Source organism: Rana temporaria, chromosome 3, assembly GCF_905171775.1.
Source record: "Rana temporaria chromosome 3, aRanTem1.1, whole genome shotgun sequence".
Classification (NCBI taxonomy): domain Eukaryota; kingdom Metazoa; phylum Chordata; class Amphibia; order Anura; family Ranidae; genus Rana; species Rana temporaria.
In genome coordinates this window covers 103,189,388-103,261,476 of record NC_053491.1, presented here as the reverse complement: position 1 = coordinate 103,261,476, position 72,089 = coordinate 103,189,388, and the positions used below count along the sequence as shown (strand labels likewise).

General features: G+C 44.1%; 1 protein-coding gene across 5 annotated transcripts; it reads left to right on the top strand.

Annotated features, from left to right (window-relative positions):
* Positions 1-13,223: 13,223 nt before the first annotated feature.
* ARSA (arylsulfatase A) lies at positions 13,224-68,777 on the top strand. 5 transcript variants are annotated; one of them, XM_040343138.1, is made up of 9 exons: positions 13,224-13,385; positions 37,034-37,296; positions 47,355-47,595; positions 49,069-49,287; positions 53,232-53,401; positions 55,253-55,377; positions 58,158-58,285; positions 63,546-63,648; positions 68,324-68,777. In XM_040343138.1, exons 2-9 carry the CDS (start codon positions 37,073-37,075, stop codon positions 68,620-68,622), a joined length of 1,509 nt encoding a protein of 502 aa, XP_040199072.1. In that variant the 5' UTR covers positions 13,224-13,385; positions 37,034-37,072; the 3' UTR covers positions 68,623-68,777. The 5 variants fall into 5 exon arrangements, with proteins under 5 accessions (XP_040199072.1, XP_040199074.1, XP_040199075.1 ...); XM_040343140.1 differs by having other exon boundaries at positions 13,224-13,387; positions 37,046-37,296; XM_040343137.1 differs by lacking the exon at positions 13,224-13,385 and adding an exon at positions 36,673-36,749.
* The last annotated feature ends 3,312 nt before the right edge of the window (positions 68,778-72,089 follow it).

Below are 72,089 nucleotides of genomic sequence, written 5' to 3'. Positions count from 1 at the left end.
GGAAGGGGTTAAGTATGCCTGGGTGTGTTCTTACTGTGGGGGGGGGTGGCCTCACTAGGGGAAACACTGATCCTCGGTTCATACATTGTATGAACCGAAGATCAGCATTTCCCCTGCTGACAGGACCGGGAGCTGTGTGTTTACACACACAGCTCCCGGTCCCCGCTCTGTAACGAGCGATCGCGTGTGCCCAGCGGCGATCGCGCCCGCCGGGCACACGCACGGGAGTCGGGGGCGAGCGGGCGGCGGGCGCGCGCCCCTAGTGGCGGCTGGGAGAGAGGACGTCATATTACGTGCTCTCGCCCAGCAGAGCCACCTTGTGGACGTATATCGACGGTGCGCGGTCGGCAAGTGGTTAATCACAAGGTGAAGGATTCTGTTGGTGATTCAACAGTCAAGATACCTGTTCACCTATCATTTGTCACGCTGGTGACTCACGGACTCACTGTTTATGTTTGACATTATATGATTATATTTTTTTAGAGCAACACAATTGTTATGTATGTGAGAGAAATAATCGATTAATATAAAAATTTTGTTCAAAAAAAAAATGTTAAAGGGGGTTGTAAACCTTTTGTGTTTTTTCACCTTAATGCATCCTATGTATTAAGGTGAAAAAACACCTTGCAGTGTCCCCCCCGATCCCCCATTTTACTTACTTAAACTCCGAATTTTCGTGGGTGCATTGCTTTCTCTGCAGCTTCTCGGCTCTTCATTAGATAGATTGATAGACGCAGCCATTGGCTCCCGCTGCTGTCAATCAAATCCAATGACGCAGCCACCGGGGGCAGGGCTGAGTCATACACTCAGCGTATATGGACACTGTGTGTATGACACGGGAGAGCGCCCGCAAGGTAACCCCCTCGGGAGAGAGCTTCCCAGAGGGGGTTATCTAATGCAGGGAGGAGCTGCAAGAGCCGCCGTGGGACCCCAGAAGAGGACGATTGGGGCCACTCTGTGCAAAACGAACTGCACAGTGGAGGTAAGTATAACATGTTTGTTATTTAATTTTTTTCTAAATCCAAGCTTTAATATCACTTTAAGCCTCGTACACACGGTACGAAAATCAGAAGGGGATTGTCGTTTGACAGGCTTTTGTCCAAGATTCTTACCATTAGTGCGCTCCTTTAGACAATTGTTTTCCAATTTTCGGGCATAAAATGTTGGATGACAGGCTAGTAAATTTTTGGCGACCGACAGCTCCGACGTCTGATTTTTGGACGGTCAGTACAGAAATCCATCAGACAAAAGTTGAAAGTACAAACATGCATGCTCGGAATCAAGGAACGACTGGGAAGAGTTTGGTCTTGTAAACTACTGTTCCTAATCTAGAATTAACATTTAACTGCTTTGCATGTAGTTATGCCAAACGTATTTTAAAAGGCATTTGTTTTGTACGATCTGAAAATCGAGAATCAACTTTCACCAAACTACTACTAACTCGAAATGATCAGAAGGGGCCCAAAGGGTGGTGATTGAGAAATTAACTTCCTCTTTATATTCTCATAGTACGTCATGATGACATTCGTGTTTGTCAAACGATGATTGGCGTACCGTTAGTATGCAAGACAAGATCCTGGCACACGCCCTTTTGACAAAAATCAGAAGCTCAAGTAGTCCAACAATCGCGTGCTTTAGACCCCTTTCACATTGAGGAGTTTTTCAGGCGGTACAGCGCTAAAAATAGCGCTGCTATCGCGCCTGAAAAACTCCTTCACTGCAGACTCAATGTGAAAGCCAGAGGGGGACAAAAAAAATCTCCTGTCAGCAGCATCTTTGGAGCGGTAAGAGGAGCGGCATGTATACCGCTCCTTCACCGCTCCTTCCCATTAAAAACAATGGGAAACCGTGGCAATACCGCCCGCAATGCGCCTCTATAGAGGCGCATTGCGGGCGGTATTAACCCTTTATCGGCCGCTAGCGGGGGTTAATACCGCACCGCTAGCGGCTGATTTCCGCGGCAATCCCGGCGGTATAGCGCTGCTATTTCTAGTGGTGCTATACCGCCATCGCGGCTCCCGCCCCAGTCTGAAAGGGGCCTTAGTGTCTCAAGAAATGAGATAGGCCATCAGTACATCAGATGTAATCAATTATCAATGATTGGCACCATAGCTTGTAGACTCTATAACTTTCATAAAGACCAAATAATATACACTGATTTGGGATATTTTTACCAAAGATATATAGCAGTATACATTTTGGCCAAAATGTATTAATAAAATGTACTAATTTGCAAATGTTTATACTAGAAACAAAGAAAAATGCATTAAAAAAAATAAAAAATCTGTCTTTTTTATTTATAGGATAAAGTGGTGATTAATTATCACCAAAAGAAAGCTCTATTTGTATGGAAGAAAAAAGGACAAAATAAATCATATAGGTACAGTGTTACATGATTGAGTAATTGCCATTCAAAGTTTGAGAGCACTGAAATCTGAAAACTGGCATTGTTAGGAAGGGGGGTATAAGTGCCCAGTGGGCAAGTGGTTTATATCAGGCTTTAGTGCACAGGTTTTTATTTAGCCCCCATTCACACCTAGGCGTTTTTACGCCTGTAGCGCTACGCCGCTGCCGCCAGAGGGCTGAAAACAGATGTCCCTCTATGGAGATGGTTCACATCTCCACGCCGAACGCCGGACGCCTGTCGCCTGCCGCGTGAAAAAAGGTCCCGGACCTTTTTTTCAGGCGTCTTTGAGCGTTCGGCTAGGAGATGGGAATCATCTCCATAGAGGGGGTCATCTTGGGGCACATCTAGGCGGACAATACCGGCGTTTTGTCGCCGCAAATCGCGGTACAAAACGCCGCTATTTTTACAGCGATTTCCGGCGACAAAACGCCGCGATTTCGCCCGCCTAGATGTGAATGCAGCCTTAGGGTATATTTGGAGACCTAGGTTAGCTTCTGTAGCTTTACCTGGAACGGATTCCTTCTAAATCCAGATAATATTCAGAGCCTTTACGAAGCTTTCTCCTACACAAATCAAACCCTAATTATGTGATTGTTTTGTTGTCTTGATATTCACTCAAATCAAGGCGACAATCTAAAGTGCTGTGACTCATGTTATTACAATGCATTTATGGAAAAAAAAACAAAAAAAAAAACAAACAAACAATGCATTTATGTGTTTAGACATGATCAAATGCAGCAATACAATTGTGGTGTGTGGATTGCTGCACAAAAACAACACTCGTCACAGAACCTACAGAAAGTGCTAATATTATTATTATTATTATACAGTATTTATCTAGCGAAAACAATTTGCAAAATAAAATATTTGTGCAGCACTTTACAATATAAAGTACAGTTACAACACAATACAAGAGGGCCCTGCTCACAAGAGCTTACAATCTAAAGCATGGTACACACAATCAGATTTTTTGTGAAGAAAGTGTAGGGGGCAGATCCACAAAAGCATTACGCCAGCGTATCTCTTGATACACCAGCGTAATTTTAAATTTCCCGCGTCGTATCTTTGTTTTGTATCCACAAAACAAGATACTACGGCATCTGGGATCGATCCGACAGGCGTCTTAGTACGCCGTCGGATCTTAGATGCAATTTTTCGGTGGCCGCTAGGTGGCGTTTCCGTCGAAATCTGTGTTGAGTATGCAAATTAGCTATTTACGGCGATCCACGAACGTACGTCCGGCCGGAACATTTTTTTACGTAGTTTTCGTTCGGCTTTTTCCGGCGTATAGTTAAAGCTGCTGTTATGAGGCATACTCAATGTTAAGTATGGCCGTCGTTCCCGTGTAGAATTTTGAAATTTTTACGTTGTTTGCGTAAGTCGTTCGCGAATAGGGATTTGCGTAGAATGACGTCACCGTCGGAAGCATTGGCTTGTTCCGGGTTAATTTCGAGCATGCGCACTGGGATACCCCCACGGACGGCGCATGCGCAGTTAAAAAAAACGTTGTTTACGTCGGGTCACAACGTATTTACATAAAACACGCCCCCATTACATTCATTTGAATTCCGCGCCCTTACCCTGCCAAAGATACACTACGCCGCCGTAACTTACGGCGCGGATTCTTTCAGGATTTGAAAAAAAAAAGTAAGTTACGGCGGCGTAGTGTATCTTAGATACGCTACGCCCGGAGCATAAATGCGCCGCTGTACGAGGATCTGCCCCTAGGACTTTTGCTCGAAGGCCGTTTGCCAGGAATTAGTCTTGCATACAAACAGCACACAATTGTTGGCTAACAAACACCTAACTACATGGTTTTTCAGCTCTTTAGCGCCACCCTTTGGGCAACTTCTGCTAATGTTGTGTTATGGTTAGCATTCCTTCTGAGCATGCATGTTTTGTCCGATGGACTTCTGTACACACGATCAGATAATCCGACAACACACATAGCATGCTATACAACATTTGTTGTCGGAAAATCCGACAATTGTCCGATGGAGCATACAAACGGTCGGATTTTCTAACAACAGCTTGTCATCACACAATTCTCGTCTGAAAATTTGATTGTGTGTACGGGCCTTAATTGGGTGGCGCAAGTGGTACAGAAGGTAATAACTGAGTGATTAGCTGATGGAAGAATTAATAGAAATAATTGAAAATTAATAAGGACTAAGAACTATTAAGCAACTATTTCAAGCCTTATAATTATATCTTGTTGAGAAATATGCATACTGTATACATATTTAAAAAAAAATTAAAAATTATGGACTATGGGCCAGATCCACAAAAGGGATACGACGGCGTATCTGATACGCTGTCGTATCCCTGTTTCTATCTATGGAACTGATCCACAGAATCAGTTTCCAAAAGATAGGGAGAAGATCCGACATGTGTAAGGGACTTACACTGTCGGATCTTAGGATGCAGTACCCCATCCGCCGCTGGGGGCATTTCTCGTCAAAATGCAGCTTCAGGTATGCAAATTAGCACTTACGGAGATCCACGAAGCTTTTACGCTTCGTTTTTTCTCCGTAAGTATTAGTTTGCAAACGCAATATTAGGGCTGCTTTTACAAGGCCTAAACTCTTTAGGACTTGTAAAAGTAGACCCTTCTATCCCGCGTCGCCGTCTTTTTTTTTTTCAAATTTTTTTTTTTTCGCCGCAACTCGTATTTTTTTTTTACGCCCGTCGCTATTCTCAAAACCTGCCGCAACGTAAAACCGCGCTAAGCACGTCGGGAAAATTACGTCGTGAGCATGCGCAGTACGGCCGGCGCGGGAGCGCGCCTAATTTAAATGGGACTCGCCCCATTTGAATAGGAACGCCTTGCGCCGGCCGGATTTAAGTTACACAGCCGAAAATTTCTAGGTAAGTGCTTTGTGGATCGGGCACTTAGGTAGAAATTTTGCGGCAGTGTAACTTGAATGGGAATATTTAAGTTACGGCGGCTGGCTGTGGATCTGGCCCTATGCTACTTACACCAAGTCTGTAGATGTATAATGAGGAAACAGCCTACAACTAATTACTGGGGTAATGGAAGCTTCACTTTACAAGAACATTATGAGATGAAGGTGGCTTTCACTGCTTCAATAGTAATTTAACCGCTTAAGCCCCGGACCATTTTGGTGGTCAAAGACCAGGCCACTTTTTGCAATTCGGCACTGAGTCGCTTTAACTGACAATTGCGCGGATGTGCGACGTGGCTCCCAAACAAAATTGACGTCCCTTTTTCCCCACGATAGAGCTTTCTTTTGGTGGTATTTGTTCACCTCTGTGATTTTAATTTTTTTTGCGCTATAAACAAAAAAAAGAGTGACCATTTTGAAAAAAAATTCAATATTTTTAACTTTTTGCTATAATAAATATCCCCAAAAAATATATAAAAAAAAAATGTTTTCCACAGTTTAGATCGTTACGTATTCTTCTACATATTTTTGGTAAAAAAAAAAAATGCAATAAGCGTTTATTGATTGGTTTGCACAAAAGTTATAGCTTCTACAAAATAGGGGACTGTTTTGTGGCATTTTTATTAATATTTTTTTTTACTAGTAATCGCGGCGATCAGCGATTTTTATCGTGACTGCGACATTATTTGCGGACACATCAGACACATTTTTGGGACCATTGTAATTTTTACAGCGATCAGTGCTAAAAAATGTACGGATTACTGTGAAAATTACACTGGCAGTGAAGGGGTTAACCACCAGGTGGCACTGTAGGGGTTACGTGTGCCCTAGTGCGTGATTCTTACTGTAGGGGGGATGGGCTACATGTGACAAGACAGTGATCACCTGTGATCATAAACTTTTGATTACAGGAAGCAGTGATCACTGTCATTGTCACTAGGCAGAGCGGGGAGATGATGCTTGTTTACATCAGCATCTCCCGTTCTTCCTTACCGTGAGATGATTGCGGGTATCCCCGTGGCGATCGAGTCTGCGGGACCCACGGTCGGGCTCACGGCGGCGCGCGCGCATCCACAATTTCCGTGATCTTAAAGCGGGGGTTCACCCTAAAATTTTTTTTTTTTTTTTTTACTAATTATGGCGTTGAGCAGCGATTTTTATTGTGACTGCGACATTATGGTGGACACATCAGACACTTTTGACACCATTTTGGGACCATTGTAATTTTTTGCTATAAAAATGCACTGATTACAGTAAAAATTACAAAGACAGTGAAGGGGTTAACCACTGGGCGGCGCTGCAGGAGTTAAGTGTTCCCTAGGGAGTGATTCTTACCGTTAGGGGGTGTGGCTACACGTGACACATCACTGATGACCGTTCCCGATCACAGGGAACGTTCATCAGTGTCACTAGGCAGAATAGGGGAATTCCTTGTTTACAAAGGCATTCCCCTGTTCTGACCTTGCCGACCGCAATCGCGGAACTCCCGGGAACATCGAGTTCCCGAGACCCGCGGCTGCAGTCACGAGGCGCCCGCTAGGCGCCAGATTTAAAGGGATGTACCTGTACGCCAATCTGCCTGCCCGGCAAGTGGTTAAATAAGCTTGCAAAGAAGTTGCAGCAACTTATGCTTGAGGCCATAGCTGAAGCAATGGTTTCTAGCTTCTAGCAGACAACATTTCCTAAAAAATGTGGGAATTGTATATGGATATGTTGCACATATGCTGAAAGTATGGTCAATAATTCCAATGTGCGAAGGGAGCGGGCCGGGTGAAACCAGAATTGTTTTTCATAAAAAGTTTCTGCAATGACACAAACAGACTGATAGACTGGATAGCAACTGCTATTGTGTTCATACATAATACTACACATCTATATCTATAATAATAAGATTCACATATACAGGAATAATGTCCTCATAGAAAATAATAAACAATTGTACATGTGTTGATATGTTAAATAATCACACAGCAGCCTTTACTGATCACAGGGATGTAAATTAAATCACTTTCACCCTGTTTATAACCTTAAATATGCTCCCTCTTACCTGCAATGACACAAACACATGACCTTCTGACTGATAGACTGGATAGCAACTGCTATTGTGTTCCCACCAGTAGCAAAGGTCAGTCTTTTGGTTCCCCTGCTATTAGCAAAGGTTCCATTAGAATGTTCTCCATGACATTCATGCTTTTCACTATATGCTGCCATCTACTGGTGATGTAATAGAAATGCCATGAGTTTTACTTTCTCCATTAGCAAAACTATAATTCTTTTTTATGGGGTACCTGATTTTGACATCCCTTACAGATACAATAATTTCCTTATTGCCCTGCATACAGACAGTGAAGTCTATACCACATCACTCTATGTGTCCCTCTTTGTGCTATTAAAGTGGTTGTAAACTCAACCACACAACTACATTAAGGCTTACCTGTAGGTGCAATAAATATCTCCTAAACCCGCATGGTTTAGGAGATATTTACATTAATTACAGGCGCCGATGTCTACGGCGCTAGACAGTGGTGCAGGCGCACTGAAAGTGCAGTTTTTCACAATGGCATAACCTGGGTTAACCGCTTGCCGACCGCCCACCGTAGTTTTATGGCGACAGGTCGGCTCGGCTGCGCAAAATCACATAGTATTACTTGATTATGCATTGCGGCCACTAGGGGCACGCACGCGCCCCCTGCTCGCCCCTGGTGCCGATGCGAGTGCCCGGCGGGCGCGATCACCGCCGGGCACCCGCGATTGCTCGTTACAGAGGGAGAACCGGGAGCTGTGTAAACACTAAGGATTAACTCCGGCGTGTTCGCATAGAACACGTGCAGAGCCCGCCAGGAAGTGAGCACGGCGCTGTGCTAATCACAGCCAGGGAGACATTGTCCCGATGCTCGGCTGCAGGGATCGTGAAATGTCTCACTGGCTGTTATTAGCGCAGCGCCGTGCACTCTTCCTGGCGGGCTCTGCACGTGTTCTATGCGAACACGCCGGACCTTATCCTTAGTAAACACACAGCTCCAGATTCTTTCAGGGGGAGTATTGACTGATCGTATGTTCATACAATGTAATTAACCCCTTGATCACCCCCTAGTGTTAACCCCTTCCCTGCCAGTGACATTTTTACAGTAATCAATGCATTTTTGTAGCACTGATCGCTATAAAATGGCAATGGTCCCAAAATGTGTCAAAAGTGTCCGAAGTGTCCACCATAAGGTCGCAGTACCGATAAAAATTGCTGATCCCAGCCATCTATTGCACCAAAGCTGTTTAAGCTGTACAAGCTTTTCTAGAAGTTGCATATAAATTACTGATGGTACACCTGCGATTTTAAACGTCTTCGATGCAATGGATGGCTGACGATCATTCTGGTATTTGCGGAGACCCTGTTTATATGCTTACTATTATTGTTTTAACAATTAAAGCTATTGTCTGTCAAATGTTATAATCCATTATGTTTCATTCCAGATAAATGAAATGCTTAATGTCTCACTGTCAAAATTCTCCTACCTCGTCCTGAGGAAGCCAAAAGGCGAAACGCGTAGACGAAAGGATATTTTGCAATTGAATGTATACTCTATATGGTTTTCATGTATCTTACTATTTTTTGTAATTAAAATTATATTTTTTCTAAATCTTTTGTTCCCGTCTTGCCTTAAAAGTTCGCCTTGTCACTGCCCCTCAGCAGTAACCTTTTCCCCTAGTATTAGCTAGCTCATGATGCCTTTCTCTTGCAGGATTAGGTTTTTCCTTGTTTTTTACTTCCTCTTTAAAGTGTATTAAACTCAAAAGCAAACATTTATTTTATTAGAGCTTACCACCTCTTAGATCAGATGGCTGCATTCATTTTCTTTTTTTTCATCTGGTGATCCAGCCAGTTGTTTTTTTTTTCTTAAAGTGTATGTTGTGTGTGTACTCGAGAGAGGAGCCGGATTGAAGGAGTTGGGAGTAGGCAGGCCTCCCCCAGAGGCAATCTGCCACCTTTCTCCATGCCCCAACGGGGCAGAGGGACTCCCTATAAGGGAGTGAGAGGATCTAGCCTGCTCAACCAGCCCGTTAGTCCTTCGCCTCTCTTTTTAGAGACCGCGTGGTCAAAGTGCGTGCATGTTAACCCAATTTCCAGTGCGTGTAAGTGTGGTGGTTTTTGTGGGAGGGGGGTGGGCGTACTAAGCGCAGGCTTACCTCGCATAGCGCACCCACCGGGAGCCGGGCTGAGACCACCAAACTCAATTCACATGTAGCCGAGACCGGGATCCGAACCTCTAGCTGCAGAGGTGAATGGCTTGTCAGCGCAGTGCCAATCGCGTTGACCCACCGCAGCTCCCGGTTTGTTGTTTTTCAATAGAACAAACTGTCCTGAAAATGTGTTGAGAGAATCCATATACCACTGACAGGGGTCCTTACTGTACAGTGATCAGCTTTTATTTATTTATGTAACACCTTAATCTCAAATGATTAAAAAAAAAACTGTTGCTGTAACTGTAGTGTGAGCTGGAATCTGGCTTCAGTTTGTTAGTGTATTTAAATTTGCTAGCCCATCTAACACTCCCCTCCCAGCAGACTGACAATGCTGCTGTCCAAATGTGCCCCCTGTTCTCCTCCATCCAGAGTGCGAACACTCTAATACAAGAGGTGTGATACTAGCCAGATCACCAGGTGAAAACAGAGGGAGAAAAGTCTAAAAATAGAAAACAAATGCAGCCACCACATCTAATAATCGGTAAGCTGCAATATATTACATTTTTTGTTTTGGGTTTTGGTTTGGCCTTGAGAAATCCAGATTTCTTTTCTTTTAGTAAACTACAAAATAAAGATGGTATTTGCTAATGAAAGAAAAGTAAACAATTAGTTCAGTTTGGCCGGGAATTTTATCTGGCATTGTCAACACAGGACAGAAGTTGTTCTGAACACTAGTAGCCTTCAGCCAAATGTATTCTCAAGTTCCTTGTTGGAGATGTAGAACTGATTTGGGTTCTCTAATTCATATCTTCTGGGAGGTGGCTATTAATTAACTGTATTGAAAAGAAATGCACTTTTTACTCATTCAAATAACTGGCCTTGCATTTGAATACAATGATACCAACCTTTTACTTGAACATACAGGGTCTCTAAAACTGTTAAGCCTCGTACACATGATCGGATATCTGATGGAACAGTGGCGGCTAGTGAGGTTTTAGGACGGGGGGGGGGGGGGGCGCCAGACCCTGCCCTACCTTTTTGACCCCTCCCACTTGGTGGAAATGGGCGTGGTTTCATCAAAATAGTGGGCATAGCTCTAAGGTGGTGTGGTTAGCATCTGAGATGAACGAGGGATGGAGGGAGAGAGAGGGACAGCAGGCCCAGGTCCTAAACTACAATAGAAATATGTGCATTCTAGAAAGTTTAACAATCAGCAGATAAAGATACTTCAATCATCCCGGCACCATGGTTGTTATGGTGTCAGGATGATTGAAGTACATTATTTCTATTATTACATTGTAATATAAAATGAAACCATTCAACTCATCATAATGCAGAATCAGTGGGAGCCCCGAGCGTGTCGCCTGCCACCAGATGCTATCAAGTGTCCCCAGCGGAGTCCCTCCTTACATCACGTGTCCCCAGCGGAGTCCCTCCTTACATCAGGTGCCCACAGCAGAGTCCCTCCTTACATGCAGCCCTGAGTCACATCAAATGCAGCCTCTCTCCCTATCAAATGCAGCCTCTCTCCCTATCACTTGCAGCCAGCGCCTGTCCCCATCAATAGCAACCTTTGCCCCTATCAATAGCAGCCTCTGCCCCTATCAATAGCAGCCTCTGCCCCTATCAATAGCAGCGCCTGCCCCTATCAATATCAGCGCCTGCCCCTATCAATAGCAGCGCCTGCCCCTATCAATAGCAGCGCCTGCCCCTATCAATAGCAGCGCCTGCCCCTATCAATTGCAGCCTCTGCCCCTATCAATTGCAGCCTCTGCCCCTATCAATAGCAGCCTCTGCCCCTATCAATAGCAGCGCCTGCCCCTATCAATAGCAGCGCCTGCCCCTATCAATAGCAGCGCCTGCCCCTATCAATAGCAGCCTCTGCCCCTATCAATTGCAGCCTCTGCCCCATCAATTGCAGCCTCTGCCCCTATCAATAGCAGCCTCTGCCGCTATCAATAGCAGCGCCTGCCCCTATCAATAGCAGCGCCTGCCCCTATCAATAGCAGCGCCTGCCCCTATCAATAGCAGCGCCTGCCCCTATCAATAGCAGCCTCTGCCCCTATCAATTGCAGCCTCTGCCCCTATCAATTGCAGCGACTGTCCCATCAATTGCAGCCTCTGTCCCTATCAATAGCAGCCTCTGCCCCTATCAATAGCAGCGCCTGCCCCTATCAATAGCAGCGTCTGCCCCTATCAATAGCAGCGTCTGCCCCTATCAATAGCAGCCTCTGCCCCTATCAATTGCAGCCTCTGCCCCTATCAATTGCAGCCTCTGCCCCTATCAATTGCAGCCTCTGCCCCTATCAATTGCAGTGACTATCCCATCAATTGCAGCGACTGTCCCATCAATTGCAGCGACTGTCCCATCAATTGCAGCGACTGTCCCATCAATTGCAGCGACTGTCCCATCAATTGCAGCCTCCTCCCCATAAATTGCTGCGACTGCCTCACCTGAAGTACCAAGCCTGTCTACCCATACCTGAGCTGGTACTTCAGCTAAGGAAGAGAGGCCTAAATGACAAACAGTGGTAGTTACAGTATGGATAGGGACTTTCATTAGGTTGGCTGTTATTGTAAAATGCTTTTTTATTGGGCCATTTCATTCACAGGGACAGTTGGGGAAGATGACTAGCTTTTCCATTTGAAAACAGCTATCACACCTAAGAATTAGTAAGCTGCAACATAATATACAGTCGCCACATCAAAGAGTTGGTAAGCTGCAACAAAATACATTTCTGTTTTTGGGTTAATACCCAATCTCTCTTTTCCTTCAGACACAAATTATATCTCCTTGTCTTTTTCGAAGATCTTTAAAGAATGATTTGGATATGGATATTTTATACATAGTAACAGTGGTCCAGCTTGGACAAATGTAACCTGCGCATATCATACCTGACCAATGCCCTTGGAAGCTGGAAATTACTGTAGTAGACACCATTACTCCAGTGGTCTCCACTTGCTTCCAGGTCCTGTGACAGCCGCTGGACACGGGCACCATTCAGAGAATGCTTAGCATCGAATTCCATACCTGGTAGACATCGAATTCCATACCTGGTAGACATCGGATTCCATACCTGGTAGACATCGGATTCCATACCTGGAGTCTAGTACCTACAGTACTAGGTGGATGCTAGTACCTACAGTACTGGTAAGCCATAGGAAGGAAGACATACAGGGGTGTGCCCTTTGTTTGGGGATGTCTGGATTTTAGCTAAGTAAACCAGGACACAGGTCTCTCAAAATGTCCCCTGTCTAAAAAATTTGTTGAAACCCTGTTTGTGTGCTTGTGCTACATTATCAAGCTATTGTCATGACACCAGGAGAGTGGCTGAATGTATGGAGCCTTTAACTGCTTAGTAAAACAATATAAAAATAATGTTTGGCTCTCCCCCCCACAAAATCATATTGTTCAATATTTTTATTTATAAGCATCATCAGGTTACATTTTCAGTCATGCAATATTACCAATACATAAAGCCAGTTGTGTTGGTTGCATTCTGTTTTTTGTTTTTTTGCATACATATTTTTGTACAATTTTTTATTAAGATACACAAATTGGTGATGTAAATGTTTATGGCTGTATGTAAGCAGGTTGAAATGTTGGGTAGTGAGACAGCTTCTGCCACAGCCAGGAGGGAAAACATTAACCTGGTTAACCACATTTTCTGCTGAGATCTATCCTTAGGCTGATAATAAAGGGGGGAGGGCTCTGACCAGTCTCGCAGTCTGCATGACAAGGAAAGACACAGACAAGCCACAGTATGTAATCTCCAGCTGCTTACATAGAAGAGAGAAGAGGGATTGCTGCAACCGACAGTCCTCTGTGAAGATACCAGTTCTGAAGATCTGCCACTGTGGACTCTGACTTGTATGGACTCTTGCCTGTGCAGGTACGCTGGGGCAGCAACAAGCCTGAGTTAGGGATTAGTTTAGGAAAAAAACTGTGCACTTTGTTTTGGAACTGTTATGCTGAGAGTTTCTGGCAAAGTACCGTATTTATCGCGGTATAACGCGCTCCCGCGTATACCGCGCACCCCCAAAGTGGCCCGAATTACTGTGGAAAAAACGTTTTTTTGTTTTTTTGTACTTACAGTTTTGGTGTCTTGCGCGGCGTCCATCGGCGGCCTCGTCGGGTCCGGCGTCCTTCTGCGGCTTCGGGTGTCCTCTTCGGCGGGTCCGGTGTCCTTCTGCGGCGGGTCAGGTGTCCTCTTTGGCGGGTCCGGTGTCCTCTTCGGCGGGTCCGGTGTCCTCTTCAGGGGGTCCGGCGTCCTTCTGCGGCGTCCTCGCGGCCTCCTCGCGTCCTTCCCGCCACGAGTTTGAATACCGCGCCGGCATATACCGAGCGCAGTACACTCGTGAAGCTTCGGGCAGGCTCGGCAACTGTCGCGCTGACGTCCTGTACGTACAGGACGTCAGTGCGAGAGGTGCCGAGACTGCCCGAAGATTCACGAGTGTACTGCGCTCGGTATATGCGAGCGCAGTATTCAAACTCGTGGCGGGAAAGCGGGTATCGGCGTATATCGCGCACCCACGATTTTGCCCTGATTTTCAGGGCAAAATAGTGCGCGGTATACGCCGATAAATGCGGTATTTGAAACGTTGTCCTTGTCTGATCTGAAGTTATTCAAGGGGCATAATGCAAGTAAGGCCTTGTACACACGGTCGGACCGAACCGATGGGAATGGTCGGACGGACCATTTTCATCGGTTCACCGCAGAAGTGGCCTGATGGTCTGAGGTGTGTACACACCATCAGTTCAAAATCCGAGCGGGTCAGAATGCAGTGACGTAAAACACACGACGTGCTGAAAAAAACGAAGTTCAATGCTTCCAAGCATGCGTCGACTTGATTCTGAGCATGCGCGGATTTTGAACCGATGCTTTTCTGTACTAACCATCGGTTTGGTCCGATCGGGCAGCGGTCCACCGGTTCGGTTTTGAAGCATGTTTAGAAATTTTGGACCGAAGGAAACCAGACCGATGGCCTATACACACGGTTGGTTTGGTCCGATGAAAATGAACTTCGATTCATTCTCATCGGACCAAACCGACCGTGTGTACGGGGCCTAACTGGCACACAGAGTCTACAGCATGGGTCAGTTAAAGCACATTGGGTTATGAAGACAACAGTACTGGTACAGAAAACAATAAGTGGCTACCATGGGTAACAAAGATTTTAGATGCAGCCGGTTGTAAGTACACTATGTTACCAAAAGTATTGGAACACCTGCCTTTACATGCATCTGAACTTTACTAGCATCCCAGTCTTAGTCCGTAGGGCAGCTATAACAACTTCAACTTTTCTGGTAAGGCTGTCCACATGGTTTAGGAGTGTGTCTATGGGAATGTTTGACCATTCTTCCAGAAGCGTATTTGGTAGGTCCGGCTCTGATTTTGGACGAGAAGGCCTGGCTTGCAGTCTGCGCTTTAATTTGTTTGCGTTATTATTTTTGACCATTGCTATATACCACACATGAGGCATGTTTCTAACATATACTGTATATGATTGTACTTGGTTTGATATGATGCTCTGACCTATACCAATATATGACCAAGATATGATAATATACTATAGTTGCATATAAATATCCATCGAGAAAAGACAGCTGGCAACTCCATAGTCCTCAATTATTTTATTTTGCCATACCAGTGAGTACACAGACAGTGGCAGCCACGTTTCGACGGTAAGCCTTGTTCACAGCACACATGTGAATAATAAAATGAACATATACGGTATATGTAATAGAGAAGAGAAATACATCCATAGAAAAATGTTTTAAAAATATATGCATAGTAATATGCAAATACACATACATCAAAAAATAAAGGGGAAAACTATTTGAGAAACAGATCTGCATCATAACGGTGATTCATTCCTTTCGGTATTCTCGTTTGGAGATTGAAAATCCACCAAACCTCACGTAACAAAAGTTGGCGGTGTGTATCCTCACCGCGAGAAAATGTTTTAACTCTTTCCAAACCTATAAAATAAAAAGATGACATATTCCCACCATGTTCTTACTTAAAATGTTTGCATTTGATTTTTGGCACTGTTATAAGATGCCCCAAGGAAATGTTCACTAACTCTTGCTCTTAATGGTCTAGAACAGGGATCTCCAAACTACGGCCCTCCAGCTGTTGCGGAACTACACGTCCCATGAGGCATTGTAAAACTCTGACATTCACAGACATGACTAGGCATGATGGTAATTGTAGTTCTTGAACAGGATGGCCATAGTTTGGAGCCCCCTGGTCTAGAAGTACAGCCTACATATTGTTTATTGCTTTGCTGCACCCCACAGCATAGACCTCGTTGTCCGTGCCCCAATTTATATAATCACGGATGGAAAATTCTTGTCCAGTGGTACACAAATCAACTGTCCTATGCTGTCTTGAGTGTCTACTGCAAAAGCGACATGTGTTGTTACCACAAATGTACGATCCCACAGTGCTAAGTCAGGTTTTATTGTGTCTGCCAGACTCAAAGAGACTGGGAGACAGAATATTACCTAATGTTTTGGCACAACGGCTTGAAAATCTACAGCCTGTCGTAATAATTGTTGCCAAATCATTATCTGTGAAGAGTATGGGTAAATGTATTTGTATAATATTTTTAATTTTGTTGAAGTCCAAGGAGAAGGCAGTAACAAATGTGACCGGACTCCTCTCCCTGGTATTCACCTCAACTTTACTAGTTTTAACTCTCCCACGGCCATTCTCCAGAAGGGTATGTCTATTTTTCTCTGAGCCCAGACGGGCTGCTCTAGCAACATTCCATGTGTCATATTGCTGTGACTGAAGCCTTGATGTAATAGTATTACATTCTTTTTCAAAAGCTTCTTCAGTAGAGCAGTTGCATCTGGCCCTAGTAAACTCCCCTATCGGTATCGATCGTTTGGTGTGTGCGAGATGACAACTTGAAGCCAAAAGTAGCGAATTACCCGCTGTAATGGAATGGCCCGTGATACCCAGAGACTTTTGAAGGATGCGGGGTACTCCTGTGCCAGCTTCACTAATGACTCTTGGGTCTAGGGTCATCCTATGTCCAATAGGGGCATAGGATGACTGAGAAATTATATCATGAATTACATGAGATGGGACAGTAATGATGATTCATGTATTGCAGGATATCTTGAAATATTACAAGTTGTTCATTCTGACCACAACAGGTCAATAGGAGAGTGTTTCCTTCAATGTGGAACATAGACTGTAGAGGTGCTAATTAAGTCTGCTACTGTTAAGATGTTAATTGATGTTAATCGCCTCCAGCTACCTGGCTGTAATGATGAAAGCTTGCTGTGATTGCATTCTATTGTCTACTGTGCTAATTAAGTCTGCCTCTCAAGAACTTTTCATTGTGTGAAGTTCTATTGATGATAATATGTGTTGTGACCTAGCACCCTCTAAAGGTCAGATGTCTGACTTACGTCTACAAAGGAATGTGTATTGTGTAGCAGGTGAGAATAACTTATCGTGGAGTCAGAACGTCTGGGTAATGATTAGTAATTAGGTCATGTAGATTATCTGAATGTCATTATCTAAAGGAATGTGTATTGAGCACCCATTGTGTCATGTTGTGGGTGGAGTTAAGCCATTGTTTCCTGGGGCTTCTAACTGTATAAAAATAACCTAAGTTTACCATTAAAGTGTCATTCGTTTGGAACCAGAGAACAGAGCTTTTGTCTCGTTATTCTGGGGAATCCAATGGGTCCTGTCTGCTGGATTGTGGAGTGTCGGATAAGCTGTCTTGGGTTGGTGGAATGGAATATCGTAAACGGTGTTAACTCCTGACCGTTACAATTGTTGGCTAGCAGTGGGATGATTCCATCGCCAGAAGAACAGCTACAAGGACACAGGACAATGGAGACACAGTATGAACGGCTGAAGCTCTCTTCCCTCAAGGACTTGCTGGAGAACCGGGGCAGACCGGCCAGCAACCGTAAGAAAAGGGACATTATCGCAGAACTTGTCAAAATGGATAGAGCTGAAAGGTCCAGCGTAACAGACAGGACACCCGAGGAAGAAAGTTTTGATCGGGCTGTTAAATGAGGACTGGCACAGTATGGTCCTAATCCTCCATCGGAGATCATAGACCTGGTTATAGCGGCTGTGGATGCAACTTGGCTACATAAAAGAGGTGCTGCAGCAGCAGAAGTCACAGCAACCCAGCAGAAGAGCTGGCAACAGAGCAGAGTGCCACGGGCCTCTGCTCTCAACTAACAGGAGAGGGAGTTCCTGTGGAAGTGGATGGGACTTCAGTCTCCACTTGTATACCCCAGGGATGGGGGGCAGTTGGCCCAGATCCCCAACAGCATGATGAACTGAGCCCAGTCACCCTGTCTTCTCTCCAGCGGCTGAAAGGACTCCAGGGAGAAGGGCCGGTCCAGGCCTCTCCCCAGCGGCAGGCATGTTCTCTGAGAGAGGCAGAGGTTAGCTGGGTGAGTAATGCTCTGTTTGGAGCAATTTATTTGGGGTACTGTATGGATACCAGCATTGGAGGAATGGAACTATGGACTAACTTTGGAGTCAACCCGTCTGGGGTCGCCTCCTGTGTTAGTCTCCTACCGAAAGGGGAGAGATGTAATGGAATGGCCCGTGATACCCAGAGACTTTTGAAGGATGCGGGGTACTCCTGTGCCAGCTTCACTAATGACTCTTGGGTCTAGGGTCATCCTATGTCCAATAGAGGCATAGGATGACTAAAAATTATATCATGAATTACATGAGATGGGACAGTAATGATGATTCATGTATTGCAGGATATCTTGAAATATTACAAGTTGTTAATTCTGACCACAACAGGTCAATAGGAGAGTGTCTCCTTCAATGTGGAACATAAACTGTTGAGGTGCTAATTAAGTCTGCTACTGTTAAGATGTTAATTGATGTTAATCGCCTCCAGCTACCTGGCTGTAATGATGAAAGCTTGCTGTGATTGCATTCTATTGTCTACTGTGCTAATTAAGTCTACCTCTCAAGAACCTTTCATTGTGTGAAGTTCTATTGATGATATGTGTTGTGACTTAGCACCTTCTAAAGGTCAGACGTCTGACTTACGTCTACAAAGGAATGTGTATTGTGTAGCAGGTGAGAATAACTTATCGAGGAGTCAGAACGTCTGGGTAATGATTAGTAATTAGTTCATGTAGATTATCTGAATGTCATTATCTAAAGGAATGTGTATTGAGCATCCATTGTGCCATGTTGTGGGTGGAGTTAAGACATTGTTTCTTGGGGCTTCTAACTGTATAAAAATAATCTAAGTTTACCATTAAAGTGTCATTAGTTTGGAACCAGAGAACAGAGCTTGTGTCTCGTTATTCTGGGGAATCCAATGGGTCCTGTCTGCTGGATTGTGGAGTATCGGATAAGCTGTCTTGGGTTGGTGGAATGGAATATCGTAAACGGTGTTAACCCCTGACCGTTACACCCGCACACTCCTTGAGATATGTGTGGGTAGTTACGATACCCTGGACAGCATCTTCCATTAATGTTATTTCTAAGAAATTAATAGTATCATTATGGCTGTCAGAACTAAATTCCAATTGAAGGGAATTATCGTTAACCCAAGATACAAAGGAGGCACAATCAAGAGAGGAACGTCCCAAATTAGGAGCAGATTGTCTATGTATCGACCCTACCATAGGATAGAACCTGCACATGGGTTGGTAACAGACTATGCATATATTTTTAAAACATTTTTCAATAGATATATTTTTCTTCTCTATTACATATACAGTACACTGAGCAAAATTATAAACGCAACACTTTTGTGTTTGTCCCTATTTATCATGAGCTGAACTCAAAGATCTATGACTTTTTCTATGTACACAAAAGACCTATTTTTCTCAAATATTGTTCGCAAATCTGTAATCTATGTTAGTGAGCACTTCTCCTTTGCCGAGATAATCCATCCACCTCACAGATGTGGCATATCAATATGCTGATTAGACAGCACTTACCTCCACTGTGCAGCTCGTTTTCTGGGGTCCCTCGGCGACTGTCTCTGGTCCTCCCCACAAGAACTCCACACATTCATGCGAGCGAGCTTGCATGGTGTGGAGTCCTTGCGGGCGCGCTCCCCTGATACAGCGAGCGGCTATAGCCACTCACTGTATCACTTGGCCCTGCCCCCGGCGCGCCACATCATTGGTTGTGATAGACAGCAGCACCAGCCAATGGCTGCGCTGCTTTCAATCCATCTGCTCTAGCCAATCAATGGCCAGGCTGAGCGGCGAAGAGGATGTCAGGGCCGAGCGCGGGACCTTCGAGGGGCCAGGTACAGTAAGTATAACGGGGGGCAGGTATTGTCTGAAGTTTTTTCACCTTAATGCATGGATGCATTAAGGTGAAAAAAACTTTTACCTTTACAACCCCTTGAATTTCTCTACCATAAGCCATCTCCAAAGGGGTTTCAGAGAATTTGCTAGTAAATCCAACCGGCCTCACAACTGCAGACCACGTGTAACCACACCAGCCCAGCACCTACACATCCAGCATCTTCACCTCCAAGATCGTCTGAGGCCAGCCACCCGGACAGCTGCTGCAAGAATCGGTTTGCATAACTAAAAAAATTCTGAACAAACTGTCAGAAACCATCTCAGGGAAGCTCATCTGCATGCTTGTTGTCCTCATCAGGGTCTCGACCTGACTGCAGTTCATCGTTGTAACCGACTTGAGTGGGCAAATGCTCACATTTAATGGCATCTGGCACTTTGGAGAGGTGTTCTCTTCACGGATGAAATTTTCACTGTACAGGGCAGACAGTGTGTATGGCGTTGTGTTGGTGAGCGGTTTGCTGATGTCAACATTGTGGATCGAGTGGTCCATGGTGGTGGTGGGTTATGGTATGGGCAAGCATATGGTATGGACAACGAACACAGGTGCATTTTATTGATGCCATTGTGAATGCACAGAGATACCGCAACGAGATCCTAAGGGCCCATTGTTGTGTCATTCATCCACAACCATCACCTCATGTTGCAGCATGATAATGCACGGCCCCATGTTGTAAGGATCTGTACATAATTTCTGGAAGCTAAAAATATCCCAGTTCTTGCATGGCCAGCATACTCACTGGACATGTCACCCATTGAGCATGTTTGGTATGCTCTGGATCGGCGTATATGCCAATATCCAGCAACTTCGCACAGCCATTGAAGAGGAATGGACCAATATTCCACAGGCCACAATCAACCTGATCAACTCTATACAAAGGAGATGTGCTGCACTGCGTGAGGTTAATGGTGATCACACTAGATACTGACTGGTTTTCGGTAATTCATAATGAGCTAGTATGTTAGCTCATTATGCCTTTGTCTTGCAGGTTTTTATTTACATTTTTGGGGTTTACAACCGCTTTAAGGCATCAGCATACCAAGACATTTTGAACAATTTCCTGCTCCCAACATTGTGTGAACAGTTTTGGAAAAGCCCATTCCTGTTCCAACATGACTGTGCACCAGTGCACAAAGGAAGGTCCATAAAGACATGGATGAGCGAGTTTTGGGTGGAGGAACTTGACTGGCCTGCAAAGAGTCCTAACCGCAACCTGATAAAACACCTTTGGAATGAATTAAAGCGGAGACTGCGAGCTAGGTCTTCTCGTCCACATGTGTGCTGACCTCACAAATGCGCTTCTGGAAGAATGGTCAAACATTCCCATAGACACAGTCCTAAACCTTGTGGACAGCCTTCCCAGAAGAGTTGAAGCTGTTTTGGCTGCAAAGGGAGGGCCAACTCAATATTGTACCCTATGGACTAAGACTGGGATGACATTAACCACTTCCATACCGTAGGATGTCATATGACGTCTTGGACTTCAGTGGGGGATATCTGAATGATGCCTGCAACTACAGGTATCATTCAGATATCCTTTTTTTTCAGCCAGCGATTCTGCGCACCATAAGAATGATCATAGTGGCAGTTCCGCCGCTTGATCGTTCTTACAGGCGGCGGGACAGGACATCCCCCCTCCCGCCGCCATCTGGTGCTTCTCCAGGCTCTCCCGGGCCATCGGAGGCCCGGAAAACGAATTGGCCGCCGCTGAATGAAGAGCATACAGATGTCTGGTGACCAGATGGTCACCGGTCATCTCTATGACCGTCGGAGGCCCGGGCACGACGTTATGACGTCACGCCCGGGTACCCGGAAGTAAACAAAGCCGCAATCGCGGCTGAAAGCATGGGATCAGTAAAAAAATTATTATTATTATTGACCCCACATCTTTCCATAAAGAGGACCTGTCACACACTATTCCTATTACAAGGGATGTTTACATACCTTGTAATAGGAATAAAAGTGATCACATATTTTTTTTTTTTAAGTGTTAAAATGTAAGTCCCACCCACATATGTAAACGCCATTCAAACCGGACATGTGAGGTATTGCCGCGTGCGTTAAAGCGAGAGCAATAATTCTAGCACTAGACCTCCTCTGTAACTCTAAACTGGTAACCTGTAAAAAAAAAAAACGTCGCCTGTGGAGATTTTTAGGTACCGAAGTTAGGTGCCATTCCATGAGTGTGCACAATCTTAACCACTTAAGACCCGGACCATTATGCAGGTTAAGGACCTTGCAGTGAAATAAATGAGCAGGGTAGTGGCGCTACTTGGTTGTGTTATAACTGGGTCCTTGTATTTACTCCAACCGTTCTGATGATAGGTGCGTGATAAAAGTGTGGGGTGCCTGTGTGCGGTAGGCTTATATAGAAAAACCTCCACTTGGGTTAGGTCCCCTTATAATGCGTGTTGGTGATACACAAGAATGTGAATATAAAGTAAGTTTAAGCCCTCCAGTGGATTTAAAGAAAAACAGCAAATGATGGTGCGCAGTGTATGTGAACCTGGGGCTAATTTACCCTCTAGGTGTGCCAGTGAGGCTTCTGTTAGCGTGAGTAGGTGTCAGCATATATTTGTAATAGGTTCTATATTGCATCTGCACAAAAAAAAAAACATATAACTGAAAAAAAAAACTGAAAGAAAAAACTAAATATGAAATATAAAATAAGTGCAGGTATACTATGTATCCTCCTAAGTGTGCTCTGGGTTAAGGCAATCTCAATATAGGTGATGCCCTCAGAACAGCCTTTAGTTAGAGGATTTAGATATACCCTGTGGGATCATTCCAAAGTACAATTCATGTGAGCAGCAGTTCCAGTATCTATACACTTAGTAAAGTGAAGCCTCCAAAATGCTTAAAAATATATATATATAAAGCTATTATAAGTAGATAGATAATTATATAAGTCCCCCGTGCAGTATGCGATGAGTGTACAAATTCTTGTATTCCAATAGGTGATGGCCTCATTTCCCAGCTGTAGAGATCAAATGGAATCTACGCTCCCCCCCACTTGTGTCCCCACTCACCAGATAGTAGTCCCCTTAGGGGGGTGTAGAGCCTTAGGGGTCAGTGGGCAGGTGTTGTTCGCTTACCAGCTGTTCTGTCTAGGGGTCCTCAGCGGATGGTGGCGGTCTCATTTCATGTTCAGGGTGATGGTCATGAGAGGAAAAAAGAAATGAGTCCTCATAGGGTAGTAATCCCAGAAAAATGGAAATTTATTTTAAAAAATATATATAATCGTTCCAGCAGAAAAGTTAAAACGGGATACAAATCCAGTGATGAGCGTGGAGCGTGATGTCCGTTTGCGCTCCACCGCTCGGCGTTTCCTTACCCGGAAGCTGTCTCTAGCGTGATGCGTGTGACGTTATGGCGGCTGGTCACCTGACGCGTTTCGTCGAATGGACGTTATCAAAGGTGATACCCGCCCACCACGTCACACTGTATTATATTTCCTAAGCGGCATCCGATTCCCACCCATATGGGAGTTGCATTTCCTCCCATAAAAATGCATTGTTTACTGTGAAAATGACAATTGCAGTTTAGGAGTTAACCACTAGGGGGTGATGTAGGGGTTAAGTGTAACCTCACATGTGTTTCTAACTGTAGGGGGCCGGGGCTGGACGTGTGACGTCATTGATCGTCTTTTCCTATATCAGGGAACAGACGATCAATGACACTGCCACAACGAAGAACAGGGAAAGTGTGTTTACAAACACCTCTCCCCGTTCTTCAGCTCCGGTGACCGATCGCGGGACACCGGCCGCGATCGGGTCCCGCGGGCGCGGTCACGGAGTTTCAGACCAGGTCGTGACTAAAAGAACGAGTTTTGCAGCAATCTTTTTTGAGTTCAAATAACTCTTTATTCAAAGATTTTCAAACGTATATGGGCAACTATCTTTTTTTAATAAATACAAATCTGTAATTTTTTTACCAAAACACTTGACAGGCTAAAATTCCAGCATACATTGAGATGAAGCAACAAACACTGTATAAATAAATCTGAATATTTAATGACTATCAAAACACAATCTCAAGTCATAAGACAAAGAACAAGGGGGTGAGAAAATAATAAAATCATTGTGTAATCAGCCCACTGCTAGATTCCCATTGCTGCCTTCATTCACAAAAGAGAGGAAACTGGCACATTTTTGCCAGAGACATGTCATAGTTAATCCTCCCAAACTCACAGACCGAGAAGTCCACAAAGTAAAACTAAACTAAAATTCAGGAGACTTTTTTATTTGACATAAAATAAATCGTGCTTCATAATGAGGATTGCATGAGGTTCCAAAGCTGGTGCCTGCTTAGTTATGTATAAATAAACGAAATATACAGATATAGATAAAGTGGTATATATAATGTAGTAATGAGAAACTACAGGTTCTACAATGCTGTGCCTTTATCTTACAACCTTTAAAATACAAATTTGTACGTACAATACAAAATGGAAAATAGATATAAGATTTTAGCTTATCCAACAGAATATCAGAGGCACATGCCCCTCACGTAATAAAGCTGAGGAGAGCAAAAAGCATAGCACCCTCCCCCACTGCCAATGCTCCACATACTTCTGCTGCTGAGGTTTAATTGCACACATTGATCACGCGTGTAAAACTTCCGCTACAAGCACTTCAATAACTACTCCCCAAGGGGCGAGCTCTACAACTGTTTTACACAGACCACAAATAAAAGTACATTAAATGAGTGGAGGGGGTTAAACAAGGCAAAGTAGTTATTCACTGTAATTAGGTAAGAACATCAACAGGAGACAAATGCGAATGAGCTATGGCAACCAATGCAAGAGGCACATCCTCTAAGACTGGTGGTCAGGGCCATTTCCTTGTCTTAAAAAACTACAATACCCTGTATATTTCACACTCAGCTGACAGGATATGGTCGTGAGAAGATAAAAGGAAAGAAAGCTATTTAAATTACACCCATCACCCATTATACAATGGATCTTATATTGGATTTCCTTAAAAAAAACTATTGTCCAAAACATCTTATATGATTTTAGTACAAAGTCAAAGGTGATTGTATTATTTTTGCTGCAATTGCAACAACACAGATGATTAGTGCCCATGATTCTTTCATTTATTTGCATTAAAGCCTTATGCACATGGCGCAAAAAACAATTCACGTATACAGGTGTTCTGTGTTTTTTTATGACTGTAAAAGCACCTCTTTGTCAGCCCATGTGGCCCTGCACACGTAGGTATATATGTATTTGAAGAGAAGTCTTTAAAGTTAGAAAAAAAATACACAAAAGACGGGTTCTGAGCAGAAAGAAAAATGTGTGTACGTACATAAACACGTCTAAACGCGCATAAACATGCATATATGCACGTAAACATATTCCAAGGGTCAGAATAAATTGAATGGGGTTGTAAAGGTACATGTTTTTTCACCTTAATGTATCCTATGCATTAGGGTGAAAAAACATCTGATAGTTACAGCCCCCCCAGCCCCCCTGTTTTACTTACCTAAGCCCATTAACCTGCTGCGCTCGCCCCCGACGTCCTCTTCTCTGCTCAGTCTGGCCGTTGATTGGCTAGAGTGGATGGATTGATAGCAGCGCAGCCACTGGCTCACACTGCTGTCAATCTGATCCAATGATGCGGCGCACCGTGGGGCGGGGACAAGTGAGCCGCTATGGCCGCCGGCTGTATCACGGGAGCGCGCTCGCACAAACTAACCCCCGTGGGAGAAAACTCCCATGAAAGGGGTTAGTTCTTGCAGGGAGGAGCTAAAACAGCCGCAGAGGGACCCCAGAAGACCAGGTTCGGGGCCACTCTGTGCAAAACGAGCTGCACATTGGAGGAAAGTAGAACATGTTTATTATTTTTTTTTAAAAACTGTCCTTTACAACCCCTTTAATATTTGAATGCATTTACGCTCAAAAGCCATGCACACGTAAACATGCAAAAATACACAGAGGCGTAACTAGAACCTTTAGGGCCTGGTTCAAAAAAACATGAAGGGGCCCCCTGGCCGGGTTAGATCCCACTGATCCCGGGCACCTTTACTCTCATCGTTATACCCTTTATTATGGTCCTGCAGCAGGCCCCCTTCCTTCCATCTAGGGACACCTCATTCTCCATCTCTGCCACCTCAGCAGCACAGAATGAGTGAACAGGAATAGCTGTGTACAGAGCTTCCCCTTCATTCACAACCCGAAGTATAGTAAATACAGTTAACTATGACTCAACTGTGAAACAAAAAAAACAATCAGTGATCGTTATCGATTAGTGACTCTATTTATTAAGTCAAGAAAGGGGGTGATAAATTACACATTTACGTCTCCTTTCCCGCTCTCCTACCTGCCAGTATCCCTGCGGCAGCCAGTGGGAGGGGGAGATCTGGCAGCACTGTAGGGGGGCAGGGGAGCACACAAGGTCTTGGGGCAGCAGGACAGAAATAGGGAGGTGGTGGGGGCGGCATGTGGAGCAATCGTACCCTCCATTTCCTTCCTGCAGCCGCTGAATATCTGCAGGAGGGAAAGGAGGAGAAGCAGGCATTCAGGGACTGCATGGAGGGATCTATTCCTCTCCAGGTGTACAGGGGGGCCGCACTTGGAGCATGGGGCCGGATCTCAATAACGAACCTGTAGGTATACCCCTGCACATACATATTGTAACATCAGTGGTGTTTGTTCTGACAAATTCTGTCAGGAAAGAAATGCTGCTTATTTTCACACTGATAGCCAGGGGGTGGTAAAACTAGTTGTCTTTCCCTGACAACTCCCCTGAACACAGGACAAGATTTTGAGGCCTAACCCCTCCTACCAAGGTCACCCCCTCCTATACAGTGACTCAAGGTGACTTAGGGGTGTAACTATAGGGGTGGTAGGGGATTGCAATTGTGACCCAGCCCCATGCTTCAGGGGACCCCAACGGCTCCCCTGTCAAATTTATCTACTCCTGGATAGGAGGGGCAGCGTGGCCGAGTGGCTTATAGAAGAACCAATCCCCTCCATTATCTTCCTGGCTCAGCTGCTGAATGCCTGTGGGAGTGAGAGGAGGAAAAGCAGGCTTTCAGCGGCAACAGGAGCCAGGAAGATAATGCAGGGGATTGGTTCTTCTATAAGCTTCTCCGCCGTGCCACCCCTCCTATCCAGCCTGGTGCCCTGATCCACTGACATTGACAAGGGGTCATCGGTCTGCCTCTCAGCTCCACCCCCTAAACGCCAGCTCCCTCTCCTTCAGGCTGCTCCTGCTGGATAAGTCTTGCTTCCTGGCTAAGTCTACAAATTCTCTGCCCCCCTCCTGTCACACTTCCCCCCACCTGTCATACTGCTTCTCCTCTTTTCACACTGCCCCCTCCTGTCACACGGCTCCCCTCCTGTCACATGGCCTCAATCCTATCACACTGCCCCCTGTCCTGTCCTACTGCCACCTCCTATCATACTTCTCCCCCTCCTGTCACACTTCCCCCCATGTCATACTGCCCCCTCCTATCATACTGTTACCCTTCCTGTCACACTGTCCCCCCTTCCTGTCACACTGCCCCCCCTCCTGTCACACTGCCCCTCTTCGGTCACACGCCCCCCCTCCTGTCATAAGACCCCTCTCCTGTCATACTGCCCCCCCCCGCCTGTCACACTGCTCCCCTTCTGTCACACTGCCTGTCACACTTCCCCCCTCCTGTCAGACTGCCCCTCTTCTGTCTCACGGCCCCCCTCCTGTCATTCGGCCCCCTCCTGTCACGCGCCCTCCATGGTTTCTTGCACTGGTGCACTGAAGGTTCTAGTTACGCCTCTGAGACCGTATGTACTGCTTGGACCTTAGAATAAGGTGACCAGTTTTTTAAAATGAAATCCGGGACATATTTTTTCTTTACTAGTAATAGCAACAATCAGCGACTCTCTGCCCGTCGCCGCCTGCCTCACAGCCTCTCAAGTGTTACTCTTCGGGCCCCGGCTACTACTGGATGGGGAGCAGAGGAAAATCACTCTGCCAGGGAAGGCAGGTGGCTGGCCAGGATTTGAGCCAAGGCAGAAGAACATGCGGGCAAACCTGAATAGGCATGCGCTCAAAACTGAAGAAATATTCTCTCCGCTCCGACCAGCACATGATCATCAGAAAGGGGCACAGATAATGGGAAAAATACAGCCCCCCTATGCTTGAAGCCACGGCGGAGCGGGGGTGTGTAATTCTATTTTTTTAATTTTAATATTGCACTGACTGTCTTTGAAATTGCCCCTGCCCCCTATTAAATCCAATCTGGGGACAAAACCAGGAACAGACTTGGTCCGGGGACAGTGTCCTCAATCAGGGGACTGTCCCCTGAAACTGGGGTTGTCTGGTCGCCCTACCTTAGAAGAAGGTTGTAGGCCCTGAAAGTTTGTCCTGAAAGTGTGTCTGTTAGTACAAACGTAACATGGACAGTACTCAAATGTGTTGTTCTATAATTACCTTTAGCTTGTAATAAAATCATGTAAAAAAGCTAAAAAAAACTACAAAAAAAAAAAAAAGCTAAAAAAATGAAAATCTGCGTTATTGTTATGGGCAACTGAAATAATACTTCAATACATTTTAAGGTGTAAAAGTGCATGTTATCCTATCACTGCCTTGTGTGACGTGAGGGGGACAAGAAGGCTTATAATGATGGGGTGCAAACTTATTTTCATACTATATGTATCTTGGGTTCAGGAAATATCAGACCATGCAATGAAGACATTTATTTCAAGAGCAATGACATTTACCACCACATAAAACTAGACTTAAAAACGTGGGCATTATATACAGTAAATGGAATGCTGTGTCCATGCAAGCATTCCACACATTGCTGACTATACATAGACCCCCCTATGGCAACAAGAAAATGTGAACATTTCCCAGTAGATCATTTAAAAGCCTATAAATGCATAATGCATAATGAAAAAAGAATATAATGAATAATATTTACATTTCTAAGGCATAGAATATGACCGAATAGATAGAACAGGTCACATCTAGTGCAATTGGTAACAGAAGTGAAAGCATTTATTCCAAAAGATGTAAAATTAGTAAAAAATAACTTACATACATTTTATAATCTCTCACCTGTTTTCTGTAAGTTTAGCAAAGTGTAGATGCTTTTTGCTAAATGCTAAACTGAGGACTAAGATCAATTCTATACAAATAAATTGTGGTCCTCAATAGCAGCTTTTAAAGCGGAGTTCCGGCCACAATTTCACTTTTTAAATATAAATACCCCTGTAACACACAAGCTTAATGTATTCTAGTAAAGTTAGTCTGTAAACTAAGGTCCATTTTGTTAGGTTGTTACAGCATTTAGACACTTTATAAAATAGAAATTGACTGGGGCCATCTTAAGTGTGGGCATCATGAAGCCAGACTGTATGACTTCCTGGATTTCAGCCTTGCAGATCTCGCACATGCTCAGTGCTGCACAAGCAGTGTCAGATCAGGTTTCAGCACCTGTACTGTCCAAGTCACATGATTCTTTGAGACTGGGGAGTGCACAGACTCCTGGAAAGTTACACCCACTACATTCCCAGGAGTCTGTGCGGTGTAGTTTAGGAAGCATTAAGCACCTAGGTGCAGGAAGAGGGAAGATTAACTATTCTGCCTAGCAACAACACTTTGAAGGCATCTAAAAAAAAATATTGTTTTCGTAAAGGACTAATGACATTTTTTTAAAACTACTGATGTAATGTTATATTTATGGGTGGAACTCCACTTTAAGTAAGCAGTGACATTTTTGGTTTCAGCAACCAAAGTTCATGAACAGTCCCTATGTCCGCTGGTCATCAGGTTCTAGGCTTGCTTCTCACATACGCATTTTAAACCTACATTATCGCAATGCACGGCAATGCACACACTGAGAATGCAATCCATTACATGCCATTTATCTGGAATGGCACCCCAACACATGAAAGCAATGGATCCCCAACATAGAGAGCACCACAACACTCGATAACTTGTTATTCTGCATTGTGGCACGCTGCATCTGCAAAAACAAAGCAGGTCCAATTTCCTGCCTATTGTGGTGTACTGGTAGCCAATTAAAAAAAATGGGCTATTGGGCACTTTTACCCACTTCCTGCTCAGGCCAAATTTCAGCTTTCAGCGCTGTCAGACTTTGAATGACAATTGTGCGGTCATCCAATACTGTATCCATATAACATTTTTATAATTTCTTAACCACTTAAGGACCGCCTAACGCCGATATACGTCGGCAGAATGGCACGGCTGGGCACAATCACGTACCTGTACGTGATTGTTAAATGTCCAGCCGCGGGTCACGGGCGCGCGCCTGCGGCGCGGACCCGATCGCCGCCGAAGTCCCGCGTTTGGTCCCCGGAGCTGAAGAACGGTAAGAGGTGTGTGTAAACACACCTTCCCCATTCTTCACAGTGGCGCTGTCATTGATCGTCTGTTCCCTGATATAGGGAAAGGCGATCATTGATGACACACGTCCAGCCCCGCCCCCCTACAATTAGAAACACATATGAGGTCACACTTAACCCATTCAGCGCCCCCTACTGGTTAACTCCCAAACTGCAATTGTAATTTTCACAATAAACAATGCATTTTTATAGTACGTTTTGCTGTGAAAATGACAATGGTCCCAAAAATGTGTCAAAATTGTCCGAAGTGTCCGCCATAATGTCGCAGTCATGAAAAAAATCGCTGATCACCGCCATTAGTAGTAAAAAAAAAAAATACACTGACCTGACCTGACCTACATACACAATCACTGACCTGACCTGCATACACTGACCTGCATACACTGACCTGGACCTGACTACACTGACCTGAACCTGACTAGACTGACCTGGACCTGACTACACTGACCTGACCTGCCTACACTGACCTGCCTACACTGAACTGACCACACTGACCTGAACTGCATACACAATCACTGACCTGACCTGCATACACAATCACTGACCTACATACACAATCACTGACATGATCTGACTACACTAACCTACATACACTGACCTGACCTACATACACAATCACTGACCTGACATGCATACACTGACCTGACCTGCATACACTGACCTGACCTGACTACTCTGACCTGGACATGACCTAACTACACTGACCTGACCTGACCTACATACACAATCACTGACCTGACATGCATACACTGACCTGACATGACTACACTGACCTGACCTGCCCTACATACACAATCACTGACCTGACATGCATATACTGACCTGACCTGCATACACTGACCTGACCTGACTACACTGACCTGACCCGACTACACTGACCTGGACCTGACCAGACTACACTGACCAGACTACACTGACCTGACTACACTGACCTGACTACACTGACCTGACCTACATACATACATACACAATCACTGATGTCACCTACCTCAGCTGTGGTGTGCAGAGCCGGCATGCCCAATGTGCCCATTATAGCGATGCAGCCAGGGAGGCTTAGGAGCCAAGGAGGAGATTAGGGAGAGGAGAGCCGCAGAGCAGGGAGCGGGGATATGGCGTGGTGTGCCCGTCACACATATGCAGCCACTGCAGTCAGTCAGCCAGAGGAGGCTCAGGAGCCGTAGAGAGCCATAGACAGCACTAATAGGTGGCACTGATTGGTATTGATAGGTAGCACTGATGCAAACTTATTAAAAGCACAGATGGGCACTGATAGGCAGCACTTATGGGCACTGATTGTCACTGATAGATGGCACGGATAGGCAACACTGATTGGCAGCACTGGTGGGCACTGATAGGCACTGATAGATGGCACTTATAGGCAACACTGATTGGCAGCACTGATGGGCACTGATTGGCAGCACTGATGGGCACTGAGTAGCACTGATAGGTGGCACTAATTGGCACTGATAGATGGCACTGATTGGAAGCACTGATTGGCACTGATAGGCAGCATTGATTGGCACTGATAAGTGGCACTGGTTGGCACTGATATGCGGCACTGATTGGCAGCACAGATGGGCACTGATAGGCAGCACAGATGGGCACTGATAGGCGGCACTTATAGGCAGTACTGATGGGCACTGATTGTGGCATTGGTTTGGCACTGATAGGTGTCACTGATATGCAGTACTGATTGACAGCACTGATGTGCACTGATTGGCAGCACGGATGTGCACTGATTGGCACTGATAGGCAACACTGGCAGCACTGATGGGCACTGATAGTCAGCACTGATAGGAAGCGCTGATGGGCACTGATTGGAAGCACAGATTGGCACTGATAGGCGGCACTGGAGAGCACTGATAGATGGCATTGGTTGGCACTGATTGGCACTAACAGGTGGCATTGGTTGGCACTGATAGGTGGCATTGGTTGGCACTGATTGACAGCACTGATAGGTAGCCTTCCACTGGCTTCTTCTATCTATCTTCCATTTTCTGAAATTCGAAATTCATATAGAATGAACTCAAATTCTAATAGAAAAATATTAGAAGAGTAGAATAATAGAAAAAAAAAAATATATATATATATATATATGTATATATATATATATATATATATATATATATATATATATATATATATTTTATTCTACTCTATTCTAATATTTTTATATTCGAATTTGAGTTCATTCTATATGAATTTCGAATTTCAGAAAATGGAAGATAGATAGAAGAAGCCAGGTCATATTCTATTGTATTTGATTACATTCTATTAAATTCCATTCTGTTCTTTACTATTCTTTTCATTCGAATTTGTTTGCGAATCGAATTGTTTTCGAATTCGATTCGAATAGAATTTGTTTTGGATGTTCGATCGAATTTCGTCCGCGGGTTTTCGATTCGAAAACGTTCGTTCGGATTCGGTTAAATTCATTAATATTACAATTCGGGAATTCGTATGCATCCGAATGTCCGAATAATGAAAAATTAGTCCGAATTTCGATTCGGAACGAAACGAAATGCACATGCCTACTGCAGGGGGAGACAGGAAGCAGGGGGAATTGGCACCACACTGGGTGATTAGGGTTTGCCCAGGCACATCCGGCACACCCTGTGCACATGCCCATGCTCCCATTACATAGGTGACCCTATCAGAGTCCCGCTTTACTGATGAAGGGAGGGAGATGAAGACCTAGCTTATTAGCTGGAGGTTGGAACACACCTTGTAGTGGGCCACATGTAGCCGTTGGCCATAGTTTGGCGACCCCAGTTTATGAATAGCCTCCTAAAGTGTACCCATGGTCAAAATGAAAAACATATATTCATTTTCAGGCTGTTTTTGAATCATTTCTAGCAGAAGAAAGGAAAACCTGGACAGGAGGGGGGGCGGGTGATACTTTCAGGAACCAACCCCCCTGTAGTTTCCTCCTGTGGCAGCTGAATGGGAAAGAGGAAAATCTGGGCCAGACTCTCGTATCCTGGCGTAAAACTATGCGGGCGTAACGTATCTCGTTTACGCTACGCGGCCGCAAGTTTTACGGGCAAGTGCTTGATTCACAAAGCACTTGCCTGTAAAGTTGCGGCGGCGTAGCGCAAATCCTCCGGCGCAAGACCGCCTAATTCAAATGATCCAGGTAGGGGGCGTGGATCATTTAAATTAGGCACGTTCCCGCGCCGATCGTACTGCGCATGCGCCGTCCCTAAAATTTCCCGACGTGCATTGCGCTAAATGACGTCGCAAGGACGTCATTGGTTTCGACGTTAACGTAAATGGCGTCCAGCGCCATTCACGGACGACTTACGCAAACGACGTACATTTTTTAATTTCGACGACGACGGCCATACTTAACATTGGTTGCCCCTCATACAGCAGGGGCAACTTTACGCGACGCAAGTGCTACGGAAACGTCGTAAATTCACTGCGTCGACCGCGCGTTTGTTCGGGAATCTCGCGTAAATAGCTAATTTGCATAGACGACGGGGAAAACGACGTCGGCGACACCTAGCGGCGGGAAAAAAAATTGCATCTAAGGCCCCATACACACGAGAGGATTTATCCGCAGATACGGTCCAGCGGACCGTTTCCACGGATAAATCCTCTCAAAGATATCCGCTGATTTCGATGGGATGGAGTGTACACACCATCCCATTGAAATCCGCGCGGAAATCCTCTGCCGAAGACGTGTCGCGCCGTCGCCGCGATTATGACGCGGCGACGGGCGCGGCGCTGTCATATAAGGAATTCCACGCATGCGTCAAATCATTACGACGCGTGCGGGGAATCCCTTTGGACGAATGGATCCGGTAAGTCTGTACAGACGAGCGGATCCATCCGTTGGAATGGATTCCAGCAGATGGATATGTTGTGCAGCACAACAAATATTCGATCTGCTGGAATCCATCCCAGAGGAGATTTCTCCGCGGAAACAGATCCGCTGGCGTGTACACACCATAGGATCTATCCGCAGAAACCCATTTGCTGGGATTTATCTGCGGATAGATTCTATCGTGTGTACGGGGCCTACGATCTGACAGCGTAAGAGCCTTACGCCTGTCAGATCTAATGGATCTATGCGTAACTGATTCTAAGAATCAGTCGCATAGATACGCCGGGCCAGATTAGGACTTACGACGGCGCAAATGGCGTTGCGCCGTCGTAAGCCCTTTGAGAATCTGGCCCTCTGTCTTTAAGCTGCTGCCGGAGGAAAATACAGGGGATTGATTTCAGTAAATGTCACCCCTGCTCCTGTCAAGGTTCAGGGGGTCAGCAAGGAAGAGATGCGAGCTACCCGTCACCTGCCTGCGATCGAAGGGTAGATGGTGATCGACTGGTTGCCAATCCCCGGTGCATCTTTAAGGATGAGTTGATCCTGATGAGGGATCCTGCGCTGTCCTCACCAGGCTGGTTCTTTGCTGGTCTTTGGGTCCCTGACATCAGCATGTTAACTGTGGGAAGCTGGCTGTGACTGTGCCCTGTGATTGATACCGCAGCCTCCTGGGACCTATGAAGTGTTCCAGAAGGTTGTGGGCATGAGGGGCCAGGGCGGGCCATGTGGAAGCGGATACCTGCCAAAACCACCAAAAAAGAAGGAAGAAGTGGAAGGTCCCCTTTTCGGTGAAGTTCTGCTTTAAAGTGTAACCAAAGGTAAAACATTTTTTATTTTTTTGGGATAGTGGAGAGGAATTAGAACCCCTGTCAGTTTTTTTTCTGCTTGTTAGGAAGATTTACTCTCTCTATTTGTCCTGTTTACCATTATCATTTTTTGGTTTGCCCCCGAACAGCTATAGAGGGGAAATTTTCCAATGGGGACACTAATACTAGGTGACCCTCCCAAATAACAAGGATAACTTGCCACACATTTGTGTTGAGTTGTAAGTCTATTAACTTGCTGCACATTATTGCTGGCAATTTGTACACTTGCAAAACACTTGAAGCACAAGTTCTATGAGATGAAAGAAAAATCCTGGATCGCCGCACTCCTCAAAAAACGATGTCTTTATTCAAAACATGAAAAAACAACAAAAATTCAAATGGAAAAAACAGCCAAAATTCATGCAGTCAACCAAGAAGTGGATTAGGAAAAAAGAGCTGACATGTTTCGTATCCTGTGATGCTTACTCGTAGCTGACATTTTTCCAATTTGTAGCAAATTTGCGTGGCAAGTCTCTAGCAAGAGCAAAGTTGCAGAGGTGAGTCTACAGCAAGAGCTCTGCAAGTCTACAGCATGAAACTCCAGCCACAGTGCCCCCTGTGGTGGGATGACTTCTGCACAACATAACTGAACCACAACTTGCAGCAGACTTGCAGAATGTTTGCAAAGAAAGATGATCTGGAGCCATGCAATGCAGACTTTCTGTAATTGTGCATCAAACTTGTTAAGCCTGACAAGTCTAGCAATAGCTTAGCAAGTCATTTTCAAACTTGCAGCTCAATTGCTTGCTATCTGGGCTGGTGACACCCTGGGCCAGATCCACAAAGAACTTACGCCGGCGTATCTATTGATACGCCGTGTAAGTTCTACAATGCGCCGTCGTATCTTTGTTTTGTATCCACAAAACAAGATACGACTGAATGTGGGCTCGATCCGACTGACGTACGTCTTAGTACGCCGTAGGATCTTAGCTGGCCGCTAGGTGGCGCTTCCGTTGATTTCCGCGTAGAGTATGCAAATTAGCTAGATACGCAGATTCTCAAACGTACGTTCGCCCGGCGCATTTTTTTACGTTGTTTACATAAGGCTTTTTTCGGCGTAACGTTACCCCTGCCTCTATGAGATGTACGCAATGTTAGGTATGGACGTCGGGACAGCATCAAATTTTCCGTCTTTTACGAAAATCGTTCGCGAATAGGGCTTTGAGCGGGGCGTAATTTAATTTGAAAATTCAACGTGATACTGAGCATGCGCGCGCATGCGCCGTTCGAAAAAAGCGTCATTTACGTGGGGTCATGCTTAGTTTACATAAAACACGCCCCCCTGTTCCTCATTTGTTTTAGGCTTATGCCGGCACATTTACGCTACGCCGCCGTAACTTACGGCGCAAATTGTTTCTGGATAAGGAAACTACGCTCTAAGTTACGGCGGCGTAGTGTATCTGAGATACGCTACGCCTGCCTAAAGATAGGCAGTTCTTTGTGGATCTGGCCCCCTGACTTTGTAGGAATTTTGCTCACTTCCTGTTATGGCGATAGGACAGGAAGTGAAGGGCAACCTCCTCTATGGGATGCAGATGGATAGGTGCCATAACCCTCCCTTACACCCTCCAGAATGAAAGGTTTTGCCTTTTATTTTGTACCTACTTGTGTATCTGATTAGTTTTCCATTGCTTGTACTTTATTCATTGCATACCACATGTGAGATGTGATCTGTACACTGGAGACGGGGATCAGTCCCTGGCTGGTAGTTATTATTCATGATGAAGATATGTGTCAGCAGGGATGTGTGTTCAGCAGACAGAGCCCCGCCCTCCTGTCATATATAACACGCCTTTTTGTGACGCCCCGCCCCCACCGTCACATGAGCCGAGCGCTCTGTACTCCCGCTGCGGGTGATCAGAGAGGTGCGGGGATTGCACTGTGTGTGATCGGTGTGTGTATGTAGAGGGGACGGGATCTATAGAACGGCATCTCACTATCCATGCACTGATCTCATACTGCCATCTCTCTGCAGTACTGATTGTCGGCACCCTGTATTTCCTCTATGTCTGCACTTCTCTATAACTGTACTAATTGTCATCTCGCAGCAGCACTCCACCCTCCTCTCTCTTATCGCTGACCTCTGATCAGTCCTGCACTCTGTATTCTATGTCTATGACACTGATCTGTAATGTTGTTTATTGTACAGGTATAGTGAGAGGAGAGGAGTCTCCATAAAGATCTCATCATGTCCCCCTGGATCTTTTTCCTGGCCCCTTTCCTGCTCTGCTCTGCTGATCCCTCCTCAGATCCTCCCAACATCATCCTGATCTTTGCTGATGACATGGGATATGGAGATCTGGGTGTCTATGGGCACCCCACCTCCCACACCCCCAATCTGGATGCAATGGCTGCCAAAGGACTGCGCTTTACAAACTTCTACACCACGGGAGCCGTGTGCTCGCCTTCCAGGTAATCGTCCTATGGGGGAATGAACGGCTTTCTTTGGATGCTCACTGACTTAGAGATTATTATTATTATTTATTATTATTATTATGCTAACAGTTAGCGCAGCGCTGGACAGGAGAGGACAGTTCAATATGGAAGGGACCCTCTTGTGGGTCTTAGAGATAGAATAGTGTGTGTGTGTAAATATATACATTTATTTATTTTTCCCCACAAAGGTGAGTACACCCCTCCACTTTTTTTTTTTTTTTTTTTTTTGGTAAATATTTTATTATATCTTTTCATGTGAAGAAATTAAACTTTGCTACAATGTAAAGTAGTGAGTGTACAGCTTGTATAACAGTGTAAATTTGCTGTCCACTCAAAGTAACTCAACACACAGCCAATAATGTCTAAACCACTGGCAGTAAAAGTGAGTACACCCCTAAAAGAAAATGTCCAAATTGGGCCCAATTAGCCATTTTCCCCATTCCCCGGTGTCCTGTGACTTGATAGTGTTTAGGGTTGTACCGATACTAAGCATTTCCCCGAGTACTTGTACTCGGGGTAAATGCTCCGATACTTCACCCAATACCTGACTGTCCCTGTATCCTCCTCCAGTTCCCCCCATCCGTTCTGCATTCCGTGCCGCTGCTCTCCCCCCTCCGTGCCTCTGTTGTCCCATTCTGTGCTGCTGCTCTCCCCCTCCGTGCCTCTGCTGTCCTATTCCGTCCCGCTGCTGTCCCCCTGCTGTCCCCCTCAGTGCCGCTGCTGTCCCCCTCCGCTGTCCCGCTGCTGTCCCCCTCCGCTGTCCCGCTGCTGTCCCCCTCCGTGCCTCTGCTGTCCCCCTCCGTGCCTCTGCTGTCCCCCTCCGTGCCTCTGCTGTCCCCCTCCGTGCCTCTGCTGTCCCCCTCCGTGCCTCTGCTGTCCCCCTCCGTGCCTCTGCTGTCCCCCTCCGTGCCTCTGCTGTCCCCCTCCGTGCCTCTGCTGTCCCCCTCCGTGCCTCTGCTGTCCCCCTCCGTGCCTCTGCTGTCCCCCTCCGTGCCTCTGCTGTCCCCCTCCGTGCCTCTGCTGTCCCCCTCCGTGCCTCTGCTGTCCCCCTCCGTGCCTCTGCTGTCCCCCTCCGTGCCTCTGCTGTCCCCCTCCGTGCCTCTGCTGTCCCCCTCCGTGCCTCTGCTGTCCCCCTCCGTGCCTCTGCTGTCCCCCTCCGTGCCTCTGCTGTCCCCCTCCGTGCCTCTGCTGTCCCCCTCCGTGCCTCTGCTGTCCCCCTCCGTGCCTCTGCTGTCCCCCTCCGTGCCTCTGCTGTCCCCCTCCGTGCCTCTGCTGTCCCCCTCCGTGCCTCTGCTGTCCCCCTCCGTGCCTCCGCTGTCCCGCTGCTGTCCTCCTCCATGCTCCGTGTCACTCTCCATGTCCTCCTCCACCCCCTCTGTCAGGATGGAGAGCGGCGGTAGGAGCTGCTGAACCCGGCTCCTACCTTTTCTGAATGAACAGTCAGTGACCACTGACTGTTCATTCATATAACTGAAACATCGTAACCTGTGTTTACAATGTTTCAGTTTATGAATGGATAGGAGCCTCTGTCTTCTCTCCATTCATTTTCAGTGCAGCTGAGAAAGGGACTGCCCTTAGTCCCTTTCTCTGTCTCAAAGGGGAGATATCAGAGGTCTGTTAAGACCCCTGATATCTCACCAAATACACCCCCCCCCCACCCAACAGGGCTGAATGAAAAACAAAAAATTGCAATAAATAATAAATTAAAAAAATAATAATATTATTATTATTATTATTATTATTATTATTATTATTATTAATACACTGACACCACCCCCCCCTAAAAAAAAAAAAAAACACTGTAAAAAAAAACATAGTTAAATTGTGTAAAAAGAAGTACTTGAAAAATCGTATCGGCACTTGTACTCGGTCTCAAAAGTGGTATCAGGACAACCCTAATGTGTTGCAAGGTCTCAGTTGTGTTAAATTTGGTGTTATCTCTCTCACTCTCTCATACTGGTCACTGGAAGTTTAACATGGCACCTCATGGCAAAGAACTCGCTGAGGATCTTAAAAACAAAATTATTGCTTTTAAATAACGATGGCATAGGCCAGTGGTCTCCAAACTGCGGCCCGAGGGCAAGATGTGGCCCTTTGCTTGCTTTTATCATGCCCTTGGTATCCACTGGTACCTACAGTGGAGCGTAATTCTTCCCAATGACACCAACAATGGGGTGCAATGATGTCAATGATGGACTTAATCCCTCCCAATGACAGCAACGACGGGGCACAATTTCTCTTACGGACACCAACAATGGGGCCCAATTACATCAATGCTGGGGTGCAATTCCTCACTCTGACACCAATTGATAGGGCGCAATTACTCCCACTGAAACAAACTATGGGACGTTATTTATTCCCACTGACGTCAGGACCTTTTCTACTCCCAATTGCCACAGTCTGGCCCTTCTAAAGTCTACAGGACAGTAAACTGGCCCTTTGTTTAGAAAGTTTGGAGACCCCTGGCCTAGGCTATAAGAAGATTGGGGCTTCATGAGTGCTGCCGGTACTGAGGAGCTACAGTTCATTGAGGGAACCAGGAATGCCAACATGTACTGTGACATACTGAAGCAGAGCATTATCCCCTCCTCATCCCCCTCCCTTCAGAGACTGGGCCGTGGGCAGTATTCCACCATAACGACCCCAAACACACCTATGAGACGATCACTGCCTTGCTAAAGAAGCTGAGGGTATAGGTGAAGGACTGGCTAAGCATGTCTCCAGACCTAAACACTATTTAGCATCTGTGGGGCATCCTCAAATGGAAGGTGGCAGAGCGCAAGGTCTCCAACATCCACCAGCTCTGTGATGTCATCATGGAGGAGTTCAGTGGCAACCTGTGAAGCGCTGAACTCCATGCCCAAGGGGTAGCGCTGCACCAGCCTGAACCGTTGATACAAGGCAGGAAGGATCCATGCTTTCATGTTTTCACCAAATTCTGACCCTAAAGCTGGCCATATACCTATAGATTATCTGAAGATTTTCTATGGTTAAAAGTAGGGTTGTCCCGATATCGATACTAGTATCGGTATCGGGACCGATTCCGAGTTTTTTCGGCGGTACTCAGACGCCGATACCCCGCCCCGATACACAAATGGAATACTTGCCGACCGCCGCAACCGAAGCCGCAATCCGCCGCCGCCGTTACGCCGCATCCCCGCTACCGCCGACTGTGTAATACGGGCGGGAACATTACAGCTTTGAATCGCTGTAATGATTTGCGCATAGACACTCCCCCTTGCTCGGGTGAATTGTCCAATCCCGAGCAAGGGGGAGTGTCTATACGCAGCGCGGGGCCAATCATTACAGCGATTCAAAGCTGTAACGTTCCCGCCCGTATTACACAGTCGGCGGCAGCGGGGATGCAGGTAAGTGGAACATGGCTGGATGGGGGGAGACGCTGGCTGGATGGGGGGAGACGCTGGCTGGATGGGGGGAGACGCTGGCTGGATGGGGGGAGACGCTGGCTGCATCTGTGGGGGGACATGGCTGCAATATGTGGGGGGACATGGCTGCATTTGGGGACACATTTAAAAAAAGTATCGGTATTCGGTATCGGCGACTACTTGAAAAAAAGCATCGGTACTTGTACTCAGTCCTAAAAAAGTGGTATCGGGACAACCCTAGTTAAAAGGAAAAAGTGGAACAGATTCCTCCATCTACGCTGACCTGTGTGGATGGAGGAATCTCCCAGTGGGCCAAGCTTCAGTATCTTGCTAGTCGGCCCCGCACTCTCTCAACCTAAACAAAGGCTGCACCCAATCAATGTTCAGGTATTGTGAGAGCCAGCGGGACCGACTAGCAAGATATGGAAGCTTGGGCCAGTGGGAGATTCCTCCATCCACACAGGTCAGCGTAGATGGAGGAATCTGTTCCACTTTTTCCATCTGACTATAGAAAATCTGCAAATAATCTATAGGTGTATGGCCAGTCTTGCATTTGAATGTCACATCTGAAATTGAGACTCGCCAGACTAGACAACATTTTGCAAACTTCTATTTTGTTGAGCCTGTGTGACTTGATGCCTCAGTTTTCTGTTCTTGGCTGACAGGAGTGACACCTGGTGTGGTTTTCTGCTGCTGTTGCCCATCTGCTTCAAGTTTCGATGTGTTGTACATTCATAGATGGTATTCTGCATTCTCCTGATGTCAACAAGGCATTTTCATCCACACACCTGCCGCTCACTGGATATTTTCTCCTTTTTATTTTTACCATGCTCTGTAAACCTTAGTGATGGTTGTGCATGAAATCCCAGTAGATCAGCAGTTTATGAAATTCTCAGACCAGCCGTTTGGCACCAACAACCATGTCTTCTAGACTGTAAACTATAACAAGTAGGGCCCTATGATCCCTCCTGCATTGTAACGTCTTCCATGATGTTGTAAAGCGCTGCGCAAACTGTTGTCTTACATCCTCTCTTCTCCATTCTAAAGCTTAGTTTGAACGCCAGCAAATCGTCTTCACCGTGTCTAGATGCCTAAATACATTGAATTGCTGCCATGTGATTGGCTAATTAGCAATTTGTGTTACCAAGCAATTGAACAGGTTTACCTAATAAAGTGGCCAGGAGTGTATAATATACTATTAGGCTCCATGCACACTGAAGCTGATAAAAGCTATAAAAAAAACGCCAGTAGCTTTGCAGGGGACCCTTTTAAAGTTTTTCAGCGTTTTTGCAATAGCTTTAATCAGCGTTTTTCAGTGTAGCTTTTTTTTTTTTTCAATGGATTAAACGCTGCACCGGCGTTTTTCAGCGTTTTGCGTTTTTCAGCGTTTGAACGCAAATTTCGGGCGTTCAGAAATTTCGGGCGTTCAGAAAAAAGCCAATAAACTCCAAAGCTCATTAACACTAAAACGCCCAGGTGTGCATGGGCACATAGGCTAACATAGAGTTCAGTTTATGGGCTTTAAAAAAAAAAGCCAAAACGCCAATAAACTGCAGTTTATCAGCTTCAGTGTGTATGGAGCCTTAGACTAATCTATAGCAGAGGAACCTCTTTTAAAATGATCTATATAGGTAACATGGTGGTTAAAAGAAACCTCTCATGAGAAATAAGTTGAAGCTGCCATTGCCGTTCTGAAAATACTAGCTGCCTGGCTGTCATGCCGATGCCTTGGTTTCAGCAATTTCAGAGATCCTGACCTACAACATGTATTACAATTATTTATTATTACAGGTACTTGTATAGCACAGTCAATTTATGCAGTGCTTTACATATTGTACATTCACATCCGTCCCTGCCCTCAAGGTGCTTACAATGTAAGGTCCCTGACTCTCATGCATACACATACTAGAGCCAGTTTAGACAGGAGCCAATTAACCTACCAGCATGTTTTAGGGAATTCCTACTTTCCGCTAACTTTGCATTTTTGTCACACATTGGCCCCAGGTTGTAACTAGTAGAAATAGTAGCCATAAATAGTCTTTTTAGACTGCTAGTAATGGTAGCCCATATACTTCTCTTGTGACCTGTAGGTGGACGGGGAACAAAAACCGATTCCATGGAGTTTCAATGCTCTCCCTGGTTTTGTTTTTTATAGCTGCTCCTTGGATATTGGCATGTAAGGAAAGGAGTGGACTGGCCTACTGGAGGACCCTTTAGAGGTTCCCAAGACCTAATCAGTAAGACCCCTTTCACACTGAGAATGCGTTCGCGGTAAAGCACTGCTTGTTTAACCACTTCCATACAGGGCACGTATACACCTTCCCGCCCAGACCAATTTTCAGCTTTCAGTGCTGTTGCATTTTGAATGACAATTGCGCTGTTGTGCTACACTGTACCCAAACTAAATTTTTATCATTTTGTACCCACAAATAGAGCTTTCTTTTGGTGGTATTTGATCACCTCTGGGATATTTATTTTCTGCAAAAAAATAAAACCATTACCGAAAATTTAGAAAGTTTTTGTTTCTGTTATAAAATATTGTAAATAAGTACGTTTTCTCCTTCACTGATGGGCACTGATGGTACTACACTGACGGGCACTCATAAGGCAGCACTGATGGGCACCGATGAGGTGGCATTGATGGGCACGGATAGGCGGTATGGATAGGCACTGATAGGTGGCACAGATGGGCACTATCGTATGCGTTGTACTAATGGATGCCAATCGGTGCCAAACAATGCCTGCCAGTCAGTGATGACCATGACGCGAGTGAGGAAAAGCCGATTACCAGCTTTTCCTGTTTACATCGTGATCAGCCGTGATTGAACACGGCTGATCACGTGGTAAAGAGTCTCCATGAGAGACTCTTTACCTTGATCGGTGTTGCGGGGTGTCAAACTGACACCCTGCAACAACGATCGCGGCGATGCGCGCCCCCGGGGGACGTCATATGACATCCACTCAGGAGTTTTACAACCGCTTTGCCGACGTCAATTTGTCATTGGCGGGCGGCAAGTGGTTAAGCAGCGCTTTACCGCTGTTTAAATGCCGCTTTCATCTGCTAGTTTAGCGCTTTTAACCCCAAAAAAGAGGTTAAACTTTTGTGTTGCGGCGCTGCCCAAAATTGCAATCCGCCCCAAAGATGCTGCTTTCAGGATTTTTCTGAATGTCCTGCAAGCGCACCGCCTGAGTGTGAAAGCACCCATTGCACAGAATGGGAGACAGTTTTCAGATGCTTTTCTAGGCCCTATTTCTAGTGCTAAAATGCCTGAAAACTGCCTCAGTGTGAAAGGGGTCTAATGACTGCTTTGCCCTAAATTTCCTTGATTAAATAACATTATCCCTAGCATTTGTAGAACTATAACAGAAGTATATTTCTTGAGTATTTACTGTTATTTGAATGGTATTTGTACAATTGTGTATTGTAAAATGATCATAGGTGTGTGCAGTCTATTGCATTAGGGTGTGCCCCCCCCCAAAGTTTAAACACACATGCATGCTACCTGCAGTGACAGGGAGGAGCCTCTGGAGGTGGGAGACAGTTGATTGGGGCCATATTATATTACACCCTAAATACGGGTGTAATGTGTTCCTAGGGTTGAACCTAGCCTTCAATATAATGGGGGCATTTACACTGGCCACTGGCACCCCCAACCACCCACCTGGTGCCGCCCCTGGATAATGTTAATGTACATGGGGTGATTAGGGTGTGCCCAGGCACACCCTGTGCGCACACCTATGAAAATGATGCTGCTGGGTTTCTTTGGCAAATGTAATGCAAAAACTCTCCTTCTTACCGGAGATGTCCAAAGACTGAGAACATATTACAATTGGCAGGAAGGTGTACTTGATCTCAGGTATATTGGCTTATATGAACACGCGGGTGTAAATGGACCTGTGTACGTTTGCACCCGCCTACCTCCTACTCAATCCGCAAAAAAACACAGGAGATCCGTCCTCCCCTGTCTCGGCAGATCTGATCAGAGGGCAGTTGGGTGTTAATGGACAGTGGAGCCTGTGTACACCCTGCCGCCCATAGAGCAGCGCTGGCTCTGTCCGTGTCGGCTCTACAGAAATTGAGTGGACGAGGACCTGTCATCCACCCTCTCTGCTTTGATCCGCAGACAGATCCTCTGCTTTGATCCGCAGACAGATCCTCTGCTTTGATCCGCAGACAGATCCTCTGCTTTGATCCGCAGACAGATCCTCTGCTTTGATCCGCAGACAGATCCTCTGCTTTGATCCGCAGACAGATCCTCTGCTTTGATCCGCAGACAGATCCTCTGCTTTGATCCGCAGACAGATCCTCTGCTTTGATCCGCAGACAGATCCTCTGCTTTGATCCGCAGACAGATCCTCTGCTTTGATCCGCAGACAGATCCTCTGCTTTGATCCGCAGACAGATCCTCTGCTTTGATCCGCAGACAGATCCTCTGCTTTGATCCGCAGACAGATCCTCTGCTTTGATCCGCAGACAGATCCTCTGCTTTGATCCGCAGACAGATCCTCTGCTTTGATCCGCAGACAGATCCTCTGCTTTGATCCGCAGACAGATCCTCTGCTTTGATCCGCAGACAGATCCTCTGCTTTGATCCGCAGACAGATCCTCTGCTTTGATCCGCAGACAGATCCTCTGCTTTGATCCGCAGACAGATCCTCTGCTTTGATCCGCAGACAGATCCTCTGCTTTGATCCGCAGACAGATCCTCTGCTTTGATCCGCAGACAGATCCTCTGCTTTGATCCGCAGACAGATCCTCTGCTTTGATCCGCAGACAGATCCTCTGCTTTGATCCGCAGACAGATCCTCTGCTTTGATCCGCAGACAGATCCTCTGCTTTGATCCGCAGACAGATCCTCTGCTTTGATCCGCAGACAGATCCTCTGCTTTGATCCGCAGACAGATCCTCTGCTTTGATCCGCAGACAGATCCTCTGCTTTGATCCGCAGACAGATCCTCTGCTTTGATCCGCAGACAGATCCGTTGCTTATCAAACAGTCCACCCCATGTGAAAGAGTCCTTAATGGTGATCTTATTGGTGAAGTGATTGTAAAGTCTTGGGGGGGGGGGGGGGGATTATTATTATTATTATTATTATACAAACATGTTATACTTGCCTCCTCTGTGCGGTGGATTTGCACAGGGCAGCCTGGATTCTTTTCTTGGGTTCCTCTTCCCTGCTCCTGGCCCCGCCCTGTCGAGTGCCCCACAGCAAGCAGCTTGCTATGGTGGCACCTGAGCCACAGCTCCGTGTGTTCATTCACCCCGTCTCCTGACTGCCTAACTGACTTGAACAGCAGCGGGAGAAAATGGCACTGCTGTTGTGTCTCAGCCAATGAGAGAGACCCCCCCCCCCCCCCAGACGAGGGACTCGTGGATAGAGAGGGGGCTTCAGATAAGAAACCTTCTGCCTTTACAACCCCTTAACTTTTGCCTAACTTAATTTTAACAATGGGAAAGAATAGAGATGGCATTTATAGGGCTAAAATGTAACAAATTATGTATATTATGTTTTTAAGAAGCTAATGTTGCAGCGTATTCTTGCACGTTACTCAATTTAGTATGAGTTCTCAGTTTGCTACTTTTTTGATTTGCTTCATTCTTCTAACGGTAATCTTAAAGTGGCTGTAAACCACTTACAACCACTTTAACCTACAGGTAAGCCTAGACTGAGGCTTACCTGTAGGTGCTTGACATATCTCCTAAACCTCCATGGTTTAGGAGATCTTTACTAAAATCATGGGTGCCCATGTCTATGGTGCATGCGCCGTAGAAATAGGCGCACTTTAGCAACCGCGTGCCATGACTAGTGGCTTCCGCACGAATGTGCCTTTACTTCCTCTTTTTAAAGTTTTTAATTTTGGATAGAGTGGAGATGGATTAGAACGCATGCCAGTTTTTATGCTGTGTAAAGCCCTGTACACGCGATCGGTTTGTCCGATGAAAACAGACCGATGGACTGTTCATCAGACAAACTGATCGTGTGTGGGCCTCATCGGTTTGTTTTCCATTGGTGAAACATGTTTTAAACTTTTCCTATAGAGAAAAAAACGATCGTCTGTGTGGAAGTCCATCGGTCAAAAATCCACACATGCTCAGAATCAAGTCGACGCATGCTCGGAAGCATTGAACTTCATTTTTTTTTTTTTTCAGCACATCGTAGTGTTTTACGTCACTGGATTTTTGACTGATGGTGTGTAGGCAAGACTGATGAAAGTCGGCTTCATCGGATATCCTACGAAAAAATCTTTTTGGATTAGATTCCATCAGATATCCGATTGTGTACGAGGCTTTACTGTTAAGGAGATTTGCCCTCTTTTTGTATTGTTTACTATTATCATTGAAAATTAGAGTACAGGAAAACCCTGAATGTTGGGTTATCCCCAGAAAAGTAAGAGGTGAAATCTTCCAATGAGGACACTGGTTCTGTTGACCTGGATTTCCCCAAGGAAGTCCCATAAATTTGCAGGGATTTCCTCACTTCCATTTTGGCTATGGGACACAGATGGCAAAAAAAAATCTGACAAGGCTTAAAACCTTCTCTTACTTTATCCAAAATTAGATTTTTTCTTTTCCTTTTTTTTTTATTTATTTTTTTATTTTTACCTATAGTTCTACTTTAATGTCTGTCTTTTCTCTATCCTCTAGAGCCAGCCTCCTGACAGGTCGCTTCCAAACTCGTTCTGGAGTGTACCCTGGTGTGTTCTACCCCAGCTCAGTTGGAGGTTTACCTCTCAGTGAGGTCACCATCGCTGAAGTATTACAGTCCCGTGGTTATGTCACAGCCATGGCAGGTAAATGGCACTTGGGCCTTGGGCTGAATGGGACTTTCCTACCGACTCGACAAGGGTTTCAGCACTTCTTGGGAGTTCCCTATTCCCATGATCAGGTATAAAGCTTCTGGAAAGGTGATGTGACTATTTGTAACCATCCTAGTCAACAAATTGTGTTCACACAGCGAGAGGGGTGTAGTAAAGACTTTACTAAGATTAGATGTATTAATTACTGACAGCTTACTCCAGGGGTGTCCCACCTTCGGCCCATGACGGCTATGAATGTGGCCCAACACAATCATAAAATTAAAAATAGACTTTTTGGGGAATTTTTGGTAAAAACTGGATTACACTTGGTGATATTAACGTCTTGGTGTTTGTTATTTTAAAAGAAAAGTCATACTTGCCTGCTCTTTGCAGTGGTTTTGCACAGAGCAGCCCGGGGTCCTCTTCTGGGGTCCCTCACTGGCGCTCCTGCTGAGTGTCCCCACAGCTTGCTATGGGGGCACCAGAGCTGAGCCGTGTGTGTCCATGTCCATTCAGACATGGAGCTGTAGTCTCCCTCTCCCATCGAACCAGATATTGATGCTTTAGATCAGTGGTCTTCAAGCTTTTATATGGCCCTAGGAGCACCATTTTTTTCACTGACACAATGAAGGACACAATTCCTACCAAGTCCTCCCAACGACGGGGCACAAGTCCTCCCAGCCGAGGAGAAGCAGGGTGAAGCTGCTGCCCGGAGGAAGCGCTGCACACACAACCTAGATGGGGGTAAATGTGGGGCTGGTGACTGACCCGGGGGGAGGGGGTGCCTGCGACCCGACCAAGCAACCCCCCCCCCCCCCCCCCCAAAAGAAATATCATCAGCTGCCAGTGCCTAAGATACAAGTCAAAGATTTCTGGCATCCCCCGCGAAAAAAAGTAAAATGCATAGGAAAATGCGTCTAAGACCCCTTTCACATTGAGGAGTTTTTCAGCGGTACAGCGCTAAAAATAGCGCTGCTATCCCGCCTGAAAAACTCCTTCACTGCAGACTCAATGTGAAAGCCTGAGGGCTTTCACACTGAGGCGATGTGCTGGCGGGAGACAAAAAAATCTCCTGTCAGCAGCATCTTTGGAGCGGTGAGAGGAGCGGCATGTATACTGCTCCTTCCCATTGAAAACAATGGGAAACCGCGGCAATATGCGGCAGCTTTGCTCATTAGAGCTTTGCAGGTGCACAGCTGATTGATGATTATGAAACCATTCCCATTAGACTCGCATTCCCACATAGGCACAAACATGCCCACATGGAATTCTTAAGAATGACAAAAGGTAGGAAACTGCAACAAAGTTTGTCAAACTCCCTGCAATGTACACAGATTACCCAGAGGGGAATTTTTTATTTTATTTTTTTCTCAACAAAAGTGGCGTTGCTCTTCAACTTTGGGGGAGGGGCCATAGTCTTCAGTCGGTTTCCACTGGTGTTTATGGAGGCCTAGGAAACCAGGACTCAAGCACCAAAGAGATAAAATAAAACTTTAAAATATATTGGTTATATACTGCAGAGGTTTTCTATCTGTTCAACACTTTGTTTTTCTTGCATGCAGGGCCCCTGTCAGAATCTAATATGCTTCCCTCCAAACACGCGCTGTTTTGGGACATGTGATTTGGGTGAAGCTCTTCTGCCGGTGTTTATCAATGAGGATATCTTGCAGCAACCTGTGGACTTTACTCAACTCGTCCCTCTGTATGAGCAGTTCAGCAAATCGTTTATTCAGAAAGCAGCTGAACAGAATAAACCATTCTTCCTCTACTATGCGTCACATGTGAGTCACCACTTTACTTATTTCCTAAATACCATGAGCAACAAGCAATGCTGTCAGTGTTGTCACACTGGGAAGAGTTCTGAAATGACACAAGGTCAAAAGGCATTGTCCTTTCCTGGTACAGAAAAGGGGATCAGAATTGTTTGCATTTATAGCATGAAAATGGGGGCAATGGCTTTATCATTTTTAGGCTGTGGGTGGATATGCACATTTTGCCTTAGAAAAATGATATATACAGTATGTTGTCCCTCATAGGCATGTGCAATTTTTTAAGTTACGAATACGTTTTCCGTCAATTTTCGTTATTTAAGTTGATTCGTTAACATACGAATGAACGAATGGTTTAGCGCAATTAATAACGAATAACGATATTTTCAAAATAACGAATATGAAAAACAACGAAGATACGAAGGATGAAAGAAACGAAAACATGGAAACAACGAAAATACCGAACCCAAAAAAAATAATAATTACGAAAAACAAAATGAACGAAAATGCAAACTTACTAATATTCAAAGACCGAAAAGAAAACAACCGAAATGCAGAACAAAGACTAAAAAACGAAAATCAAAACTAACGAAAAATAAATTACGAATCTTCGGAAAACTGAAATGAAAACAACGAAAATACAAAATAATGTAAATTAGCTTTCGTTGGTACTGAAATATTTCTGGACATTGACCAATAGCCACTGAGCGCTGTCCCTTTCCTCTGAAGAGGTTTGTTCCTTCCCCCAATGAGCTTCTCTCTCATTACCTCCTGGCTCATTGTGTCTTTTTCTGTGTTAGACTGCAGTGCATCTAATTTCTAGATTTGTATTTGTAATATCTGACATATTTTAGTTTTCTTCTACGTCAGACTTCATTCTAGACAGGGTGTGTGTGCTAACTAAGACAGTCAAGTCAATCACAGTAAAGTACGAATTACAAAATTACGACGAGTAATGTGTCGAATAAACGTAAAATGTATTCTAACAGAATTACGAATGCAATAAAAGTACGTTTTTACAATCAAAGGAAATTAGACACGAAAATACGAATGATCATAAAGCAACGAAAATATATTTCTTACGAAAATACGAATGCGGCATGATGGAAAATATAATGTAAATACGAATAGCAAAACAACGAAAATTAAACTAACGTAAAAACGAAGGAACGAATAAAATCATTTTAAAAATACGAACGCGGCAGAATACAAAATATAACGAAAATACGAATCTCGATTCAACGAAAAATAAACTAACAGAAAAAAACGGAAACGGAAATAAAAGAGTGTTACGAAAATACTAAAGAGTACGAATACGAAAACTAACGTCTTGCGAAATTGCGACTCGTTACGAATCACGATAAACGAACAGAAACAAAACAGAAATAAACGAAAATGTTTGCTGTGCACATGTCTAGTCCCTCACTATCCTTCAGCCGGCCATAGATATGCGATTTTTCTTCCCTGAAACCAAAGGATGCAGGAAGGAAATTTGTTCAATTCCCCCATTAACAGTCAGTGGGGGTGGGGAGGTAAGCAGGGAGAACAGTGATTATTGCTAAAGCTGGTATTATTTGCATCCTAAAAATCTGACATGCTGATTGTACCCAAGTCAATCGATGGCTTGTCTTGGGTACATTCAGCCTGCTCATAGATGGCTCAAATCTTGTCCAGTTCTTGCTGAACCAGCCAAGATTTGAATGGTCTATAACCAGCTTTAGAGACCTTGGGCCAGATCCACTAACAATTGCGCTGGCGTATCTATTGATACGCCGCGTAATTTCAAAGTTCCTGCGTCGTATCTTTGTTTTGTATCTACAAGATACGACTGCATCTCGGATCGATCTGACTGGCGTTCGTCTTAGTACGCCATTGGATCGTAGGTGCATCTTTCCGCCGGCCGCTAGGTGGCGTTTCCGTCGTATGCAAATTGGCTAGATACGGCAATCCACGAATGTAGGCCGGCGCATTTTTTTTGCGTCGTTCCGTAAGGCTTTTTTCGGCGTATAGTTACCCCTGCTAAATGAGGCGTATCCTATGTTAAGTATGGCCGTCGTTCCTGCGTCGATTTTTTTTATTTTTTACGTCGTTTGGGTAAGTCGTTCGCGAATAGGGGTTTGCGTAGAATGACGTAAACATTGGCTTGTTCCATTTTTTTTTTCCAAGCATGCGTACTGGGATACCCCCATGGACGGCGCATGCGCCGTTAAAAAAAAAAAGAAAAAAAAAAACGTAATTTACGTCGGGTCACGACATATTAACATAAAACACGCCCCCATCACATATATTTGAATTGCGCGCCCTTACGCTGCCAAAGTTACACTACGCCGCCTTAACTTACGGTGCAAATTCTTTGAGGATAAGGAAGATGCGCTGTAAGTTACGGCGGCGTAGTGTATCAGAGATGCTGCTTTTCCACTGTGTCTGCAGAAGTGCACTGTGCTTTGTGAATAGTTCCATGGTTTTCTGGGACCTGTGTGTCCCAGAAGGATGCTGGGGGGGGGGGGGAAAGGGGGTGGGCCAAACTGCTGCCACGGCGATCCAAGTGGGAGCGCGTACCTGTCACAACCCCCTGTATTTAGCTTATAATAAAACATTTAAAAATCTGACTACCCTAAAGTGATTGTAAGGTGTGTTTTTTTTTTTTTTTTTGTCCAAATAGTAAATGCAGTTAAAATTAAAAATGGGATCAGCAGCAATGTACAGCAAGCAACTCGGAGAGCAGCTTCAAGGAGATACACAGTACCTTAGGGCTTCTAGCTGTCGGCACTCGATGGTGAAAGGGAGGGAGCTGGAACTCTCAGACGCAGGCAGCGCTGACCGGGACTGTAGCGCTGCTTGGGGCTTCTATACCCAAATGCTCAGCAGTCTGTGGTGAAGGGGAGGGTGAGGAAACCCTTAAACGCGGGCAGCGTGGCAGTGCTGGCCGAGACTGTAGCGCGTACCTATGGCATACCGCGGAGGGAAAAGGAGGGGGATGAGCGCCCGCCAGAAATCGCTGCTGGAAATCAGAGCTGTCATCTCCACTCGGCTGTCACGTCACACGCACAGTCCCGCCTCCGCCATCGGCATTGGACCATCTCCTGTGACAGATAGAACACTGGTCCAATGCTGGTGGCGGAGGCGGTACTGTGCGTGTGTGACGTGACAGCCGAGAGGAGATGACGGCTCGGTGATTTCTGGCGGGCACTCGTCCCCCTCCTTCCCCTCCGAGGCATGCTATCGGAAAAAAGTGTGCTGTATACGCCGATTAAATACGGTAAACTGTGGTACAACTTATGTTGTGTATTATCTGCACTTTGTTTGCAATTTGTAGGATGTACCACCTGATTCTTGAGACCTGTGATTGGTAAACACTATGAGGCCCCATACACACGACCAAGTTTCTCGGCAGAATTCAGCCAGAAACTCGATCGGAGCTGTATTCTGCCGAGAAACCCGGTGGTGTGTACACTTTTGGCCGAGGAAGCCGACGTCGGGCCAAATAGAGAACATGTTCTCTATTTCCTCGTTAGTCAGTCAGTGAGGAAACTTGGCTCGCCGTGATCCTCGGCGGCTTCACAAGGAACTTGACGAGCAAAACGATGTGTTTTGCCCGTCAAGTTCCTCGGACGTGTGTACGGGGCCTCACTCTCTAGTAATTCTAATGTGAAATGTATTTCTAATGCATCGTGGCATTCCTTATGCCGCTCTGCATATGGGGGTTAGCAAGCAAGGGGCCCAATCTACCGATCACCTGCCTGCTCTAGTGGCAAATGATTATGTACAGAATGTACTGTAATACAGCATGTATTTACGGTTTATTATGATTTGGGTTTAATGACACTTTTTAAAAAAAAAATAGACTTCAATGTACTCAAACTAGGGTAACGTGAGAACAATGGGACTGTAACACTCTCCATAATATCCCATATAGTCAGCCTAGTCACTAGAACTTTGATCTTTTTTTCCCACAGCACACTCATTATCCGCAGTTTGCAAGTGCTCGATATACAGGGCAATCTATAAGAGGAGACTATGGAGACGCATTACTGGAATTTGATGGAACAGTAGGAGATCTTCTAAATACTGTGTGGGATTTGGGAATTCAAAACAACACACTTTTCATCTTTACCTCTGACAATGGGTGAGTCGCACATGTGGGTAGAGAAGGACTGTGCTTGTTTACAAATGCGATGCACATTGTCTTTTTATTCCTATGGCCACTCTAGAAACACACCTGAATCTGGTATTTTTACATGGTGGGATCATTTGATTTGATGAACAATATACCAATGTGTCTGAGTAATGTTTTAGGCACACAAAAATCGAATGGTAAAAACTACCAGGATATTAACGGTATGACCAGTGTTAATTTCGCCGACTAACACATTTTAGTCAACCTAAATTAATACTATTTTAGTCTACTATAATATGACTAAAACAATGAGATTACTAAAATATGACTAAAACTAGAATGAAATTTTATTCAAAAGACTAAAACTAAAATGCCGTTTTTTATTCATAAGACTAAAACTAAATAAAAATTTGACTTCAAACACTGGTCTGTAGTGCATGTTAATACCTCAATGCCACAAATAACATGAGATTTTTCACTCCAGCAGTGTATATAATGAGTTTGGAAATTGTAGAGAAATGTTCACTAATGCATTACAAATTACACCCATTAAATTATAGTTGACTAAAATGTACTGGAGATTTAGTCAACTAAAACAATTGCAGAAGACTAAAATGGGACCAAGTCCAAAACTAAATTGAAATTTGCTGCCAAAATTAACACTGGGTACCACCAAACAAAGTATATAAAATAAAAAATTCTACAGGTGTTAAAATGCGTATGTTTAAAATCACATCATATAGTAACCTATTAAAGAAAAATAACACTGTCATCTCCAACTGTTACATTTTATTCCTTCCATAATAGAAGTAGGGTGATTGTTCACTTGCCATTTCTTTAGCGTGTTTTCAAGGGTCATAGGCTCGCTTCATCAGGAAGACCAGCAAGAACAATGAATCTCTATTGTAGATGAATAGGTTGTTTGGTAAAAACAAGGCATTACAGCCCACAATCTCCATCTTGTGGATCCAAGACGGTTGGAATGTGTCCCATCAGGTCGCCAAAAATGGTCTCAGATTGAGGAGCCAATCCTCCTACATAGTGTACTTTTAGGGTTGAAAATATATTTATTGGTAGCGTAACAAACGATGCAAAAAACGACCAGTGTTTCATACTAGTGACAATCGTGAGCAGACACGTATATTGAGTCGGCCTAATGGCTATCGCCCACAGCAGAACTCCTATCGCCATATAGAAAATAATGAACATCAACGATCGTCGTCGGGAGCAAAAAACAATGCCTGTCAGGGGAGTTTCGTTGTTTCTAGTCTACATAGTGTACTTTTAGACATTCTGTGACATATGGAGGTTAATATGAATCTCCCTAGATCAGTATTCCTTGAAAAAGGACGACCATAAATGATCGTTTGGAAGCAGGGCAGTTGCCCTAATGTGTTAAGCATAATGGCAGTGCTCTTGTCGTTAACAAAACATAATCACACCCAGTGATTGTGAGCCTCAAATGTCCGTGGACCGGATTTACTAAAGCACAAATTAACCTGTTTTATAACATTTAGTCCTACATAGAACTTTAAGAATATTTTTTTTCCTCCTAAATTTGATTGGCTACTTGAAGAAAATACGGTCTTCATCGCTTCATAATGCGTTCATTTTGCACAAATCCAGACCTTGTATGTGTGACGGAAGGATGACCTGTGTTGTCCATAGCACTTAAGTTTTTTTCAAACTTATCTAATTAACTGTACTGGGCAGGCCAATTTGTCCCTCGTCATATTGTTGCTTGTGATCCAAGGATGTGTGTGACTGTTGGGTATTAATAATGGATGCAGAGAGTATGACTGACAAGCTCAGTTATCGTATATACATACAAGTCTGTATTTACCTTTGTTTCTTCTCAAGGCCTGAAACAATGCGCAAGGACAGGGGTGGTACCTCTGGACTCCTGAAATGTGGCAAAAGTACAACCTACGAGGGAGGCCTAAGAGAACCTGCAATAATGTACTGGGAGGGAAAAATAAAACCAGGTAACAAAATGAGCGATACTCTCGAGTTTAATACTAGTTCTAGCATCAAAATGAGGTTGAGGGCCCTTTTTTTGAGTTGAGATTAATCTGTGAACAGTGCTCTTTATACCACAAGTCCACCTTGATTTACTATACATTTCATTTTACAATGTTCTCTAGGGGATAAAGTACATGTTGCACTTTGTCTCACTTATTTGCTGTGGATGGCTAGCTATGTGGTCAGGCAGGACGCTCTCCCTTCCCCACGGCCATCTGACAATGCAACTAACACAGATGGCTGCACTGATAACCGGCACTTGTCGTCCATAGCTCCAAGCACTCTACTGAAAGCAGCACTGGCAAAAGGAATGCAGAGAGATGAACAACCTTCTCCAGCATTCCTCTTGCTGTGGCTCATCCCGGGTTAACTGTTAAAAACTGGAGACATATGTTGGCTATCAATGCGGCCATCTTCTTGCTAGCTATGTTGTCAGATAGCCATGTCGAAGAGGGGGGGGGGGGGGGGGGGCTTCTGTCCAACCAAATAGCTAGCCATCCACAACATGTAGGACAAAGTACTACATGTACGTTTGTCCCCCCCCCATCCCCCGGGACCGAACATTGTAATAAAAGAAAGGAATGAGACCTGTTTGTTTAGTGGCAACGCCTCTTTTTCAAATGTGATTGTGATTTAGCAAACATTTTTTACAAGCTTTGGCTTGTTGTATTAGACTTAGTAGTGTAGTGTAATTTTGATGTATTTTCCTCCAGAATATATATATATATATATATATATATATATATATATATATATATATATATATATATATATATATATATATATATATATATATATATATATATATATATATATGTGTATATATATATATATATGTATATATGTATATATATGTATATATATGTATATATGTATATATATGTATATATATGTATATATGTATATATATGTATATATGTATGTGTGTGTGTGTGTGTGTGTGTGTGTGTATATATATATATATATATATATATATGTGTTAAAGTGTTCAAAGAAGTTTGGAATAAAAAAAAACATAAAGCATTTAAGGGTAATGCAGTTTTATGCTAGTTTTAATGTAGAAAGATGTGTTTACTGATGAAGAGATGTCTGTACTTGGCTCAGGCCTCCGGGAAGTGTTGCATGGAAGGTATCTCTAAATGAATTAAAGAATGCTTGTGATAAATCTAAGATCTATCTTGGCGTCCATCCAGAACTTGCTATTTTGGTGTGAGGGGCACCCTGGTAAGCTTGTTAAGTGATGTTTGGCACTGCAGTTATGTTTCGAAGACCTGCAGATTTAATAGCTCCGTACTGATCGCTTCTCAGCTTATCCCTGTCTGTACCAAAAGGGCATTGCGTTCAGTGTCACTTATCGATTCTCTTTTTGTTGTACTCTCATGCAAGTAGGGCTTCCCTACCACTTGTTTTTTATCTTGTTACTTTGTGCCTCTTTATTTCTCTGTATTCTAAAGTTCTGGATAAAATGTTGGCTTTATGGATAAAATGAATGTTTAGCCTTGGCACAGACATGTCGCAAGCAAGTAACCAAGTGAACCACACGGGAGACAATCACAGGAAATGGCCTTATAAAGAAGTTACTTATGATCTTTTAACAAAAACCTCTTCAAAGCTCATTTACCTACCAGCCTGCAAAAAATTGTCTAACCTCACTTTGAAACCAGGGGTTTGGTTTGCACATATTTGCAAATATACGTGCATAATCTGTAGCACCACTTCATGGCACCCTAGTGTACTGCAGTCCTAACCCTATACATTTTGAGTCTCAAGTTGGGGCCCATATATAATGGACAGGTGTGCCGGGGGGAACCCATCCTCTCCTGAAAGGCACAGGGATGCACCGGACATCCAGCAATGGCAGCGAAGGTATCCAGTGTGCCCCTGCACCAATTTAACTGTACAAATGGCAACCACTCCAGCCTGTTTATGTAACTGGCCTTTGCAGCAAGGACTCTCAATTTATAGTTGGGACTGCAGTACACTAGGGTGCAATGAAATGGCCCTACAGCTTATGCATATATTTACAAATGTGTGCAAACTAAACCCTTAGTTTTAACGTGAACCGTTAGACAGGATTTGTTTTTTGTTTTTTGCTGGATGGTAAGTGAGCTTGGAATTTTTTTTTTTTTAACCCCTGCTGTCCTGGCAAGATGTAAATTGGTTTTAGCTAGACTAGTTTACCAATAACTAAAATGTGAAGTGGAGACATATTGGTATTGAACTGTAGTCAGTAATTTATCATTTAACAATAAAGGGTGTAGTTTATAAACCTTTGAATAGAAATGTGCACGGCTGATGTGTATGTACATTCATTCTGTGAGAATGGGGCAAAAAAATAATATATAGATATATATATAGATCTAGATCTATATATCTAGATCTATATCCATATCCTAGAGATATATATATATATATATATATATATATATATATATATATATATATATATATATATATATATATATATATATATATATATATATATATATATATATATATATATATATAAATTATTCTAGATCTAGTGACCAAATGCAACATTTGACTAGTACAGGAAACTGCCTTATGGCATTCATGTTTTGCCCTATTTGTACATGCACTTTCACTTTGGGTGTTTTTTATATCATTTTATTACCCACCAAACTGTTTAACTAGTTTGCAATCATGTGAAATGGCCCTTACCAAAAATGTATAAGCATACAATGCATTGTGTAATTCATTGCTTCCCTGGTGACAATTGCAGGAATTACCTCTGAGCTGGCCAGCACACTGGACATTTTGCCCACCGTAGCAACCTTGGCAGGAGCCAGCCTTCCCGATGTCACCTTGGATGGATATGATCTGAGTAAACTGCTTTTTAATAATGGGAAGGTAAGTACAGTAATTATAAATGCATGCTAATATACTATAGAGCATTATTTAAGTTTATGTGCACCAACATATTATAATTTGCCAATCTCTTCTCCAGTATACACCTAAGATATGAGATGCCTGGTAGCTTTGTTTGCAGTAAGGGCTATTCACCACAGGTTTAACCTTTATAATAAAGGTTCCCAGTTGTGTTTATTATGATGCACGAATACGCAACATGCTACCAGCAGTGTATCTTGTGTCAGAACCATTATGAAATGAACAAAATGTATCTTTAATATTGGTTTACCCTGGCAAGTTTCAATATTGCCAGCTACTGAAAGTCTATTATTTGTAGATCCTTTATTAGTTTAGGTGCCCACACATGGTGGCATTTGCTGCTTTTAGATTAAGCCGTGCAAAAATCTTGGGCAGGCGCAAACATGACAGTGGGGTTTATTTACCAAAGCTGTAGGGAGAAAACTCGGGCTCACTTCTTCTGCACAGAAGCCAATTGGCTTCTATTTCAGCTTGTTCAATAAAGCTTTGGCAATAAAACCTGGAAGCTGATTGGTTTCTAGGCAGAAGTGAGCCTGATTTTTGCACTCCAGCTTTAGTAAATGAACCCCATTGTGTGATTGTAATTCTGTGTGTTGTAGTTGTACAATCGTGTCAAGGTTTTTTTCTTTCTAGGTTTACCAGTACCGTATTTTCCAGCGTATAAGACGACTTTTTGGATGAAAAAAAATGCATGCATCCAAAGTCGGAGGTCGTCTTATACGCCGGTGACAGTCTCCGTGCTGCGAGCGTCCATGATTTAAAAGCCGCTCCTTCTCAGCGTGTCCTGTGATAGGCGGAGCACAAATCTTCCCAGCAGCGCCTCTGTTCTGTGTTCCTCCTATCAGATGCCTTTTCATCATCGGACGAGAGGACCTCCGTGATAGGCAGAACATAGAACAGTGGCGCTGCTGTGAATTTGTGTTCCGCCTATCACAGGACACACTGAGAAGGCGCGGCTTTCAAATCATGGACGCTCGCAGCACGGAGACTGTCACCTGCCTGGAAAAAATCAGCAAAACGTGAGTGATGGCACAGTGGGGGGTCAAGTGATGGCACAGTGGGGGGTCAAGTGATGGCACAGTGGGGGGTCAAGTGATGGCACAGTGGGGGGTCAAGTGATGGCACAGTGGGGGGTCAAGTGATGGCACAGTGGGGGGTCAAGTGATGGCACAGTGGGGGGTCAAGTGATGGCACAGTGGGGGGTCAAGTGATGGCACAGTGGGGGGTCAAGTGATGGCGCAGTGGGGGGTCAAGTGATGGCACAGTGGGGGGTCAAGTGATGGCACAGTGGGGGGTCAAGTGATGGCGCAGTGAGGCATGTAATGTAATGGCGCAGTGAGGCATGTAATGTAATGGCGCAGTGAGGCATGTAATGTAATGGCGCAGTGAGGCATGTAATGTAATGGCACAGTGAAATTTGAATAAAGCCTGTTTCTGTCAGCGGTTCCGGCTACCCCTCAGCTTCCAGAAAGTAGGAAGGGGGTAGTCTTTTATATGGCGAGTATATCCCAATCGTCTTATACGCCGGCAAATATGGTAATTTTTATGAATCGTAATAAAAAAACTATTGGAATTTGAGAATCCACCATCAGTTACGCTAAACTTTCACCTTATTGTTTGACCTAGAAATACAGTAGGTCAAAATGCACCTTTCCCTTTAAGGGGCAGGTGGATACTAGGTGGTTCTCTACACTTTTTTTTTTTTTTTGCTGGAATCATACATTGCCACTATTCCTCTACACACTCCTCGACTTGTGTACAACCAGGGTGCCAATACATGGATTAAAAACCATGGAGGGGGGCCCGTTTCTTCACAGCGCATGTGCAGATGACTTCAGCACAAGCGTGTATATGGTAAATATTATTATTATTATTATTACACAGGATTTATATAGCGCCAACAGTTTACGCAGCACTTTACAATATAAAGGGAGACAAAACAGTTACAATACAATAAAATACAAGAGGATTAAGAGGGCCCTGCTCAGAAGAGCTTACAATCTAATAGGATGGGGCAGGTGGTACAAAAGGTTGTAATTGTGGGGAATGAGCTGATGGAAGTGGTAAAAGATTAGTTGGAGACGTGATAGGCTTCCCTGAAGAGGTGAGTTTTCAGGGATCGCCTGAAGGTAGCAAGAGTAGGGGATAGCCGGACAGGTTGAGGTAGTGAGTTCCAGAGGATGGGAGAGGCTCTGGAGAAATCCTGGAGACGAGCATGGGAGGAAGAGACAAGAGAGCTTGACAGTAGGAGGTCTTGAGAAGAGCGGAGAGGACGTTTTGGGATATGTTTAGAGACAAGATTGGTGATGTAGCTTGGGGCAGAGTTGTGGATGGCTTTGTAGGTTGTGGTTAGTATTTTGAATTTAATTCGCTGGGCAGGTTTAGGAGATATTTACAGTATCTACAGGTAAGCCTTTTTATAGGCTTACCTGTAGGTACAAGTGGTGTAACAGGGTTTACAACCACTCTAATGGTGTCTGTGTACATTCATAATTTGTGTATGATGGCTGTCGGGGGATGAAAGCTGAAACTGTGGAGATGGTTGCGTCAGTGGGTTTCCTGTATATTGAGGTGTGTAGCTTGTCGTCTTTGTATACTGTGGGGTCTAGGAAATTGACGTGTGCCTAAATAGTCTATTTTTAGTGTGATTGACGAGTGAAACTAAAACTAGACTGTTCAAGCACATATCAATTTCCTAGACACCAGGGATGACAAGCCACACACATCAATATACAGACAACACACTGATGAAACCGTCTCTACAGTTCCAGCTTTAAGGAACAAGTGCACTTGTAAAAGCACAATTGCCAAACACGAGGGAAGCCTTTTACAAAGGCAGGCATCCAGTTGGAATCCTCTGTCCTGCTGACATTGATACAATTTTAGTGCACATACAACTGTGTTAATAAATACTTCTCTCCCTGTTGGACTTCTGTCCTGTAATGAAGTGATTAAAACTACCTACTGTTTGTTCTACCTTTTTGCTTGTTCAGGAGGTTTTTTTTTTGTTTGTTTTTGAGATGAGGTTTCATGTCTAAGGCACAGCTTGCCCAAAGGCCTACAGTATTGTCAGAAATAAGCAGTAACTACTTTTTTACAGATTGTCTTTTGTATTTCTCTAGATAAGGAAACCGTTTTGTATCTAAACCCGTACCTATAAGTGCTATTTCATTGGTATAGCCTGGTGTGTTTAGGTGGGCTGACAACTTTGTATGTCTTGCATACTCTTAACAGTGTTACCTTCTTTCTATAGTTTCTGACTCTGTACATGTCCAAAGCAGGAACAAAGATGGTCTCTGGACAGCCGCACTCTGAACAAATTATAGCCTTTATTGAAAAAAGGACAGCACTACAAGTCACAGCAACATAAAATAAACCCAACTGCTGATGCGTTTCGCACTAACACTAGTGCTTGGTCATAGCTGTACACGTCCCCCTTTGGAGTTCTGAGTGTTCCGGAACACCTTTACATGTCAAGCATCTACCTATTTCTCTATAACCTAAAAAAAAAAAAAAAACAGGGGAAATAGCTTTTTTTTAATAATAGTTTTGGATGATGAATTGAACAGTGCTCTGTGAGATGTTATATATATATGTATGTGTATGTGTATGTGTATGTGTGTGTGTGTACATATAAATGGCTTGCGGGTCATGGATTTTAGGAGTGTCACAAATTTTGTTTAGTGAATGACATTTACAATATTTGTGATGCACAAAGATCGTACTGCCTCGTTATCCCTAGAAATGTGTCTGGCTTTTCTGATTTTTTTTTTTTCCAAATAACTTTCTACTTGCTATTTAGCTGGTTTCAAAACAAATGTAGAAATACAATATAGGCAAATTGATATTCTGTGATTTTTAAAGTGGATGTAAACCCACTCATCCTTTCTAAACTACTGCCATAGTGGTTATCTATAAGGATATACATGCCTCCTGCATGTATCTTTGCCTGTCCAATGTCTCCCTTCTGTCTGTTGGACTCAAAACTGCAGATTCTGTGGGTGGGTCTGTTGTCCGGAGCTCAGTGGGTGGAGTTGTGATGTCAGACTCCCCGCCCCCTCTACATGCCCCTTGTCAGCATGTGTTATCTCCTGTGTTTCTTACACTAAATTCTGCTATGATCACTAACATCCAGTCAAAACACAAGTAACCACATGACTTCTCAGGCTTGTGCATGAGATATAAATCACCTGTCACTCACAGCAGGGGGGAGATTAGACCGGGTTTTCTGTTCTTATCTCACTGAAAGAGGATTGCTCAGAGCTGGATTAACTTTGTGGCAAGACTGGGCACAGCTGATCAGAAGTCCTATACTATACAGCCAAAAAATAAATAAAAAATTGGGTTTACATCCACTTTAAGACAGACTTGAGCCATACTGACATATCTTGACACGTTTTTCTTTTTGATTCACTGAGGAAGGTCCAGGTTTTGTGTTCCTTTTGGGAGTTTTTTTTTGTGGGGGTCATGGGGCAATCTTTGCAACAGGAACACATAAGCTATGAAAACACTAAGTATAGTGTGAAACGTGTCGGCTCTGCCGGTGTGCTGTAACATGTAGTGCTGTTTTTCTATTTGGATTTACAATAAAGGAAATTTTTATTCGGAGTGTGGCTGTCCAGAAGAATCCGTTCTTTTGTTTTGCAATCTCGCATGCATTGCCTGCACCCGTGTTTCTGGGAGAAGCAATTATTTTGAAGATTTCCACACCTGAGCGGCATCTTTCTCTTAGGAACACATAGGGCAAATCTCTGTAGAGACAAGGGTTACAGCCCTTAACATGCATGAAATATTTAAATGCCCATAGGGGGGGACTTTTTTTTTTTTCTTTTACAGCCAAAAATCCTTGCTTTTAGCATATAAGGCAGTTAAAGAGGGGCGAGTGGCTTTTTTCTAATTGGGTGCTATAAGGTAGCATGCAGAAGTATGCGCATGGCACAACTTTTCGTAGGGTTTAGCAAGTTTTAGTGGAGACAAGCCAATATAAAAAAATTGGGGATAAGTGGAATGTGTACTTCCAAAAAGGTAGGCTAGCAGGTTTTGTACGGAGTTCCAAAAAGGATGATTGCCAGCTGTGAAAGAAGGTATAATAGGACTTTGCATATTACTAGATTTGCCACCATTGGGATTCAAAGTCATGTGATGTAGTATTAAGTGAACATGAAATCTGCCAACACGTTTTTTCCTTGTATCTTTTTTTTTTTTTTTTTTTCCTTTTTAGAGTCCAAGGAACACCTTTTATTACTACCCACCTAGTATTGATCCAAAGCGTGGCATTTTTGCTCTTAGAATGGGGAAATACAAGGCCCACTTCTATACTCAGGGTGAGTATAGGCTTCTTTATTTTGAATCAATGACTATATTGTTGGACAGTGAGGCTGCCTGCCAGCTGGTCACTACACATTTTTAATTGCAAATGAATAGAATTGTACACATGCAGACAGTCACTCAGACATGTCTGGCAGCATTCCATGACCATCAGCTGCTTATGACTTGCTAATGCCAATCAAAATATTGGGAGCAGAAAGTAGATGGTTCTCTATTTCCCCTTTTCCTTAGCTTTTTTTTATGTCAGCATTTTTATACTTTTTGGACCACTTTTATCAAGTGTTTTAATGAAATATCAGTGATATCTAGTTTAAAGGTTTCTGGAAAAAAATGTATGGACTAACCAATGAATCAAAAATCCTTTTTCAGTCTTAAAATTGTATGCTTTTCCAATACCCTCAGATTAGACATGCGGTCACCAGGCAATTTGGACCTGCATTCCCTGTGCTTGTAGATAATTGACTGCCACTTTGGTTAGAACTTCTCCCAACAGCCTTCCAGGATCCCATGACACAAGCACTGGCTTACAATGGAAAGATTTTGTGGGAGGCTGATTCAGGTGTGGATCTAAGTTGGGGTTGCCTACCTTACAGCAATGAAAAGCTGAGATTAATAAAGGGTTCCCAAATAAAAAAAATCTGGTCTATAACCAAAGAGGTTACCACAAATTTTCTGAAATGTTTTTGGGTATGTGGCGGGCAGAATCTTCTACTTGCTGTGCATTAGATGTTGTCTTTTCTTGAGTTTGAACAGTAAAGCCCTGTACACACGATCGGATATCTGATGGAATCTAATCCGATGGATTTTTTCATTGGATATCCGATGAAGCTGACTCATCAGTCTTGCCTACACGCCATCGGTCAAAAATCTGACCGTGTCCAACGCGGTGATGTAAAACACTACGACGTGCTGAGAAAAATGAAGTTCAATGCTTCCGAGCATGCGTCGACTTGATTCTGAGCATGCTTGGATTTTTGACCGATGGACTTCCATATCGTTTTTTTTTTTATCCATAGGAAAATTTTAAAACGTTCTAATTTTTTTCACCGATGGGGAAAACAAACCGATGGGGCCCACACACGATCGATTTGTCCAATGAACTGTCAATCGGTCTGTTTTCATCAGACAAACCGGTCATGTGTGCAGGACTTTAGTCTTCTGTGTTTAGGTCCAATGTACTTGGGCTGGAGTGTTGTATAATTTGTGATCGGTTATAGCTAAGGATACTACCAAGTTCCAATTATCCCTTTATTTCAAATGGCACATGACACTTAAGTTTGGGTTTTCTTAATTTCTCAACCGATCAGCTTTGCTATATTTGCTGTGAACAGATTTTGATCAAGTCTCATTTTTATTGTGATTTGTTAAGTTGCCAATTGTCTGTGTAATCTATTCCTTATATGTTAGTAATCTTGCAGCGATATTGAGGTTAATTTTACTAAAGGCAATCTAGTGGTCCACTGTGCAAGTGAATTTGGACTTTGCACGGGCTTGGTGAATTAGGTGAAGCTCTGACTTCATTATCCAATCTCTTTCTAGCAAAATATGTTTTTTTTTTTTTTTCCCCCTAGTGCATTATTGGGGATTCTTTGCCATGGGAAATTGTACCACATTCACTAAGCTCTGGCCAAAATTTAAATGCAAAGTGCAACTTCCCTTACAATGTGAGCCGCCTGTTTGCCTTGCGTAAATTTCGTTTTTTTTTTATTTGCCTCCTATGTCATATCTTTGTCATAATTGATGTTTAGTTTTTTATTAGTATTGAAATGAGCATAAGCTACCATATTTATCAGCATATAACACACACTGATCATGCTGTAAAGAGGGGCAGGACTGCAGATCGGCACTGATTATGCTGCATTGCTGGGCAATTCTTTTACTTAAAATGTAAGGGTTGTTTTGTTTTTTTTCCTTAAACTTCCACCTAAAATTTGGGTGTGTTATATATACAGTATTTTAGATAAAAAAAAATCCACTTAAAGGGGGCATTTTGTGGGCATGACAATAGATGAATAAGTCACATGATATTAAAGTGATTGTAAACCCTCTGCCAAGTTGCACCTACAGGTAAGCCTAAATTCAGGCTTACCTGTAGGTGTTTGCAATCTCCTAAACCTACACAGTTTAGGAGATTTGCCAAACAGAATACACCGTTGTCTACGGCGCATGCGCGTCGTAGACAACGGCGCAGGCGCACTGAGAATGCCGGTTTTCTCAATGGGATCTGCCGGCTTTGACAGCTCTCGCGCAGAGTGATGTCATTGCCCCTCCGGCCAATCAGAGTCAGAGCGGCGATAACCAGAAATAACATTCCGGAGAGATCCCGGAGGGGGAGACTTGGACAGCTTCGGGGGCTTCGATCTAAGGTAAGTAATGCATAATGAGCTAGTCATTATGCCTTTGTCTTGCAGGGTTTTTTTATTTATTTTTTTTATTTGGGTTTGCAACCGCTTTAAGTAGAGGACGCAAGTGTTGAGGTGGAACAGCATCGTAATGTTTTTTTGTGTGTGGGGGAGTTTGATTAAGCTTTACAAGAGCATGAAAATGGAGGATAAAGCGCTGTAACTGAGTGGAAATCAAAAGCACAGGTAAAACTGACTATGAAACAGATCCCAATGTCAGAATGTTACATTAGCAAAGGCATTGTGAGGTGTGACAATGTCTAGCGTAGGGCACCAACCAACATGGGTTGCTCTTTACTGTGAGTAGTAAACACTCCTAGGTGTAAAAGTGGGAGGAGGGAGAGTCTGGAGTGGCAGGTTGGGTAAGAAAGTGAGAAAAGATGAAAGGGGTGAGGAGAGCAAGGAAGGCTGGTAGAGGGGGCTTGCCTAATAGTGAAGAGGGGTAATAGTAATAGGGCTGGAGGAAGTCCCCATGGCGTAATGAGTTGTTTGTGTTTTTGATTAAAAAAAAAAGTTGGCAGTATTGTTAGGAGGGATAAAGGCAGTTTTATAAAGAAGACACAAGTAAGACAAAGGTAAAACTAATCAATCCTAGGTCTATATCTCAGACAAATGGTCAACTGTCTGTGTAAAAAGAGGTATATTTAAAGCCAGGCATTTAGGCAAATGCACCCTCTTCCCCTTTATAGAAAAATACACGACAACCCAAAGGAAAAATAAAATAAGCACATGCCTATCTCAATGCCATGTATTTTTTTTTTTTTTTTAAGTAATTTCTCAACAAAATAAACCATGGAGGAATGTGGAGATCAGTTTAGTTCCACTTTAAAAAGCTATGCCAAATGGGCAAAATGTTTGGCTTGGCTTAACCTCCCTGACATTTGGCGTTTTTTATATTGTAGGCCTGTAATTCTTAGGAATAACTCACTTAAATCTGTCCAAAGAAGAGTCTAGACATCCCTGGTATGATAAAGTTTGAAAAACAAAATATTAATAAATTGTAACTAATATGTACCGTATTTATCGGCGTATACCGCACACTTTTTTCACCATAAAATCAGGGGAAAATCGTGGGTGCGCGTTGTACGCCAATAGCATACCTCGGAGGGGAACGAGCGCCCGCCGGAAATCACCGAGCCGTCATCTCCACTCGGCTGTCACGTCACACACGCACAGTCCCGCCTCCGCCACCAGCATTGTTCTGTCTATCACAGGAGATGGTCAAATGCCGATGGCGGAGGGGGGACTGTGCATGTGTGACGTGAGAGCCGAGTGCAGAAGAGATGACGGCTCTGATTTTTCCGGCGGGTGTTCATCCACCCTCCCCCTGTGAGGTATGTGTGTGAGCCGAGGAGAAAGGCGATGACGGCGTGATTCCGGCGGACGCTCGTCCCCCTCCGAGGTATGTGTGTGAGACCCTTAGATTGCTTCAAAGCTGTTTATTTAAAAAAAATATTTTTTACAGAAAATTCTTTCTTAAAATTGGGGTGCGCGTTATATGCCGGCGCACGTTATACGCCGATAATTACGATATTAATGTAATCAAATTAAACACTGAAATATGCTCAGTTGCAGAATTTTAACTGTCATTACTTTCAGTGTTTTTTGATGCAGTATTGAGTGATAGTGATTTGTGGGAAAATTCAAATTTTTTTATCGCTGCTTTCTAGCTGGTCTAAAACCGCTTTTGACATAAAGGGACACTTTGTTTGGTTACATGGACAATCATTTCCAGGCGGAAAGAACAGTGTATATAATATAAAACTACATGCTGGGCACTGGACAAAGCATTAGGGACAAAAGGATGTCAAATTTGATACAGTACACTGTAGTCTTTTAGGATTGCATTACTGTATGTGTTTTTTTTTCCCCACTTTTTGAATTTTGGCGCTGGCAATGATCGAGCAGAGGACACAGATTGCACACACAGTGGGCAGACATTGCAGCATCCTGGGGACAAGGTAAGTATCTTTGCCTGGATTTTGTGACGCAATACAGAGTGTGGCTCGGGGTTACTGTTTTTGGTAATTCTCCCCGAGCCCCACTTGGGATTACCGCTAGGGAGGTTAAGTGTTACAAAATGCAGTGGTTTAAAAAGTATGAACAAAATATATATATATATATATATATATATATATATATATATATATAATATTATAAAAAATCTTGTGCTTGTAACCAAATTTGAGAACAAATTTTTCAAATTGTGTGAATTCTACTCCATTATTATAACATTAAAGTTTTGTTTTTTTATTTTGTGTTCCAAAAGGAGCATTTCATAGTGGGACAACTGCAGATCCAGACTGCCCCATGACGGCACTGTTAACTGCACATAACCCACCTCTCCTGTTTGATCTTGATGTGGATCCTGCAGAGAACTACAACTTGTTAACGCCGTCTATCCCCAAAGACCTGGAACCTATCTTGGCAGAAATCCTGAATGAGCGTGACAGATTCAATACGAGTATGAAATATGCACCAAGTCAGATCAACAAAGGCAATGATCCTTCACTAAGACCATGTTGTAACCCAACATGCACTCCTAAGCCAAGCTGCTGCCATTGTTAACTTCAAGATTGTGTGAAATAAGATGCAGTGACTTTTGAAACTGGCCTACAAATCTACCTGTCAAATCAGAACTGCACAGAAAGTCCTCACTTTTCTTTCAGTGTAAAATCTCTTGTGTTTCTTGCCTATAGTCTATCCTTATGTGTTATATTTAACTGTTTCTGTTTCTTAACTTTTTCTGTTTGGTGTTCGCTTTTTTTTTTTTTTTTTTTACTTTAGTTTTCCATTTCCTATCCTACTAGACCTACAAACTCCAGCTGGCTCATTGTCTTCAGTCAAAAATCAAAATCGCTAAAATTCAGGGATTGTTCAAGGGAATAATCAGAACAAAAATGTTTGCGTGGAATACGAATGTATAATTAGTATGCGTTGGTCAAAATTCCTTGAAATAAAATCCTGTAAAGAAATGTCTTTTTTTTTTTTTTTTTTTTTTTAAAACTTGTTGGTACTTTAACTACTTAATCACCGCCCTATAGACGAAAGACGTCTACTAGGCGGTTCCTTAACCTGGGGCGCGAACACGGGAATGTCTGTGACCGCCGGACCCGACGGATCACGGTAAATCGCCCTGATAGCGGCGGTTTACCACGTCATTGCTCCATCCAATGATGGAGCGATCACTTGTAAACAAACCGGCGTCATGTGATGATGCCTGTTCCTCCCTCCCCTCCGAACGGTACAGTGAGCGGAGAGGAGAGAGCGGATGCAGCACGAGTGCTGTGGGCTGGATCTGTGACAAATTCAATCACAGATCCAGCCATCCATCCCTGCTCAGCCATCACTGCCCCATACCGTGCACTACTCTGCAATACCCCACACTACTCTGCAATACCCCACAATCCCCTTCAACGTCGCCTATGGGGATTTTTAGTAGCGAAGTTTGGCGCCATTCCACGAGCGTGTGCAATTTTGAAGGGTGACATGTTGTATCTATTTACTCGGCGTAACTTCATCTTTCACATTATGCAAAAGAATGAAGAAAAAATACTTAATGTTCTAAATTTTATAACAAACGAAGAAAATATCTATTTTTTTTTTTTTTTTTTTTTTATTTAAAGAATTTTCAGTCATTTTTTTTTTAATAAAAAAAAAAACCCAACGGTGATTAAATACCACCAAAATAAAGCTCTATTTGTGTGGGAAAAAAAGGATGAAAATTTCATTTGGGTACAATGTTGTATGACTAATTGTCAAATTGTGAGAGCACCGAAAGCTGAAAATTGGTCTGGTTATTAAGTGGGTTTACGTGCCTGGTGGTCAAGTGGTTAAGATTGCAAAGCTTAATCAGTTTAGATGGTGTAAAGTCAATGCTATTTGTTACTGCTTTTAGTAATGACCCTTTGTTACCATCTTTTACATGCTTTTTGAAAACCATCATTCATCTATCCAAATAAAATATCATGCACAACCCCCTCTTGTATTTAGTATCTGGGTAACCAGGTCACAGTTTTGAGAAAGATGACTTTGTCCAAAAGCTTGTCTTGAATGAGCTTCAAGACCAGCAGATTGCCAAGGTCATATTCAAGAAATGGTCCCAGCAAGTTATGGTATCTTGCCCATTATATCATTTATTTAAAGCTGAACTGTGAGCAGATATAGAAGACACACATTTAAAACTATAGCCATACTTCTCTTCTGGGTGCACTTACTTTTGCTTTCGTTGGGTAAAGCCTCTGGAAGATCCCAACCATATTGTCAGGATCCAACCAGCTGCCTGATTGACAGCTGGTTCTGGCTCTCGGTGCACGGCCCAGACCTGAAGCCAGCTGGGTCGCCTGCCCCCTCTCCAGCCCAGTGCTTCAGTGACCACATCGAGGGCTGTGACTGTCGGACTGAAAGCTGAGCAATCGGCGGTCATCTGATTGGTCAGTTCTCAGTCTTGGAGCTGAGATGAGACTGATGCTGCAGCATTGAAATGAATATGTATGTTTGTTTTTTTTTAGGGACCCAAAGTCCCTAAAATACACTCCTGGATTTATGATTACACTTCTAAATGTATTTTGAATTAGTGCCTGAATTTGACTAGATATCAGCTCCTTGCAAGATCATGTATAGCAACACTTAGACCTAAAGTATACCTAAAGACAAAACTTTTAGTTTGGGTTATGTGGAAAGGGATTGGAATACCTTACATTTTTATTGCAGTCTCTGCCCCTGTTTGGGGAAATTCACCTTCTTTATTTGTCCTGTTTACCATCAAAATCAAGGTTCAAAAAAAAAGGGTGCCTGCACATGCCTTCTGTTTTTCTGATATATCAGATATAAAATCAGCAAGTGTTACAACTGGCTTCACATCCTTTCACTGTTCATGTTGTCATGGCAAAATTCGTTGTATGCAGAGCACACCGCCATTCTGCTTGTGCTAATAAGCACACGCTTAATCTTATTGAAATAATCCATCTTTAAGCTAAAAGGTTCACTCACCATTCATTCAAAAAACCAAACACCACCATCCTGTTCTCAGTTCACCATCACTGCGATGCCCAGCTCCTCGTGGCTCCTTTTATTCTCACAAACTGGAAGTAATCACTGCAGCAGCTAATCACTCCCATGGGAGTGGTTATCACAGGATGTCCCCTTCACACAAACACCATATATAGGACATCCCTCTAACAGGATGTCCAATGCAACACAATACAGGAATACAACACAATACAATGCTGGCTAAAGTCTTATGGGCGTGTCTGGGCAGGGAATTTATGTATGCTAGTAGCAAACAAAGCCGTATTGCTTTAACCACTTGAGACCCAGAGGACGTCCTCGGCTTTGTGCAGCGATATCTGAATGATGCCTGCAGCTGCAGGCATCATTCAGATATCGCCGTCTTCAGCGGGCGATTCTGTGCACCAGAAGAACGATCAAAGCGGCGGTTCCGCCACTCGATCGTTCTTCCAGGCAGCGGGAGGGGACATCCCCCTCCCGCCGCCGCCATCCGGTGCTTCTCCGGGCTCTCATGTGCCATCGGGGGCCCAGAGAGCGAATCGGCCGGCGCTCGTTTGGTGAACCATAGAGATGACTGGTGACCAGACGGTCAGTCATCTCTATGACCGTCGGAGGACCGGGCGCGACGTTATGACATCACGCCCGGTACCCGAAAGTAAACAAAGCCGATATCGCAGCTGTCGGCATGTAATTTTTCACCGATTTCATGCTTGTAAGCCTGTAGGAGAGATGTGGGGTCTTATTGACCCCACATCTCTCCATAAAGAGCACCTGTCACAATGATTCTTATTACAAGGGATGTTTACATTCCTTGTAATAGGAATAAAAGTGATAAAAAAAAAAAAATTTAAAACGCCCCTGTCCCGGTCGCTCGCGTGCGGAAGCGAACGCGCATGCAAGTCCCGACCACATATGTAAACACCGTTCAAACCCCACATGTGAGGTATTATTGCGTGCGTTAGAGCGTGTGCAACAATTCTAGCACTAGACCTCCTCTGTAACTCAAAAACTAACCTGTAAAAAAA

What these genes read in the sequence shown, in the direction of transcription:
- ARSA (XM_040343138.1), top strand. Translation starts at nt 37,073, where the DNA reads ATGTCCCCCTGGATCTTTTTCCTGGCCCCTTTCCTGCTCTGCTCTGCT. An exon ending in ATCTTTACCTCTGACAATGG is followed by an intron (nt 53,402 to 55,252) that starts GTGAGTCGCACA and finishes TTTCTTCTCAAG; the next exon opens with GCCTGAAACAATGCGCAAGG. An exon ending in GGAGGGAAAAATAAAACCAG is followed by an intron (nt 55,378 to 58,157) that starts GTAACAAAATGA and finishes TGACAATTGCAG; the next exon opens with GAATTACCTCTGAGCTGGCC.